Genomic DNA, 55,445 nt, shown 5'->3' on the forward strand with positions numbered 1-55,445 from the left:
TTAGGCACTTTTCCAGAGGAAGTGTATTTGTCTTGTGAGTCAAATCTCTGAGCGCAGGCTAGAATGGTAAATGTAACTGAATATAAAACTGTTAAAAATATAGTAACAAATCAGGTTCGATGAAGAGATACTGGACAAGTATGGTACTTGTATAACATTTGTAATACTTTTATGTTTTTTTTTTTTCATGGATGACATACTCAGTTAGCAATACTTAGAACTCAGTGCCTGAACCTATGAAAAAAAGTAAAAAGTATTAAGAACCGGCTATATTTGTTTGCAGGTAATTAACATTTTAACATTCAATAATAAAAATGATGCATCCATGTAATTTGAAAGCAGCAGGAGCCATCTGCTGGGATTCACGTTTCTCCAACTCATCCTGCCATTGCAGCCCAGCGAAAAAGAACTTGGCAAATCTCATTACCAACCTTCAATTCCACTGGTGTTCCAATTTTATATGTATACCAAACCACTGATGAGGTTGTATAATGCACAGGTGTGACTGCATTACGAGCACACAGAGTACAGTAGTGAAAAGCAGATAAGTCTAAGTGGGTTCTGTGAAACCAGACAATAGTTTTAAAGAGGCTGGTCTGTTAAGAATGTGGTAACACTTGAAATCTTTAGCTCATCAGTTTTTTTTTTAAATGAGTGTCCCCTGTAAATGTATGGGATATATCTGCTCTGTAGTTCATTGCATACTGTATGTATCTTGTAGAAGCGCTCTTCCTTGGCTGCATGCTACTGAAAGTGCAGGAGCTGTGTCTGGTATCCTTCTCTGCCAGGGAAAAGCACAGCTGAGGGTTACTGCAGACTTTCTAAATCCCAGTAAGAGAAATTCTGGTGCAGCCCATTAATCTGTCTATAGGCAAACTGCCTTGCCTCAAAACACTGTCGTTTAACACTGTAGTGCCCACTCCTAATGACGCAACCTGCAGTAGCATATCCATTTCATTAATCACAGAAATGCCTCCTAGATTGCTAATAGCTGGTACAGTAATCCTAGAGTTACTGGATTTCATTATTTATCATGCTCACTAGCTATTCCAGCAAAAACGTCCTTTGTCATAGATCGACTACTGAAAAGATTAAAAGCTACATTTCTCAAGCGAGGTTGTTTAAGAATGACCACTGCTAGGAGAGTGCAGCCAGGACACAAACCTGTGCTTTCTTGACTGTATGACTCACCCAGAACACCATGCGGCTGTGTATTTGCATAGAACTGTACAATTGTTACCAGTTAAATACCGATGGGCACAAATAGCAATAGATAATTAAATACAAACACATAATAAAACAGGTAGGAAATGAAATATATTGTGTTGTAGTGGTAGTGGCACTACTGGCTTATCTGAAACAAAGCCTTTGGGGAACAACTGAATAATCATAGAGGCAGAAGTTCATCCTTTCATTTTGTTCTTTGATTTGCTATTTGGATACTTGAATTATGTTTTTTCTGCTACTGAATCTGCCATTAAAAATGAACCACTAAAAATAAATATTGTAATGGATGCCGTTAATGTTTTAAATAAAACGCCTGTTAGAAAGAATTATATTTGCGTTAAAAAGAAAATAAGCAGCATAACATTTTACAGTCATTCTATTTTTATGCTCCTGCTTCAGTGCCATTTTTTCTTTTTTTCTGAAACTCAAAAAATAAAAAAAATAAAAATATATATTTAAAAATATATATATATATATATATATAAACCCCCTATATATATTTGGCTGCTGTGTTACATATGATACATATATATATATATATATATATCATATATATATATATAGATATATATATATATATATATATATATATATATATATATATATATATATATATATATATATAATATATATATCTATATATATATATATATATATATATATATATATATATATATAGATATATAGATATAGTAGCAGGGAGGAGGTTAATAGCCTCCCTGCATAAAACATGTGCATATGCACGATTTGTTTAATTATTTTATTGTTAATTATTCTCTGCACCTGGAAGTGATTGTAAATTGGAACCAGTTGCAGGGTTTTTAAGAAGTGCAGTCAGTCTGAACTTGATGGCTGAGTAGAAGGAAGCAGGAGGTGTACTGTGCTTCCGAGCTGTCACAGAAAGGTACTGTGTGTTCCTTTTGTGTAGCGTGTTTTCAGCCGGTAAACAGCTTAGCTGGCCGGCTTATTTAAAGTAGGTTCCTGCTTGTGTTTAGTTCCTGCTTGTAAACCTTTAATCTTGTGTCTGGGTCTGTATTGCTTTTTTTTAAAAAAGGACCTGGATCATAAACTAAACAAATTAAGCTTTTTGTTTTGTTAAAATTATAGATAGAGAAAAGAGAAATATAAAAAAATGACTATAATATTGAATGTATGTGTGGGTGTCCTTTTCATGCAGTTTTCTGTTGACAGTGAGTTTGAATTCAGTGCCAGCTTTCAGTCTGATGCAGTGGGGATCTTGCCATGTAAATCAACATCCCTCCCTGCCTCCCTCCCTCTCTCTCCGTCTCCCTCTGACAGGGGAGGGGAGGGGAGATCACAGACTTGTCAGATTCATGCTGCACCACCTCACACGTGTATCTGTTTATTACCCTCACTTTCTGTGCGAGCGGATATCTAAACACATCTATCCCTGAGAGATAGAGACGAGACGCTGAGAGCCAGGAGAAACCTGAACAGCATCATAGGTAAGAAACGTACAGTGTCTGTTGCTTAGCTGTCCAGAAAGAGGTGTTAGATACTGGGAGGTGGTGTATATGTGTGTGTTGGAGCAGTACCTTTTTAATATGATAATATGGAGCCCATTTTTAGCAGAACTCACTTGCAATCTTTCATGGAAGGCTCTTGTCTGGAATGGTTTTAGGAGTGGCACTTACAGGTTCTTATTAGCAGTGGTCTGGCTGTGGCACAGTGAGCTGTCTGTGCTGGCAGATAAACTGATTGGTAAAATAAATGCAAGACAACTCACTGTACCAGTGCCTGCATTATAATATATTATTTCAAATATACTGTAGTTTGTCTACCCATATAAAAACAGAGTATACATGGGCAAATTCCTATAGCACCCAAGATTACAAAACATGTGTAATGTGCAGTCATGTTTTGGTTTAAAAAAAAAAAAAAACCCTGATGAGAGACTTATACAAACTTTGGCAGCCGATGTAGTTGTGCAACCTCCTTAACTATTGCTGTTTTTGAATGCCACACAAGGAAAGCGAATTAAATATATCCCTTCTGTTTCTTTTAAGTTGGTAGAGTATGTGCTGAGAAATGAGGTGTTGCCTGCTTTGAGTGCACTCTGCTGCGTAGCACTAGGAAGGCAGTTTGGCTCAGTGCTGAGATTCCACTGGCATCTCTTTTAATAAATACTCTGATAAGAGAGCTGCAGGTTGACGGCGTGACTGTACAGTGACAGACTCTTGTCCAAGAACACCCCGCATTGGAGCCCTTACTGGTCCCTGAGCATGGAGAGTGAGGGGTTAAGCCTGTGAAGGCTGACATTTGTTTTTATTTAGTTTGTGCCAATAATACTGGTTACATCAAGAACATACTGTCCTAGCTTCTGTATTGTTGGCAGCTGTTTTACTGAAGAGTGCTAGGTCATAATTGTTCTGGAGACATCTTTTGGACATATTTATAAAGCATCATTGTGCCAGTAGATTCATGGCAGGGTTTTTACTGAATTGCTTTGTGGTGCCAAGAAATGTTAGAAATAAATAAACTGAGAATATGTACATTTATTTTAGGAGGAGACGTGTCATACTGACGCGTTTAGCACATATATTCTCAGCATTATGTTTTTTTGGGGTTTCTCCTTGGTTATCCAAAGCAACCTCGTCAGTTGGAATTTTAGTGGTAGCTCTGCAGGCAGCCTTTCCCAAACAGTCAGAGTACAGCTTCACTAAGGTTTACAGTTTAAAATCATTGATTACTCCTTTTAAATAGATTTGTATCCCATTACAGCCATTATTAATTAGAATTTAAAAATGTCTGAACAAAACTGCACCAAAACAAAAAATATTTAATTAAATTGAATCCTTTTTTTTAATCTGTAAAATGTTTATTTAGCAGAGTTAAACCTTCATTCTACATTCTTTAAAATATAGACAACTCTGTATGGAGAAACATTAAAGGGACATTCACAAAACCATTTACTTTTTTCCTGAAAAAAACAAGATAACACCCATTGAAGTACAACAACTTATATTTAAACAACTCCTGCATTTTTAGAGATTCTTATGCATTAATTTGCTATTAGTTTTCTAGTTTTGTAATATTAATGGACAATTGTCTTCTTGGAAAAACTGGTCCAGATATAAGGCGGGAGCACTGTATAGGAGACTGTGTGGTCCAGTGGTTAAAGAAACAGGCTCAGCCACTGATTCATTGTGTGACCCTGAGCAAGTCACATAACCTCCTTGTGCTCAGTCTTTCGGGTGAGACGTTGTTGTAAGTGACTCAGCAGCTGATGTATAGTTCACACACCTTAGTCTCGTATCTTGTAAAGCGCTTTGTGATGGTGGTCCACTATAAAAGGAGGTATATAAAAATAGATTATTATACAAAAAGGCTTACCAGCATGTGTTCAATAGCCTAAAAGGGTTTTATTTTGAACTTCTTTCATGAATCTGGATAGGGAACAAAAACTGAAAAGAAAGGGACCCTTTTTGATTACTGTACACTGTTACTGTTGATTTCATGCAAAAATGTGTCCAATGTTGCTCAATCCAGCCTGGAGTGTGAGTGTTATTTGGGAGTCTCGTCCTGGTGTTTCTTGTACTTGAGCTGTCTGTTTTAATTAGCCTCTGTCTGGCATGGAGCTGCTTGATCATGGATTTTTCATCCGTGAGAGCTGGCCTCTTTTCATTAGGCTTTTCTGTATTAATACCTCAAGTGTTTTCAGTTGGTCTACAGGGTCCTAGTAAAGTACAGTGTTAACCTTTTATTTATAATGGGGAGCCATAGTTACAAGACTGTGGTATTTGTGTTCCACCTTATAACGAGTATAGAAGGGCTACTGTAATGGCATTATGGAGCAAATGGAAGCCACGACCCTACCATGTTATATTGCATAATTGATTATAACGAGGGGCATTATAACGGGTGAGCACTGTGCTGTGTAATCTTTGTAAACAAGTGTTGTTACTCAATTGCTATTCATATAAAATGTGGTGGTTGGCGTCACTGGCATAGCCAGGATTTTATTTCGGCAAAAGAGGTAGATTTTTCGTTAATGGATAATAACCCTGGCGTGTCAAGAGTTTTGTTCCGGGTTTTGGGGGAGGCTGAATGATCGCCAGGATTTTGTTTTGCAGGAGGGGTGGGGGTTCTGGGGTTGGATTGAGATTTTTGCACTTGGCTGATATTTTTTGTTGTCCCACGTAGTTGAATAATTAACCCCTAAAACCACCCCCCTATCTATGGCACTGGTTGGTGGAATAACAGATTATTTTATATTATATTCCAATAATTTTAGAAAACAGAAAATAGACCATTCAGATTTAATACAATACAAATGGTGGTCAAAATATCCTCTCATTGGATATAGGTAAATGATAGAGCTTTATTCAAAATCGAAACTACCTTCTGCTCTAATTACCAATAATAAACACTTTGTTCTGTACATTATCTGTTATTATACAACAAACAGACACTACTCCACTATTTCTCTATATGGGGGTTTGGCTGTGTGGAAACAGGTGCAGGAGTGATGCAGTGCGGTAATGAACAAACAGAGCTTTATAATCCATTTTGGAAAGTGATTTTTAGTTTGTATCCAGGTCTGGTGACCAGTAACAATAATCCCCCGGCAATACAGAGCAAAGTCCATCTCCGTTTAATGCACAAAACCAATGCGAAGGAACAGATTACAATTCTCCATCCCCTTTTATGCTGTCATACATGACCCCTTGGTAAATGAGTGCAACCACCTCTCCAATCTGCGGCTGCCATGTCGTTTTCCTTCCGGGTCAATGCGTTATTGCAACGGAGTCTCTTCCTCTTCCTAGCTGGCCGACTTTTCTTGAACCCTGAGAAAGAACTGTCAGGCCAGCCTGTCCAAGGAACTCTGTTCTCACTGCTTAGTGTCCTCGCAGGTCTGGAGGGAGATTTACAACCAAGAATCATTGTATTTCTGTCACAGCGGGTCAGACATTTTTGTTATTGCTCCATATAGGGAACGGCAAATAAAGCACTTATTAATGACACTTGTTCTAAAATCACTGCTTACTTACGAAACACTTCACACAGATGCATACAGAGCTGACTTAACACGCAATGAGTGTGTTGAGTTGTATGTAGATGATGCGGTATTATGAGGCGCTGTATGAGTTGAGTGGCGGTAGAAGTTATGGTTGTGGTGTTCATCATTTTCAATCATCATTTATTACTGAATACAACTGACATGCAATTACATGAAGAGAATAACGCTTCTCGCTCGGAGAGAGCAGTAATTTGGATTTGGCAAGAAAGATAAAAGTGTACTGACTGATGCAACGTAATGACAAAAATCATTATCCCTGCTTCGAGCCAGATTCAGACATGTTGTGAGGCCAGAGTTCAGTTTGGTTCCCACTCGAATTGACAAATAGCCAGTAGAAAACCACATGTCCTGTGTGCCAGTGCCATTACTGACCAGGAGGGGGGTAAGTCCTGGTCTGTGTCCCTCACTGACCAGGAGGGGGAGAGTTTGCTTGTGTCAAGGTCTATGTGCCACTGAACAGGAGGATGTTGGTCAAAGTCTGTGCGTTCCTCACTGACCTGGAGATCTGTAACAACCTCATTGATGCATTTAAAAAAATTAGGAGACGTGGCAGCTCTGTGTAACATTCAGCAGCTGGTAACTGTTTACTGTGCAGATTGACAGCTGTCTCTATTAACAGCCATGAGCACTACCAGAAGGGTGGCTGGTACTTCCATTGCAATCAATTTCGCATTAGAATAATAGTCAGCCCTATGTACATTCCTTTGGGCAAATACAGTCCCATCGATTTTTGTGCCACTGATGATTCCACTCATCTTTATTTCCAGAGAACCCAAATTACTTTTAATGATTTATATTTAACCCAGTTTTTGTTCTGCGAAATGGCACTATACTGTACTCTACTAGTGCAAAGACACAACCTAATTCTGCCAAGTAACAGCATCACGATGCATGCACCGTTAACTGCACAGAACAAGCCGAATACTTGCTAATTGCGGTTTTCATAATAAAGTGCGTCTCATATACAAACATAAGTGCCGACATGCTTTGCAGTCATGAACCTTATTTGACACCAAAGACACTGCTGTGGTGAACTTGTATAAAAAGTAAAACCTGAAAATACCAGATGCAAATACATGTTTGCTATAATGAGTTTCTTTTAAAACTGCACACTTGAGACCTACATAGTGAATGAAAGGAAATACAGTACCGTAAAAAAGTATTTGTCCCCTGTCTGATTTTCTGCATTTTTGCATATTTGACACTGAATACCTTTTTGACACTAATTTTTAACGAAAATCTAATACTGGATCAAAGGGACCCTGAGTGAACAAATAACACTAAATGTTGATACTTATTTCATTTATTAAAGAAAGTTATGCAATACCCAATGCCCCTGTGTGAAAAAGTAATTGCCCCCTTAGACTCAATAACTGGTTACGCCACTTTTAGCAGCAATAACTGCAACCAAACGCTTCCTGTAGTTATGGATCATTGTTTTGCTGCATGACCCAGCTGCGCTTCAGCTCACAGACAGATGGCCTTACGTTCTCTTGTAGAATTCTCAGATATAGAGCAGAATTCACGGTTCCTTCAATGATGTCAAGTTGTCCAGGTCCTGATGCAGCAAAGCATCCCCCAAATCATGACACTATTGCCACCATGCTTGACCGTTGGTATGAGGTTCTTACTGTGGAATTCAGTGTTTGTTTTTGCCAGACATAACTGGGCCCATGTTGGCCACAAAGTTCCACTTTTAACTCATCTGTCCATAGAACATTGTTCCAGAACTCTTGAGGATCACCCAGGTGTTTTTTGGCAATCTTGAGATGAGCATTCGTGTTCTTCTTAGTGAGCAGTGGTTTCAGCCTTGCTGCTCTGCCATGAATCCTATTTTTGCCCAGTATCTTTCTCATGGTGGAGTCATGAACACTGACCTTGTCTAAGGCAAGAGAGGCCTGCAGATCCCAGGATATTGTTCTAGGGTTCTTCGTGACTTCCTGGACGATTTTACGCCTTGCTCTTGGAGTGATTTTGGCAGGACGGCCACTCCTCGGAAGATTCACTACTGTCCCAAACTTTCTCTATTTGGACAATATGGCTGAATGTGGTTTAGTGAAGCCCCAGAGCCTTAGAAATGGCTTTGTAACCCTTTCCAGACTGATAGGCATCAACAACTTTTTTTTTCCGGCGGTCTTCAGGAATTTCTTTTGATCGTGACATGTGCCTCTAGAACCTGTGTGCTGACAACTTCACTCTGATGGTAAGGGCCAAAGTTAGTCAGATTTATATTGGGCAGGGCTGGCCCAAATCAGGTCCCATTGTTAACAAAAGTATTCACACAGCTGACCCTAATTATCCATTTAATTGGGTTGAGTTAACTAGGGGGGGCAATAACTTTTCACACCTGAAGATTGCATGTTTGATCACCTTACACACCAAACAAATGAAAGAAGCATGAAACTTTGGTGTCATTTTTTCTGACTCCCTCTATATACTACTACAATCCACAAAGATCTGACCAAATTCAATGTGAAAAATGTGCAAAAATCAGACTGGGGGGGGGGGGGGGGGGGGGCACATACTTTTTCACGGCACTGTATATGAATGAGAAAGGGCCATTTTACCCACCTGAGCTCATCCAGTTCCTAGTAGCTGATTGATCTTTAAAATGATGTCAAGGTAGGTCTTAAAGGAGCCATGTGATTCAGCTTCACAACATGAAGAATTGTCTCCTTCCCTCTGTCCTAAGTCTGTCTCTTCTGGTCCTGGTTTCTGTGCTGCACTTAAAATATCGTTTAGGCTTAAATATGTCAACTCTAAGATTTTTAAGACAATTGCATACTCCCGATTCTTCTTTATTCTAGGCTGATTAGAATCGGTTCTTTCAGCTTGTCTTCATAACTGGGATTAATCAATGTGGTTGCTGTTCTTTGGGCTCTCAACAGGGCAACAATGCCCCTATGGTACTGTGCTGCTGGACTTAAAGTATTGGTTAGCCACAGTCACTCAAGTCTTCTTTCCATTTTTAAAGCTCTGACTAACTGATTTGTGAATGTGTTTGTGTACTTGACATTAAGAATAACCAACAATTTAAAAGCAGTTGCCCAACACTGTCTCTCCTCTCCTCTGTGTCCCCTCAGACCTGTTCTGTGACAGGATGGCTGGGTTCAAGGAGCTACGATTCACTGAGGAGAAGCCCCTGCTGCGAGGTCAGGACACTGAGATGGTGAGTGTGGACTGGTCTGGGGTACACAGGACTAGTCCAGCAAGACGGTCATTTGGTTAGAAGAAAATCAGGGTATGCATCTTAACGGGAGATTGAGGATCTCATTTCTAATAACTTGACCACACTGCCTCCTAGTCCTTCAGCATGAACCACTAGGCTACACTGCCTCCCAGATACTCAGATCTAACCAACAGACTACACTGCTTGCCAGACTCTTGGGACTAGCCACTAACTCATTTTTACCTGATTATAAATGTTTGACATTCTGTACACAATCTGAAAAGCCTGTTCGGAAAGGGACTGAAATTAGGTTGTGGTATCCTTCACTCTCTAGTCTTAAGGGTATGTTTGCTGCATGTGTTGAGTCAATGGGAAATAATGTGATGCATGTGATTCCCTAGGTGTGTTTGCTTAGTGACAAGTCCCCAAGCAACGTTTCTAAGCACTGTACAGAAACGTCATGTTCGCACTGGAACTGTACAGTAGTGAATTGTGCTTGTATTCCACTACCTCATCTGACCAGCAGGGGCCAGGATTGGCTGTGACACTTTCACCACGTGACTCAAATCATTAACACAGCCATGTAAAAAAACATAGCCATGTAATTTCAGATTCTGTATATGCTGGAACATCCTGTACAGTATTTGTGTCTTCTAACCCTGGCATAATCAGTGCTCATGGATACCTGATGAGAAGATATTGGCTTTAATGATTTGCTCCCGCTTACCAGGGCAACAAGCAAGCACGCTTGTTTTTATGCTAATGATTTATTGAATGTTTTTATTATGCCGCCGCTGGAGAGTTGTGAAAACAAATTCAGAAAGCACGTACACAGAACCACCTACAATCATGTCAAGCTGTTTTACACCATGTGTAAAGCAGCCTATTTACGTCAAGAAGAGAGGCATGTGACTACAAGGTCCGGGGTTAAAATCAGTTAACCATTTCATTGCCTTTTGTTTCTGCAGGACGTAGAACTACACTGGCTAGTTTCATAGACTCCTTAGCATATTGGCGTATACCTGATTTAACTTGGATGTTGTGCCCCACGATTAGTGTGGTGGGTCATGTGAGTAGTCCAGACCCAATCAGTAAGGGTGTCTAAATCGCGATTTCGCGGAAATCGTGAAATTGAAGAGTCACCGCGAAATTGACCTATTTTAGGGGCCATTGCATACAAACAAGTACGGAGAGCAGGAGGTGGGGGAAATCCTGTTTTTATTCCTTCGCCGTCCTGTGTGCATTGCACTTAAGCAAACAAAAAAAGTCCACAAATAACATTTTGAAAAAAATTCTCCAAAGCGGTTAACGTTCTTGCTTGCTGTTCAAATGTCAATGAAGTTTTAATCGGCCCAGTATCAGTGAGTCTTTACTGCTTTTCTGTGACATGTATTGTGTAGTTGGGTGGGTGGGACAAAGCTGGTGCTGCGTTTAGGTTGCTAAAATCTAGTTTTCAGCATTGGAGGCAGATTATTAGATATTGACGAACAAAAAAGCCAAGTGTATTTCAGCTGTGATTGTTTCAAGATATTTCCCAAAGAACATGTACATGCAGACTGAGGTCATTGTTTTGTATATTTTAATGTGCCTGGAGAAAATACGATCGATCGATGTTTTAGCTTCAGAATCATACATTAAACAAAAGGCTATTACAGAGGCTGCTGAACAGAACGTAAAAGAAACAGATTTCTAATTAATTTCCACATCTATAATTTGTCAATTTTGCCTTAACTTCCAATCAATTCAGTGGATGCAGAATGTGCAGTCTCATGTATGGGCATCTCAACTGCAGGAGGATGATGCATGTTTGCTTTTAACAAATGACAGCACTCTGTTTTAGTAAGGAAGCAAGTAGCACTATTTTTATGTTTTATAGTGTTCTGAAATACCATATACTTAGGTTTATTTAATGTTTAAACAGGTCAGCGAAATCCTAATTTTATTCCGCAACCTTCCCGTGAAAAATACGTAAATTTACCGCGATTTAACTAAAGTAGACCTCTACCAATGAGAAACTATCCACATTTATGGTTGCCAAAGGAATACAATATTAAACAGATTTAAATGTACTGGCACCAGAATCAAATGTTACTGGCGCTAGAATTTGCACCCCTGATTGATAGCGAGGAGATGGGTGGAGGAGATGATGGGTGAAGGAGGATTGTGTGCTTCCCCCATTCTCCCATGAAAACTGCAGATCAGAATTACCAGCATGATCTGAGTATTCTCTATTGAGAGCCAGCTCCTCCCCCACTAGTGACATAACTTGATGTCTGGAGGTGGGTTTGCTTGTCAGTAGCCACTACCCCTTTCTAAGAGGGCAGCTGAATTCTAACCTGTCACAGAATCACAAGTTTACTAGTCAGCGTGGATTTGAACAAAGCACCTTGCATTGTGAACTGGTAACGGCAGGGGGCACACTGGTTCCAGTCCAGGCTTGCTGTCAGGTTCAAGTGTGCAGGTTACAGCTGACTGTCACAGAGCAGTAATTGATGTGACCTTTTCTGAGCACACTTTCAGAGTGAGTCATTCTCAGCATCTCCAGGGACTGTTTTTAATTACAGCATCTTGTAGCAGATGATGGCAGTCCCATAGTACCAAGCTGTGCCAAGTTATTCACCGCCTCATAAATTAAAATTCACACTGAGAACAGCAGAAGGAGCTAAAATGTATCGCTAAAATGTACCGTTTCTCTTGGGTGCAAGTCACATGTGCAGAGAGTTTGTTTTGTTGCTGCTGGGCTGCATAATAACTGACGAGAGAAACGCAATATTTGGAAGAAACATGTGTAGGCTGCTGTTTCATTACATTCCTACCAGAAAACCCTTCCTTGAGTCATTTAGCTGTATCAATGTTTAAATAAAATCGATCATTCCGAATAGTGAGGACTTCAGCTACTTTCAGAATACAAAGAGTTTTCTCGGACAGATATGGTGGACAATTATTAACTCTTTGCGTGACATTTTAGAATATTTTGCTCCAGAAAAAAAATTAATAAAATCATGTCTTTCTCTGCAATCTTCTCCATGGTATACTGCACAGCTGCGTACCATGGAATCTGCAGGACGTAAGCTGGAGCATCTGCAGAGGAAGACAGGTCTTCCTGTTCACCTGCAATCTTTTAAACCACATCAACAAGATTATTTTGCCTCTCAAATTCAGCAAAATCCTTGTTTTATTCAATTATTGGGCGACAACACTGGTATTGTTTCAATTGAAAATACCCATATACTTACTGGACCAGTCTTATCGGACTTTGCTGAGGATTCTCTATCTGTCTTGTTTGACACAGTCACAACGATGAAAACTACCAATTGTCTCTTTAGATCCCATTCCTACTTCCTTAAGTCCTGTTTTTGTCTTGGTTTCCTTCATTACTAATCTTATTCATAAATCTTTGAATTCTGGAGTAGTGCCCTCCAAATTTAAATTGACTGTTATTGCACCACTGCTTAAAAAGCCCACTTTGGATGCCTCTACATTCTGCAATTAAAGGCCCATTTCTAACTTGCCCTTCCTGGCTAAAGTTTTCGAACGGTTTGTAGCAGCACAATTACAGTCCTGTTTGGTATCAGTCAGCTTTATGAAACCTTTCAGTCCGATTCAGACCCACCCATAGTACTGAAACTGCTTTAGTGAAGGTAGTTAATGACATACTGATGGCTGCCGACTGGTTCACCATCTATCCTGGTACTTTATTTGAAAACAGATATACTGTGGCTGTCTCTATTGAATAATTGTCTAGCTGACATAGACTTGGTTGCATCGAAAGTTCTTGCAGCTTAATTACAGCAAAACTGAGGTAATGTTAGTGGGTGTGCCGCATCAGATCTCAACGGCAGCTGATTTTAGCCTTGAAGTTCATGGACATGAGATCAGTCCCTCTTCATTGGTTACCAAGATTGATGTGAGATTTGACCCAATTTTATCATTTGAGGATCATATTAAGAATGTCTGCAAAGTGTCTTTCTTCCACCTTAGGAACATTGCTAGACTTTGATCCTCATTATCTATGACTGATGCCGAAAAGCTTACACATGCCTTTATTTCATCAAGGTTGGATTATTGTAATGCTCTTTTTGCAGGTATCTCCTCTAAGGTTATCAACTAGTTACAGTATGTTCAAAATAGTGCTGATCGTATTCTCACTAAGACCAAGAAACATGAGCATATATCTCCTGTCCTTGCTTCTCTCCACTGACTGCCAGTCAAATATAGGACTGATTTTGAGGTTTTATCAGTAACTTATAAATCCTTACATTCTCAAGACCCTGTCTATCTTGGATCGCCTTCAGTGTCACATCCTAAATGAAAATTGAGGTCTGGTAACAATGGTCTTTTGTCTGTGCCTAGGACTTGTCTGCACACTGTCGGTGATCGGGCTATCTGCTCTTTAGTCCCACGCCTATGGAACGCCCTGCCGGGCTATTTGAAAAATTGTGACTCCGTTGATGATTTTAAATCTAATCTTAAAACTTGCTTCTTTCGATTGGCTTTCTGTAAATGATTTGTTCCTACTGTTTATCTATTGAAATGTGTTTTTATGCTGCTTTGTGAAGTGCTTTGATTTTTAAATGAAAAGCGCTATAGAAATAAAATGTATTATTATTTATATCCTATTTCAACCAGCCCAAAGATACTTAGCCAATTACAACCGTAGAGGCTATAGTTGAGTTTTGAAATCAGAAAAGTTGTGAGAAATTTTTTTGGGGGGGGCGGGGGGGTGACTTTAGCTATAGAAATACCATTGGCTTCGCATATTCAGTTCCAGTGTTCTTTTGCACCATTGCTTGTGAAAGAAACATCCGCTCATCTAACCAAACTATAAAAACTGTATTTAGTACGGCATAAAAAATAAACAATTTAAAAGCTTTTTGGAATTTAACACCTGGCTCCTCTCTAACTTACTTTGCACTCTGAATATATACAGTTGCCATGACAACACTCATTTTAGACAATCTTAAAAGAAAGAATAGGATGAAATCCACTCTACTAGTATACAGTACTTTCAAATAGAATCAGCAGGTTTTTTAGAGAGTTTGTTTTATAACTAATATGATTTTACCACATCTTGATATGATTTACTTAACTGTCAAAATCCAGGATATTTATTGTTTTAGAATATGTAGAGTATTTGTGACTCATGCCCAAAGACATGCATTATTATATTTCTTATGCTGAATTAAATTGGCTTTAGGTTTTATCACCCACTTACTCATGTCTTTATAGACTTGTTTATATATACCATTGACCAGAATTGGTAATCTCTATTCAAAATCTCGGTCAGAGCATTTCCGCAGGTCTTCCTCTGTGTGTGTCTCTATACAGAATGTAAATCTTTGTAAATCCTGAACTAAAGTCTTCAAATGTCATTTTATTTATAATGTAACCTTAAGATTACCTATTTATAATGTTAACACTGACTTTATGACCTACCTAATAAGTATGGAAAACATTAGCAGAAATGCTTTTTTGTTTAAAATTTTTATGCGTTTCTTATGCTGGACCAATGGTAACATAAGAAGTGCTTCTATTCTTGAAAGAAGTTCTGCAGTTAATATAGAGCATTCTCACGCAGGCTGATTGAGCACACATTTTAGATGCATTGGAATTCTGCCTCTTAAATGTAACACATTTCTGTTTTACTTTTAGGAAAACTGTGATGCTTTCATCCCAGTTGTGGACACAGACTGGAAGGTAATGAACCCATTTTAAACTCCACTTCTTTTTGATATCTAAATGAACAGTTCTAATTTTAATCCAGGGGTTTTCAAACTGAGTCCTAAGGTGTGGGTAGTACACAGTTTGGTGCTGATTCAGTGTATGGATTGAACAGCATATTGGAAAGAATTAATAACATCTCTTAGCTCCCTTTGCCTTCCTGCCTCTTACCGCTAACCATGCAGCTAAGTGGCTGGAAGGCAAAAAAATGTAAGAGGTTTATTTTAAAGTTAACTAACAAAATAGTTCCTTAGATTTTCTCCACCATGCACTTCCCTTTATCAAATGTGAAGTTGCCTTGTGTGACCTTTTGATTTCCACTGCTTCAGATATTTATCCAGAGCTCCAGATGATGTAAAAAAGCAAACTTTGAATGATCAAAGTGCATAGATTCATTTAATATGACCCTACAAGCACACTTTTGTACAGACTCAAGCTTATATTTTTGAACCGGGAGCAGTAGCCCTGCTAAGGTGCTGACAACAGGGGAGTAAAAGGCTCCATTGAAACAACAATGCAGCCAAGTGAAATACAGCATGTATCCAGTTCTATATTACCTGGAAACAGAACAGTGCATTTAACTATCAAATAAGGAAACATGCTTTCAGTTATATAACAGGTAGAACCACACCTGCTGACTTTTATATGCCAGACTACAGAGGAACTGCCTGGGGTGCTGTTATTTGAATGAGGACTGGGGATCCTGTCGTGTGACTATGGCGCCTTTGGATTTTGTTCTCAATCTGCCTGAGGAGGGAGGAGATTTAGCCGTGCTCCTATCAGATCAGGACTGCAGACAAATATTTGAAAGCAAAGAGAAATTAGACAGCCACTCTTATCAGAAAATTGAGTATTGTGTCTCTTTTCAAACAGACTGCTGGTTTCAGTCAATGTTGCCCTGTGCCTCGGAACTCTAATGACACTTGAAGCTAATAAAAACAATTTAGCACTCTAAGCCTTCCTTTGTTCAATCAGCTGTGATTTCAATATATTAATAATTTTCACTCTTGTGGTTCATCAAGGGATTATAGAAAGCGCTACAGTATGTTGATAGGGACAGATATATTTTAGATTAGGCTGCTATTCACCCCATTAACACACTACCTTACACAATAATATACTGCTGTTTCTAGTATTGGAAGCCCTAATTTGATCAACTTTCCAATATTTCTACTTAAAACCTAGAACCTTTACATGTCACAAACTAAAGGGTTACTATAATAGTGAATTCTATAATAGTTCATAGCTGTTGTGGATTGATGGACTCTATCTTCTTGTCCCACAATTTGCCAGGCTTTCCTCAATTACATACATGTGCACAATATTGTTTAATTCTTACTTGGTTGTTGTCACTAATACATATTCAAGTAAACACTGTACAAAGGATAAGAACCAAGTAAAGGCACAAATTATTTTAAAGATTTAGACCATATGAATATTCATGAACAAGAAGAGGCAATTTGGTCAATTTTAAGTTTCACTGGTTCCTAGTCAAGTCTCAAAACTTTGTCAACTTGTGTCCTAAAGGATCTAAGTGAGTCTGCCTCAACAGCGTGACTAGGTAGCTTATTCCATACCCTCACCACTCTCTGTCCTAAGTCTATCTTGAGATGGGAGATTACCCGGGCTGGCTTTCTGAACACATATTTGAGTAGCAGTTGTTTTGAAAACATTTTGCTTGAAAACACCCCCCCCCCCTTCCTCCTCCTATTGTATTTTAAAGCTTCCAGGTAATGGTCCCCCTTGAGATCCATTAGCTGAGGCCATCGACATTGCAAATGCTGATTTTTATCTTGCATCAGTTTGTTCGATAGATTAGAATGTTTCTGCTGTATCTGATAGACTAATATAACTATTACTATGAAATATTTTACTTTGGTACATTTTATTTTACTAAACGTTTTTTACAGTCTATAGGTACATCTCGCAATAATGTCAAGCTTATATACAGTACATATGAGTCTAATTTTGTTCTGCCACAAAAGAGGTCACAAAATATTTATAGTTCTGCTGCTTTGTCTAAAGGGGGAATAATGCTCTAGCAGGGACCGTGGTGTCTGCCAACAATGATACTCCTGTACCAGCAGTTATACAATACAGGAAAGTACTGTAACACAGCAGATAAGGTTAAATGGTTTCATTATGAAAAATGAAGTATGAAGGTTTAATTATGCTACTGGTTTTTCAATGATGAAATATGGTATCCATCATCCCTTTTTGTCTAGTTTTCTTAATTACACTAGTATACCAAATCAACCTACTGGACATTTAGCACATTATACTTCCAAGTAAAAATAGTACTACAGGCATCCTCAAACTGGTTGTAAGATGGGCAGGAGAATTTATTTTCTCTGCTTTTTCATATTGCCGGAATTCCCAGCTACTAATGTTAGAAATGCTGCTGGAATTCATGTGTTCCACTACTCCTCAAAGACAGCCTTGCTGCCTCCTGGTATCTGTACAGCTGTGGAAGATAGGCCATGCTAGTGTGGTTAAGGGAACTTCATTCAGTTCAGATTTAACAATTTCTTTCCCTCAGAGAGGGAAGAGAGAAATAGAGAGGCTCTGGAAAGAGTAAGAGAATTATTATGCTGTGTGGTTTTAACATTTTTAAAAGTGCTCTACTAATCCTCTGTCATACTGTCGATGTAATGCCCTCATTATAATTATGTAAACCTACAATTAAGCATTTGTTTTTATTTTTTAAATGTAAAATGTCAAACATTTGCAGCTTAGAAATAACTGCTTATGATCTATGACAATTGCAGTAAGGGCATTTAAATGGTGCTGGAGTTAATTTTGTGATGCCTTATTAATTGAGCTACTGTAGGACATACTGAGAGGGAGGCACACTCGTTCAGTTGTCTTTGCTACAAGGAGCAAATAACACCTTTCCAATCGCTAGCATATTGGTTCCATTTCCTGAGGCGTTCTCCTGTAACCACCATTGACTGTGTTAGTGCTGGTCCCTATCAAATCTGTACAATTAAACCACTTCAGATACGTTGCAAGGGATATCTATCCGCACGTGTTCTTTTAGAATGCATGTGTATTATTCTCCTATGGACTACAGTGGTATTAATGCTTTAAAGCAGGGATGAGATACTTTATGAAAGAGGAATTCTAACAAGGGTGATCCTACCACACTTTAATTAGACACTGGTGTCTTTGGGGGAATTAATAGACTTTGTACCTAGGATTTTGGCTGGTTCTGGGCTGTCTTTTTAAAGTTTATGCTTTCACTGATGTAAAAATTTCTCAAGTCATCTCAGGTATTTTTCTTTGTAGGGATATATATACGTCGCGTCTCTCGGAGCTCTTGGGAGACTTATAGGGTTATGTGCTGCAGAGCTTGTTGAGGGGTGGGCTGACCACAAAAACCGACCACAAAAAGCCATGTAATGTGCGTGTTCAGTACTCGCACTCATCGTCAAAATAACAACCTATTTTTTAAAACTAATTGGGTAAAGCAGGCGATTCTGCAATCAACCAATTTAAATACACCTCACCGCAATTAGCAGTGGAGAATTACACCTCTCGCAAAAAATAACGGGTTTAGGTCAACCCTGCGTGTGTAGGTTACACGTTCCAAAAGAAAATGAATGGCACACAAAGAACTCAGCCTGGTACTAGCCATGGTGGTGAGGATGCTCAGAAGCGAAAACTGAAATTTACCAATATGGAATTGGAGATTTTGGTACAAGCAGTACTTGTAACGCATGAAGATGTGTTACAAGCTCAAAATACATCACCAAGATAAATTACATTGGTAAGCCAAAATCAATATTTTGGAGATGATTGCAAATTAAATTAATGTTAAATTAATATTTAATGGATATGCAATTGCATATTAAATGCGTTGCATTATACCATGTTACTTTCCATTAACATTTAAGTCAGATTAACTGTATTTTCAATAAGGACATGTAAACAATGGGAAATTATTACATATTTTCAAGGGCATCAAAACATAATATAAATGGACGTGATATGCAATTATATTTTCAATCGACATTTGGTTAACATTTAGCAAGAAACCAGCTATTTCATATTTATTACATATAAATGTAACATTTTAATATGTAATTGCAATTTAATCTATTTAAGATTAGTTTATGCCACGCAATATAAAGCGCTACCGAAATGTATTTTAAAAAATGCAACATCTAAGGTTTAGCTGTCTAATCGATAGCCTGCCCCTCTGCACGAAGAAAACCAAGACACAGCTGCTTTTCAGAGTTCTTAAAATCACGCAAATACTAGGCCCGCAATTACCGACAGCTTTAATAAATTAGACCTCCTTTGCAAAATCCCCTCCCAATTTTTACAGTTTCGATCAGAAACATCCCAGAATTGCATATGCATATTCAGAATTACATATGCATCAAGGGCTAAAGCGCACAGAGACATTGCCCCCGATAATCACGTCTTAATTGTGCGTTCATGGCATTGCTTGTGTTTTATAAATCCCATCCAACAATTCAGAACCGGTTTCCGGTCATAAAACATGAGCAATCCTTTTATAAATCTGGGCCTAAATCTAAAACATTATTTTAAAGTTTGCAGATTAAAGTAGGGGGGATTTCACAAAGACATTAATTCGTAGCATTTCTCTTAAGAAAAAATAACACTCTTTAGTAAACTCTTTTTTTGCATCCTTTATTTTATTTGTTGCCTTTTTGAGTTACTCAAGTTGTAACTTAATCCTCCCTGTTTTCACTTTTTGGGGGGACGACAAAAAACCAAGAACATAAGAGAAATCGAAACCAAATATTCTCACACACAGCACGGGAATTATGGTTTGCATTAATATTGCATTATTTTTTCAAAGTTGGTTATTTTTGTATTTATCTATAGACGAGGTTATTTAGTATCATTCTAATAATGTTAGAGACGAACTACATAAAAATCAAGTTTGAAAGTTACAATGAAAGCAATTGTGCTGCTTAGTTGTTTTCATGGCAAATTACAAGCACACAAACACATATATGCTTGTACATACAGGGCTGTTTTTTAATGTGTTATATATTTTGGGTCCGGAAGTAAGTGAGCCCAGCCAAGGTAACTGTACAGAACCAAACATGGTTTGTTCAGGCATTTACACATAGAACACAGAACCCCGAATTGCACACGCGCCTTCCTTTTCATATTGCAGCTACCACGTGACATTACACGTGTTCAGGGGCGGGAGGAATGCGACTATACCAACGATATTCTTGAAAATCTTTGCCCATACCAATCATTTTTTTCTTCCCCGAAATCCATTATCGAAAAAACTCTTCTCCCGGTGATTCAAAAATAAACAGTGGCAAAGTTGTACTGTCAGTCAAAACACACATTATCAAATCAGAGCTGCGTAGGCGGGACTTGGCATGCCAACTTATAACAGGTCAGTGTCCATTAAAAAACAGACCTGTTCAGATGACGCATTGCATTTCTTTCACAGCTTGAAAGCCTATCGGCCAACTTTAATTATATGTGCAAACTCCTACATCACACCCCAATTTTCCATAATAGACTTGCCTGATAAAAAAAATTAAATGCTCAGTGGAAGTGAGCGAACTTTTCCACAGTACATAACGTACAGTATATCGAATATGCCATCAAAACACAAGTCGGGTTGTTCAAAGCGAAAAGAGCAGAAAAGACAGCTAGAAATTTCCCAAAAAGAAGAAAATGCTTAAAAAAAAAAAGCGTACAGTAAATGGTTTAAAAGTGGGCCAACAACAGTAAATGGAGCGCTGCAGCGGAACTGCCAACCTCCTCCTCGCATGAAAAATGAACAGTTGAGCCAGAGGAAAGACGTGAATCAGAGACATTGGAAATGTACAACAACAGCAAATACAAGGCACTGAATCATGTATTGGAAACCTGTCTACTGGGTTGTCTACTTCACACTCTTGCACCAGGGTCTAGCACTGGCACTGTGAGTGTTGCCCTATATTGTAACTACGTGAACATGCTCTGCACCTGCAGTAATATATAACAAAATGTGTTGCAGAAAATGTGCAGTAGCTGCTAACCTGGCAGGCCACATGGCTGTTAGCTTACAAGGTGTTGATAGGAGCAGTGGGTGTTTTGTTATTAACACCTTAGTAAATGTTTGCATCAGGTTCCTGAGGTTTTTTTTTTTTAGAAGATTCTTAAGATTCTATGGTGTAGAGCTCTCATTCTACACACCTGTTACTAACTGCTACTGTTAACCTGGATACCTACCTGGATAAAGAAACGCAGTTGAATATAAGTGTGATATTGGGGAAAAAAACTAGAACTGAACTAACATCAAATCTAGGATCAGTTCAAGAGGAATTCTGTTTGAAAAATGCACATAGATGCTGTTAATTTAATTCACAGCAGAATGTGGTCGAATTCAGTCTTTACATTTATTTAAATAGCTATTTAGCCTTTTTTAGAATGCTGATTCTTAATATAAATATTACATAATCTCCCTCATTCTATTTTCATTCTTTTCTTGTATCAGTCATGCTTGAGGGGAGCTCGTATGAATTTGCTGCTGTATTGGGGTCATGTTACTTGTTTGGTTTATGAATGATAAAGACCAACTAACACTTCAAGTATGCTGCTGGTTGCTAGTGCTGCTGTTCAATAAAAGCATTATAACAACATGTATGGCATGACCGGATTTAAATTCTGATTGGCTGAGGTGTTATTGGAAAATAATATAATTGGTGGAATAATATCCTGAGCTGTGCTGGAAATAGTCTCTCTTTATTGAAAAGGCGTGAAAGCTGACATCACCAAGGCACATGGTTTAGAACTTCATAAAGTGGTAAAATCACTGCTTTTATGGGTTTCATACATTGGCAAATGCATGCATGCAGATGAATAAAGAAGCACATAAATGCTTAATTGCATAACAAACATAAACATACACCCATACCATGTTAATCCTGTCATAAATATATGTACCTGAATTACCCATACATTTGTGGTTTCACTCAGACACAGGCACAGAGGGACACAATGTTGCATAATTTATATTATGAATTTTTTCATAGCGCACAATGTCACTGATGGCCTAATTCTGTAAATGTGAGTTTTTGGGGTTATTTAACAGAGCAAATAGTTGAAACTGCAGCACACATACAAACAAAAGGTCTTAAATTGCATACACCCACACACGTTCAAAACGAATACAAGGTTGTGCTGAAGGACTCCTTCCATTGCGCATGCACCGACGTAAACACAAGCCTCCACCCAATCATCCACTAGGACAGCAGACAGAGAGACAACAATCCCTGCACCATACTCACAGGCAGAAGGACACCCTTCCGTCCTGAAGGTGAAGAGCTGCTGATTGTGAATTCATGGTGTGTCCCATCTGAAGGACAGAGTCTGCAGAACCAGGAAAGCGGAACCAGGCAAGAAGCTCAAACACAGACTTGAGCAGAGAGAGAGAGAGGAGGGGAGATTGGGGCTGACAAGGCAGCCAATTGGAGCCCAATGGAACTGCTTTCTAATTGGGTGCCTCTGTACACTGAACAGTGATGGCGGCTACCTTGGGTAGGCTGGGTGTGTGGGGGGGGGGGGGGGGGGGGTTATAAATAGAGGGAGGGAGAGAGGCACTGCAGATCCTGCACCATCACACTCAGAGAGCCAGAAGGAGAGGAGTACAGCCAGCTCTCTCCTCCAGGGACCCATTGTGAGCTGTTGAGTGGACCAGTATTTAATTGTCATTGTTATCATAGCAAGAAGCAGCGCAATCTCAAGATGCCTGAGTGCTGGGATGGGGTGAGTTGTCTGGAGTCAGGGCAGCATGTGATGGAGAGGAGTTGTGCTTATGTGTCAGACTGCAATTTACTGCTATAGAATACATTTAGATTGACTTATATCGTCATTCCTGTGTGTCCATATTTATATATACAACATTATATACAAATGTATGTGTAGATGTATTCATATAGTAAAAAAAAAAAAAAAAAAAATGTGGAGCAGAAGCACTCTGAAAAGGTCGTTTGTATATTTCACCATGCTGTTCACAAGTGTTGTTTTGGAGGAAGATGAAGTGCATTGCAGCTGGTCCTAATGAAGTGACTTGACTGGTGAAGAGAGCGTAGGAATGTATCAGACAGGGATGGGCAGGTGTGAATGTCATTGAGAATCTGCACTGTATTGATGAATTCATTTATATGTTGTGATATCATTACCAGACAATCCCTCTGGCTATATGCAGCTATCTTCTTACACAATGTCAAACTGTGTGGAGTACAGTATATATGATATGCAAACAGCGGACTGTACATACTGTGTGTGTAATTTAAATAATGTACTCAGAGGCTAGTATTGCTTTATAAACTAATAAATATGATTACAAATGAATTATTTCATGTACGTACATGCTAAAACACATGAAGCAGACCCCACAGTTACATCCCCTGTTAGTAAAATCCTTCTTCCTGCTCTTTGTTCAGTGGCCTTTCAAAGGGATCTAATGTTCCAATCAATACTGCCAGAGGAGCATGGCAGGCTGCCTCTCCACAGCAGGGGTACTCCAGTCTCACAAAGCAATCCTGCAGCACAGCCTGTGAGCGCGTCTTCTAGAGGGTGCAGTGTGTGCTCCTCACAGCACCCAATCACAACACTAATGGAGGCACATTTACCAGAACAACAGGGAAGCCAGGCAGCTTTATGAGAGGCTCGGGCAGCGGCATTTAGCACACTCTGAAGTGACTTCAATTACTCTGTCCGCCTCTCTCACTCGGTCTCTATCTACCTAATTACAGTGTCTATAGATCTGTTACTTATTTCCTGTACCAGTATTATTTATTAGAGATAGATTAGAAACAGATAGAGACACTGTAATACCGTTCTCACCTCTAGGACATAGCAGCCTTCAGAAGGCAATGCAGTAATGTACCTCACAAAGTAGGTGAAAAAACATGGCATAGGAATGTGTATTTTACTCTTGTGCACAATCTATAGCGTACAATAAGTTCCCATTTTACTTTTTCTACTGGTGTTTTCATTGGTTGAGGTAAGCTGGATTGCCTTTAAGACCTACACTGGGGCCTTCTTTTCTTGATCTACTTAATTCCCTGTGACTCCAATTAGGTCAGCCTAGTGACTTAAAATTCTCTGCCTGAGTATTATCTTTTAATTAAAAGTGAACTTTGTTTCAGGAACACGATATTGAGACTCCCTATGGGCTGCTCCACGTTGTGATCAGAGGGGCTCCGAAAGGGAACCGCCCCGCTATCTTGACCTACCACGATGTGGGTCTGAATCGTAAGTCATTTTTATTTTTCTGAAATTCCTGAGGTGCAGAATTAAAAGGAACAAATTCCTACTTTAATGAAAACGCTGCCAACAGCAGGAAGTGCTTTCTGAATAAGAAGATTAAAACCCAGGTCTGAGCAGGTTTGTTGTGCTAGTACTAGTTCAGACATGTTTAGGTACTCACCAGCTTAGATTTACAGAAGTTGGAAGGCTTATCTACCTTTAGTCCTGGATTTGAATCTAACTGTGTTTCAGTGCTAAGTGTTTGGATACTGAAGGGACTTGAAAAACAAAGAGGGGTATACTTGAACCCGTTCGACACATGTCTGCTTCACAGACTAACACATACTGCCTGGTGTTGTATTCAACCGTTCCTCGTAAATGAAAAAATCTAATTTGCCAGCATTTCTATATTAGACATCCAGTGACATGAAGTCCCTGTACTGTAATTGGAAAGAGGTGGATGAGAGAGAGAGAAAGCATATTCCAATGGGTCAGTAGATGCTAAAGCTGCTGTATTTCTACAAAAAAAATTAATGCTAGAGAGCCAGGAGAGTACACTGTGCTGGGCTTGGAGGTGTAGTGTTAATGTAATGAGACAGTGAGGGCCAAACCTCCTTCTATGGTCCAGAGGTAATAGCCATCCATCTAGAAGAACAGCTGGGAAGGGGGGATGCATTATTTATGGAACACATATGATTGCACAAAAGCAAAGAAGCCACTGCAGCAGAGTAACAAACTGACAGATTCATTCAGAAAGGCAATAGATATATACACACTATATGTGTGTGTGTGTGCGTGTGTATATATAAACACAACACAGAAAATGGCCGAATGAAAAAACAGTGATTCAGTGATGTAACAGAAAATGAAATACATAACATACTACAAAAGAAAGAAAAAAAAACTTTTGATAACTATGCGGTATGAACATCAAAAACATTTTCTGTTTTTTATTTGTTATTTAGTTATTAAACAAAATACTGTAAAGCCGTAAACATTTGTGACCAAAATGTTTGGCGAAGCACGCCTATAAAACCTATTTTGCTCCAGAAATGTTGGCTACTGGTTGCACTGGTATTAGTATATTACTCCATTATATGTACAGCACAAAGGAGACTTGGAGACTACGTGGTCATGTGGTTAAAGAAAAGGGCTTGTAGCCAGGAGGTCCCTGGTTTAATTCCCAGCTCAGCCACAACTCATTGTGTGACCCTGAGCAAGTCACTTAACCTCCTTGTGCTCAGTCTTTTGATTGAAGTGTCCCTGATGCATTGTTCACACACCCTATTCTCTGTAAGTCGCCTTGGATAAAGGCATCTGCTAAATAAACAAATAATAATAGTAAGATATTTGTGGCAATTTTTTTTTCTTATGTGAAAAACACAAAATAATAATGGCTTTAGAGTATATAAAGTTGCCTCATTATTTTGACTGACTTGTATATTAAATATGTACTGCAGACTCAGCTCATAGTGGAAAATGAAATGCCCTTCGGGAAATGCCCTTCCTCCAGTGTGCAAACAACAGTGTTCCCTTGGGTCAATCATTTCCCACTATAGCCCTCCACTCTAGTCCATAGTTACTAATTATATATATATATATATATATATATATATATATATATATATATATATATATATATATATATATATATATATGTGTGTGTGTGTGTGTGTGTTTGTTTATGCATGTGTTGTATTATGTATGTTGACCTTCAGTTTATCATTTTCTGTTTGCTTTATTCATGTGTGTGTGTCCACTACCTGACTCAATATGTATATTCTTACAAGAAGCCTAAATAAACAGGGAGATAGAGAGGCAGTTTTGTTTAATGGTAGGAACAGTACATCCTGGTTTCCAATCCAGCTCAGTCACTGAATTTCTGTGTGACCTTCAACCCACTTCTGTTTGCGTCGGCCCTCGTGTCTGGAAACTGCTATGCCATTGCCTGTATAAAAAACAAAACTCCATTAAGATGACTTTTTGATCTATTTCTGCTGGTCATGGGAAGTCACATATATTTAAACAGTGTGCTGTTGCATACTGCTTCCCTCCCAGATGTTTAAATGGATATCTGGTTTTCTCTGCTGAAGGCAGGGAGATTCATTGTGCAGAGATTTAAAACTAATTTTATGTATTAAAATGTCTTGCTGTAAATGAGAAGGGTTTAATGATGCTAGGTCCCTGAAGTCATACCTCAACATCCTACCGTCTTGCAGTGTGACTTTTGAAAATCCCTTATATTTGTAAGCCAGGTCTGTTAGAAATTAGATGATGCATTGTTCTTGGAATATTATTTCTCTAAAATATGTTTGCTGCACTGCCTATAATGACATGCTGCATGGCTGTAAAATGCACAAATTATTAACATAATTACAATAATGTTGTGTTGTTCATAAAGCTGCCCCTGGCATCAACAGATAATTGCTAGCATTGCTCCAGGGTGCATAAATGAGTCTTTTAAAAAAAAAAGAAAAAAAGGAACACAATTAACAAGCCGCTTGCGTTTCTTTGTTTGTAAGAGTTGGTTAACTCTACAATGCCTTGCTGCACGTCACCTACATTTTTGTGCGCAAGCCCGTAAAACATCTAGGTCTGAAACACATTGCTCTGCCACTGACAGAGTTACATATGCAGCATTTCTGCTGCAGCTTCCTTTACTATATAGAGAGCAGCACCCCAAGAGCATTCAGTCAAGCTTAGCCAAGGCTAGTATCTCAGGGATCAAAAGAAGGCCAGATTTGCAAAGTGAGATTTAAGGAAATAGTGACTAGGGCATTTACACTGTTTTGCAGTGAGGTGGGAAGGAAACGGACAGGGTTACTTATGAGGCGAGCAGGGCGGGGGGGGGGGCCTCCCAGAGGAACAAATACATGTCTGTTATATAAGGGTTTAAATTAGCAACATGCACTCTAACCAACAGATAAGGGTAAGAATAGATCTTTAGACCTCCAGGGCATGCTAACTCTGATTGTTATGTTGGAGTGAGTGGATATTAGGGTTCCTGCATGTCCTTGCACAGGATATTTGTAATGGGATGAATAATATGTAGAGCATGTATAAAACATTGAGCAAAGCCAGCGGCAGTGTAGATGGCTCAGCATTTTCAATCTTGCCTTGTATGCATTTTGACTGTGCATGGGTTTTGTGAATTATTTTCCCAATCCGTTGCAATTCACTCATAAACATTAAAACACAGTCACCTGTTTTATTTCAAGATTAGAGATTTTACAGTGCTCCTGTTTGCCCATAAGACAAACCATTGTACTTGCAAAAGAAAAAAGAAAAATAACCATATATTTAAACAAATACACAAAAGTAAATAGCAATATTTGTTACATACAGCTATCACAACAGAGGTCTAGTCTGCTTTAATCTGTAGCAGTGTGATCTGTGCTCGTCTTTCTTTGAGCAGGAGGGATGTACATGCTTTTTCTACTTGCATTAGTTGACACTATATTTCATGCTGGGCAACACGCCTGTGATTTGCATTAGTGTCTTGTTACACACCCCAGGCCAAAGTCTATAAATCCACCTAGTTCTTCAGTAGGGTTGGGAAGGTTTTAGTCATTCTCCCCATTACAATGCCAGTAATGAGTTATTAAGGACCAGCTACACTGATCTGACACTCAATTAAAGAAAAGAAACATACCATACCAGCACATGGGAGATCAATGCGCTACAGCTTTTGCAGCTTAGTAAAGGTCTTTTGAAGGACTTTGCTTCAGATTGTGCCAAATGCAAGCGATTACTAATGAGGCTTTCTCAGAAAAAAACAAAAACAAAAAAAACAAACACATTGCTTTTCATTACCTACAGAACATACAGCATTTAAACAGTTTTATTATTGAAAAGTATTGAAAAACATTAATGTTCAAGGCATTCATTAAATGTTTGACACATTTTCCATTTGTCATGTTAGGTGTGATATTCTGTTACTGTGGTAACGTCTCTTGAGCAGTGTTACCTAATGCAGAATGTTTTAAAGCTGGCTGAGAGTAACTTCATGATTTATAATCCATATTTCAGAGTCCAAAGAACAGCAAACAGACTAATCCCAGGGCTTCAAGGACTGAGCCATGAAGATAGGCTCTGTGCCTGTACCTACAGTCCGTGTCTGGACTGTACCATCAAAACAGCCTGCCATCTTTACAAACCACTTGTGAAATTACAGTTTAAATAGACTAAAGCAGGGATAACCAATACTTTAAAATACAGGTCTTATTAATAGTATTAGCTTTTCTGATCGTTCCTTCTATTGGGTCTATGCATGGTTGTTCAAGTACCATACAGTACTTTCAGAAGATTAAACCACTTTTTATTCATTTTATGTACTGAAGTTTAACTGCACTCGTATAGACCACGATAATGTGTTTTTTTTTTATAACACTTCAAGTATATTACAACCCTTTTCTTTGCTAAAAACACGTGTCATTAAAATGTAGTTGCAATGATTGCAACGATTGTGTTTTGGTACAGATAAGCTCTGCTTCAACACGTTCTTTAACTTCGAGGACATGCAGGAGATCACCAAGCACTTCGTGGTGTGCCATGTGGATGCACCCGGGCAGCAGGCTGGAGCTTCACAGTTCCCACAGGGGTAAGAGACACACTCCTCCTGCAGGTGGCAGCAGAGGGAAAGCAGCTGCTACCAGGTTGCCAATAGTCAATTCTGTTCTAATTATGTCACCAAAGTTGTACTTTAAAGGATGATTACAGCTATAACACACTTTGAACAAAAACTGAATTTTAGATCTAGTCAAAGTCACTTAATACCTTGGTTAAGATCAAATTCAAGGTCAATGTGCTATTATATTTCTACTAGTTTTGATAAACTGAAATCTAGTTAAGTTTAATGTGACTTATTAAGACTATTGGAGTTCCTTCCTTTGCACTTGTATTGTCTCTGTACTACGCTGTATTACAATTACATGTGTTTGAAAATATTAACAATACAGCTATGTGCATCTTTAAAATAGAGCAAGCTTTTTTGCTGTAAACAATTCAATAGCTTGTGGAATTACAATGCTAATGGTTTACTTTGCACATATCATTTGTTGCATTGAATTCTATCCAATTATGCACACATTAGGTTATTTTATTATTGAGTATTTGTGACTGTTCCACAGAGGTACCATGTTTCCATTCATTACAAAATGTAAAAATATAAAATGTAGAAGCACCAAATTATGTTGGTTTGACTGTAATTCAAATAGTATTGTAATATTTCATAGCAAAGCTATTACATCTAATTTCAGCTCTATAACTTTTGTCTCTAGGACTTATTTAAAGCGTTCCATGAAACCATTCCATTTTCCAACAGCAAAGGTTCTTGTGCTTTTTGAAACAATTTTATCAGGAAAACATGTTTTGGGAAAATATAAAGAAAACATTTTATTATTAAACAACATTCATATTTATTGATCAGCAATTTCTTTTTTTTTCCCCTACACATTTTCCCCTTAGCTCAGGTGAAACACCAATTATCTGGCTACAGCAGTTTATAAGTACTCTACTGGCATTGCAGGCAATGAGACCTCCCCTGGCCCACATTGTTTCCTACTGTATGTGTAGGATATTGTTCACGTGGGATCCTATTATCTGTAACACAAGAACTTACAGTATAACAAGTGAAAGCAAAAAAAGTCTGTAAAACAAAAGCAACATAAGAGATACTTTGAAAATATTGCTATGCTAATGAGAAAACACATTTTTTTAAAGCCTTCGTTTTGTAGGTTGCACAGCCAAGCTGTTCCAGACAGTGTGTGAATGTACTGCTGACATGGTGTGATATTTATGCGCCAGTGAACATTTGTGCCCAGTTTTATTTCCATGTTTGACTGAAAACTGTGAAGGGAATTACAGTGGTGCTGTTCAGGGACAGTGGTGCTGAATGATTAAGTGATCAACAGTAAGAAAAACAAGAGAAAGACAACCAGGGACAAATCTAGCAGTCAGACTAGCCCATACCATAATATGTGTAGTGACCATGCAGTAAATGCATGCATCACCGATTACAATTGTATTGCAGTCTTGTACATTCAGTAAAATTTAAGTACATTATAGCAGTCAGCAAGTGTCATTTATACTACTCTCCAACACATAATGTCACCTGTCGGTGTCCTGTATAGTAGTCTGTATTCCTGGTCACAGTGGATTCCAGTGGTGATGTAATGTTCTTCTCTACAGATACCAGTATCCAACCATGGATCAGCTGGCTGGTATGTTGCCCAGTGTAGTCCAACACTTTGGGTGAGTATAGAGAACCACGTCACACAATGTCACTGTAGCTTAACCAGAACTTCCTTAGAACGCTATGAAAGCTCACCAATTTTAAACTTGTAACTGGAGTTAAAGGTTGCAAAGTGATTGAGATTTGGACTTTTCACTCAGACTTCCTTACCATTCTGAGGATGTAGCTTTATAATACGCACATAGCTATATAAGAATAAAATTGTGTCTAAGATACAGTAAGAGAACCATGGTCACTGAAGACTCCTACTCTTGTTTTTAAGGTTTAAGAGCATCATTGGAATCGGGGTTGGAGCTGGGGCCTATGTCTTGGCTAACTTTGCCGTAAGTATGATTGCAGCTGACTTGTATTTTGTGGTTCATTGCTCAGGATTACAGCTGACATGGCAGAGCAGCAGGCCAGTTCAATAACTAAAGTGGCCTGGTTTAGTACCCTTGTGAACATCCCACAAACGCACATGCTTGAAGATGTCTTGCCTCTCATTAGCCCAGTTGTCGTGCCACAAGACCATGGGGTTCATAGTGCATATAGTAGATGTACAGCATGTCATGGTGATCTACTTTTTATATAACTGACAGCTCTAAAATATATATTTTTAACACCCATGGTGGGGATAAAAAGGGGAGCATATTGCCCTGTCTGAGAGTTGTGGATCTAAATCTCTCCCATGGTCTCTGCTCCTCCAGCTGATTTTCCCAGAACTGGTGGAGGGTCTAGTCCTCTTAAACATTGATCCCAATGGCAAGGGCTGGATTGACTGGGCAGCTACCAAGGTTAGTGCTTCCTTTTCTCTATTTTATACTGTTCACTACTTTTGTGTGCACTGTCTGTACCTGTACTGTACATGTGTTATACAAATCCATTATATCAGTTTACTATAGTAAAAGCAAAGTGTAATACATCATAGTGAAAGCATGATTAAGCATAGATAGGCATTGCAAAACACTAAGAGGTATAGTACAGTATATTAAAAAAACATGTAAAACTGTTGTGAAGGAATTGTTTTACCATGGGGAAATCCCAAAATGACTGTGGCAAACATTTATAAGAGATTCACTGGGTACAGTTAGTTGTAACTGGCAATGTGAGTATAATCACTACTGGACATAAGAACAATCATTTTTGGTTTATGCCATTATGCACTTTTAAGTCTAATAGCTCTTTAAAGCTCTAAAATTGGAAGACCTGTGTGGTTTTATAGTGTCAAAACAATAGTGCACTTAAATATGTCATATCGCACATTAAATGAAGTGCTGTAATTGGCTCTGTTGGGCAAGTAATGAGGACATGATTTATAAAGAAAATTAAGGTGTATATATATTAAGATAGAATCTTTTATACCGTCAAACGTCAAGTATTTGGAAGTAACTTGTCATATTTACATAAATACCTCTTGAACAGAATATGGTGATCAAAGATGTGAAATGTCAGGCTGTTGTAAGCATTCCTGTCAAGGGAGCTTGTCTAAGCTGTTGTCATGTTACATTAATATCTCATTGACCATTTCAGCTTGCAGCTTCATATTTTTAATGTTATGATAGCGCTTCAGACAAAGATGGCTGCCATAATGGGTTAATGGGAATTTCTGCTTTCCAGATGATAAAGATCTAACCAGTTGAGATACATACTTGGTACAAAACTGTATTCTGTGATTCTCCTGTTCAAGTGTGATCATATGTATGAGGTAGTGGCTTTATATTTGCTTGGTTACATAAACCCTGATTGCTAAGAGCTAGCAACTGCTGCCAGTAATGATTAGCTGCAGATTACACAATTAATGGATGTGAAAATGAAGTGCTGCTGTTTCATTAATTTTCTCAGACACCAGTAATTTCAATTTGTCTAGCAAACACTCTCCTGTGACGACATATTCATAAAGGATTTCTGTAGTTTCTTATTTCTCAACTAGGCTTTAAACTAACAAGCCATCACATCCTTTTTTGTAAAACAATTTGAAGATTTCACCCACCAGTAATGGCAGCCATTTTGTTGGCGTGTGGAGAAGCCATCATAGAAACAAAATGGCTTCTACAGCAGTGGCACTGAACTCTGACCCTCGAGATCTATTCCAGTCCTGGTCTTTATTCTAACCAGGTCCTAAATTAGTTAATTACCTCTTAGCAACTTCAATTAACTACATTAGAACCTGATTGAAGTAAAAACCTGGACTGGATTGTTTCTCGAGGGCCAGAGCTGAGTACCACTGATATACAGCTTTATCTGTTAATATATAACTTGAATACATTTTACATCACACATACAACTTACCCTCTGCTAGTACTTATGAATGTATTATTTTATATGTGTATTTATGTATTTATTCATTAATTTTGAACACCATGGCCTTTCTTTCATGGCCTTTTCATCACCATGTGAATAGAATCTGCATCTCCCTTGAAAATACAATGTTACATCTTTTTGCTGCTATATCATTTTACAACAACAGAACTAAATAAATAAATAGCTAAAACATGTAGTGTATATTTCCACTGCTTACAAAGAATCATGCCAAGTACCACACATCTGAAAACCTGCAGTGCCATTTTCTCAGTAATGTAAATAATACTGTTTTAATTGTTGCAATTATCAACGTGTCTGAAAGTGGCCAGTTTCATGAATATGTCAGGAGCAGCCTGTATACACAAAGTTATTTAGGGTGGCCAAGTAATTGGTGTGTAAATTAGCTACACCTTTGCTGAGATTAATCTTGTGGCAGAATTGTGGTGCGTAGCAAACAAGTCGCACTGAACAGCTGCTTCCCATCAGATCTATAATGATTAGCTATGGATGAATAGATGAGAAACGGGATGATGCGTTGCTTGGGAGAGTATTTGCATATTATTGGCGATTAAATATCGACAAGTAGAAAATAAATAGCGACTAAGTGGCTGCAATAAATAAATACATAATAATAATAATAATACAAATATATAAGCATTTTATTCATTCCTATTATAATTATACAATTGTTTGATGCACGTGGTAATTACGCTCCATTATTCATTTTAGCAACAGTGTAATGGTTAATTTACACATTAATTGCTTTCAGTTTAGGAGCAAGTTTGAAATCCCATCCTGTCTCAGTGTCTGGTAAATCTGCAGCCAGATGGCCACCCTAGGTATATTATAAATAAATTATTTCTGAACACTGCATGTTGCAATTTAAAAACAATGGACAAATTATGGACTGCTCCGGGCATATAAGTGGGCAGAATGCTGGAGTAAGCTGATTCAACACTGAGAAAAGTGCTACCAAATTCATGCCGTGTGTTAAACTAAGAAACAAACTGTGCAGCTGGAGAGTCTGTATCTATACCAGGAGAAGCTGCACCTCCCCGTAAAAAAAGCCTAAAGTCAAACAATAAGCCATACACAGCAAATGTAAATGTGCATTAAGCAATCTTATAGATATATAAGATATCCAACTTATATATAGTTGGTTGTGTTCAGGTTTAACCCCGCTTTTCTCTATTTACAGCTGTCTGGATTGACCAGTGCTCTACCTGAAACTGTCCTTACCCACCTCTTTAGCCAGGTAAGAACATACACCTGACCTTCAGTAGAAATCTCACACTGCTGGTCAATCCAATATCAATTACTTGCTTTTCACATTGTTCACATTGCTCAATTTCCCATAAAAATGTATTTTATAGACCCAATACAATGATTACATTGTGGTTAGTGTTCAATTTAGTCTTGCTGAATTTCACAATACTGTAAGTTTAGTAACAGACAGAAGGTAATGAAACTGGAAAAATGTGACTGCTGGAATTTGAGTAAATCTATGTTTTTTAAAGGAAAGCACTTACTTCTCAAGCAGCACCTTTATATAAGAGAGAAAATTGCTGCCTTATCAGTTATTAGACCCAGTGAACCAGATAACCAAAACACACTGCCTCCTTATTACAGTAACTCACCTGGCAGTATTTGTAAAAGAGTTTCTGAAATGTTACTGCCTTGCCCACAGGAAGAGCTGATGAACAACACAGAGCTAGTGCAGAGCTACAGGCAACAGATTGCAACCAGTGTTAACCAGTTCAACCTGCAGCTCTTCTGGAACATGTATAATGGGTAAAGTCTGGACGCACGGTCCTGCAAGACAAAAAACACATTGGCATTCTTTATTTAGTTACCTGTACTTACCTGAACTACCTGTTAATTATTAAAATGTTTCAAATATGTTCAATTTACTGCATGTGTCAATACCGATTCAATCAAAAGCGACCCAGTTCACAAATTTCTAGCCATTTCCACAAACAAATTATATCATATAATCTGCAAACTGTTCTTGCAATACAAATGTCTACACAAGGACATCCCTTATTGCTGTGCTATAGCTAAGATATTTATGTGCTCTGTTATGTTCTCTGGTTAAGTAAAAATTACCATTCCCCTACTGCGAATGGTGTTTCTCAAGTTGTTTTGCTGTTATTTGTAGACAGACATTCTCAGTAATTGTCCAAGTCAGCTCTCTGTTTAGGGTAAAAAGGCTCTTGGTTTGTATGAATGCTGAAGGTGCAATTCTTCGAGACACAAGCAAAGTTTTTTTCTTCTTCTCACTCCCAGTCGCAGAGACCTAGAAATGAATAGGCCCGGGACGGTTCTTAATGCCAAAACCTTGAGGTGAGTGTGACTAACAGAGGAGAGCTCAGTATGGGGATTTTGGAAGATGAGCAGGACAAAAGGGACTAGAAAGTCAAAATCCAGGTTCAGTGAACACTGTCAAGCCTCCTTCCCTTCATTCAGGTTTCCCATTAGCCAGGGGCTTTTTCATTAAAAAAAAAATACAAATATATAATCAAATATTTCTACTCTAATACATTTGTACGGCACTTACAACATGTGTAGTATTTATAGTTTTACCCTAATTAATTAATGTGGTGATGTGTATTTGATATCTTCTTCTTTTTCTTGTGATGCCCAGACAAAGTTTGCCTCGACACCTCCAGATTATAAGTGAATGTTAACCAGACACCCCAGCTCAGGCCTCTTCAGAAATTTAACTCGCTGAAGAGTTACTTAGCACTCACATTGCCTCTGTAGTCAGGTTAGGAAAAGCATCTCTTACTCCAAAAAAGAAGTACAGTGGCCTTTTTCTGCCATTTGACTTTGTATGAAAGATATGAACGAGAGGAGGCTATTTGGCCCATCAGTGTTTGTCCATTTCCAAGTAGCTGATTCATTCAAAAAGATCTTAAAGGATCTTAAATTATGCAGCACTAATAACAGGACCACAATCCCTACTTTACTTGGTTTATAATATACACTTAACAGTTCCAGTTTATTTATCTGTGTATGTATTTGTTTGTTTATTAATTTACGTATTGTATTTCTTACTGAAGGTGCCCAGCAATGCTGGTTGTTGGAGACAATGCCCCTGCTGAAGAAGGAGTGGTGAGTGTCACATTATATTTCTATTTCAATTGAATTGAGAAGAGCTTAGTTTGCATGATTCTGGCATGCACTAAAATACATGCACAAAATCACTTGCATGATATCTGGACCATGGCAAACTGGATAGAATTCACCCTTCAACCTTTATGCTGATCATAAAATGCAAATGTTGAACAAAGCTAGAAAAATAGACAGTCAATTAGAATTTGCATTTCCGTTCTGATGCAATACATTACATTGCCTTTGAAATTACCCTGAAGAGGTTTAATGTTACAAATGCCTATTAGGTCAAAGAGGTACACACCATAGCTCTCTAAATGAAAATTGAGCTAGATTGCGTTGCAACAGTGCAGATATTATCACATGATTGTCCCTTTCTATATTGTCATGACAACCTTCCATGGTTAGAAAAGTGGAAAGTCTCACATTTGTTACTTTCATGTTTTTTTTTTTTTTTTTTATAATAAAATTTGGGATTTTCATTATCTATTTATTTCCATTTTTCTGTTTTTTATCAGTCTCCAATCAATGGAGATAAAAATCTTTAAAATCTGGCCAACAATGAATCCGCTGCATGCTTTGTTAGTGGAGAATGAGGGTGTAATGGAGAAATGTCTGCTCTTATATGGGTATGTTATAATTAAAATATGTATTAGCTATTATTTAAAGTACATATTAGTAGCTGTAGGGCTAACCGTATGCAGACCCTGTAAAGCTCCTGTAGACTTCAGAAATATTGTAGTTTGCCCCTAAAGAATCTGCCAAATCTATTTTCTTTTTCAACATTTTGGTACTTGCAAATTTAAGGTTAAAGATGAGGGAAAATGGTACTGGATTCAGTCTTGGGTCTTTTTTTCATGCAGAAATTTCTAATTGTTCCGAATGAAGCAGTAATTTAATCATTTAGTTTAATGTCCACTGGATACTGCAGATGGTTAAAACCACAAAACTAATTTAAACTTAAAGCATGAACTGGATTTGCACTCAGATGCATGAACAATTACCTGCTCTGCATGGATAGATATCTTCAAACATGTTGAACAAATATGAAATAATTCCTAGAATGCTGTGTACAGAACTGATTGCAGTACTAGCATCCTGAAGGATGACTGAAGGTGAAAGACATATTCCGGTAAATCTCTTAATGTGGCCCCAGTGAGATAGGCAGTCATTCCTGCCAGTGTAACAGCCATTTATTCCTGTAGAGCCCGCTTGCTTAAACCAGTTGTTTTGGTTCAGTGACCCAGTGTCTGCAGTAACATGTATTGAAGATCACGTGACACTTCATAGCCCCCCCTCCTGGCATGCAGCAAAGCAGGCCACAGTGACTCACCACTGCGCCAGACTGCGGTATTTGGGTCAGAGCCTCTCCCCTCCTCCCTCATTCACTCACACTCCTGCATCTCTCCTCCTTTCTTTACCAATGAATTATGTTTTTGCAAGCATAACTTAGAGATGCTGTAGGGCTGACAGTGACTTATTTAAAACCTCTCTGCGTTCTTATTCACAACAGTCTTGATCTGAATGACCTTCTTTTTATTTATTCTGCTCAATTTTTAAAATGTTTTCCGAAGCTTCCCTTTCTATTGCTTCCAGGCCTCTTTCCCCTCTCTGCATCCGGCTCTCCCAATCTCTCTTAAACGCCTCCACATAAGTACAAAAATCACCTTTTACAATCACCTGTCCAGTATTACTATGGCAATACATTCTTTAGATTAATAACCTCCTAACTGTATGCCAATCAGTTACACGACTAAGTCAACTAGCTGAGAAGATTCTCATGCTTTCAACACCAGTGGTAATGAGCACCATGGACAGCACCTACCTTTGTGAGATTTCAAAATGTCAACCAAAGGCAAGATTTTTAATACAATATACCCAAATACATATTCATACAAAGGGCTTTCCTTTCTGGGTTTGGCACTGATACCAAGTGAGTGTGTGACAAGAACACCTCACCCTGTCTCATGTATATGATGTATTCAACACAAAACATAGTCTTGTCATGAGTGCGACCAGCCTTAAACACACAAAGCATCTGCCAAGTACATCTAATAACACCAAATGAGCTACATCACTACAACCCACACACACATACAAACTGTGTCAGTCTTGATAGTTATAATGTATTCTTTACAGGTTGAATGCAACTCCAAGTTGGACCCAACCAACACCTCCTTTCTCAAGGTAATCTGAAATGGATATTAATGTGAACAGTTCTTATTTCATTAGAATTGAATCCATTATGACTTGATCAATGACTGTTCTTCTAATGTCAAGGAATGATTAAAAAGGATAATACAGTACAGTTATAATAATAATAATAATAATAATAATAATAGTAATAATAATAATAATAATAATAATAATAATAATAATAATAATAATAATAATTTCACTTCCATGAGAAAAATCCTTAATTTGCAAGTTACACAACACCTGCATCTCAACACACAAGCACCGTACCTTTTGAAAAGTTTCAAAACAAATGCTTTAAAGAGTAAATAAAAAACCTAAGCTACAGTACAGTAGCTCTACATAACACACACACAGCTTTTCAGGAGACTAACTCCATCCATCTCCTGTGTGTTTCCTTCCCAGATGGCTGATTCTGGTGGACTCCCCCAGGTGACACAGGTAAGAGATTGTTTTTAGAAATATCTGCTTTTGGTAAAGCATATATTTGAGGTGATAAGTGAGGTTCAATTTCTTTTTAACCATGACCATCTTGTGTTTTTTTCCTACAGACTGAATAGGAAGGTTTGGAAGGTCGATCAAGCTATAGATACCATTTGATTAATGCTGAAAAGAACAATTAAAATAACAATTATAATAATAGTAATTATTATTAAAAGCACACTATCTGGTTGTTAACATGACAAGTAGGGCAGCACGCTGTTTGAAAACCAGAACAATCACATATTCATTCAACATGGGAATACTCACTCTGTGTCTCCGGTTATGTGAACACTAAGCTGATTCTGTTCATCAGTGGATGTTTGCACTTGAGTTAATTGTGTTTGTCTGTTAATTTCTGTAATACACTGTGTCTAGTTACAAAGATATTTTGTTGTGTCTTTCAGCCTGGAAAACTCACTGAAGCCTTCAAATATTACCTTCAGGGAATGGGATACAGTAAGTACCTCTGCAATAAAGGGTAGAGCATAGAGCTCAGCGCGGTGGTTCGTGGTGTAGAGCACAGAGCTCAGTGCTGTGGTTTGTAGTGTAGAGCACAGAGCTCAGTGCTGTGGTTCGTAGTGTAGAGCACAGAGCTCAGTGCTGTGGTTCGTAGTGTAGAGCACAGAGCTCAGTGCTGTGGTTCGTGGTGTAGAGCACAGAGCTCAGTGCTGTGGTTCGTGGTGTAGAGCACAGAGCTCAGTGCTGTGGTTCGTGGTGTAGAGCACAGAGCTCAGTGCTGTGGTTCGTGGTGTAGAGCACAGAGCTCAGTGCTGTGGTTCGTGGTGTAGAGCACAGAGCTCAGTGCTGTGGTTCGTGGTGTAGAGCACAGAGCTCAGTAGAGCACAGAGCTGTGGTTCGTGGTGTAGAGCACAGAGCTCAGTGCTGTGGTTCGTGGTGTAGATCACAGAGCTCAGCACAGAGCTCAGTGCTGTGGTTCGTGGTGTAGATCACAGAGCTCAGTGCTGTGGTTCGTGGTGTAGATCACAGAGCTCAGTGCTGTGGTTCGTGGTGTAGAGCACAGAGCTCAGTGCTGTGGTTCATGGTGTAGATCACAGAGCTCAGTGCTGTGGTTCATGGTGTAGAGCACAGAGCTCAGTGCTGTGGCTCATGGTGTAGAGCACAGAGCTCAGTGCTGTGGCTCATGGTGTAGAGCACAGAGCTCAGTGCTGTGGTTTGTGGTGTAGATCACAGAGCTCAGTGCTGTGGCTCATGGTGTAGATCACAGAGCCCAGTGCTGTGGCTCATGGTGTAGATCACAGAGCCCAGTGCTGTGGCTCATGGTGTAGAGCACAGAGCCCAGTGCTGTGGCTCATGGTGTAGAGCACAGAGCTCAGTGCTGTGGTTTGTGGTGTAGAGCACAGAGCTCAGTGCTGTGGTTCGTGGTGTAGAGCTCACAGAGCACAGAGCTCAGTGCTGTGGCTCATGGTGTAGATCACAGAGCTCAGTGCTGTGGCTCATGGTGTAGATCACAGAGCCCAGTGCTGTGGTTCATGGTGTAGATCACAGAGCCCAGTGCTGTGGCTCATGGTGTAGAGCACAGAGCTCAGTGCTGTGGCTCGTGGTGTAGAGCACTCTGTGGTTCGTGGTGTAGAGCACATAGCTCAGTGCTGTGGTTAATGGTGTAGAGCACAGAGCTCAGTGCTGTGCTTCGTGGTGTAGAGCACAGAGCTCAGTGCTGTGGCTCATGGTGTAGAGCACATAGCTCAGTGCTGTGGCTCGTGGTGTAGAGCACAGAGCTCAGTGCTGTGGTTCGTGGTGTAGAGCACAGAGCTCAGTGCTGTGGTTCGTGGTGTAGAGCACAGAGCTCAGTGCTGTGGTTCGTGGTGTAGAGCACAGAGCTCAGCGCTGTGGTTTATGGTGTAGATCACAGAGCTCAGTGCTGTGGTTCGTGGTGTAGAGCACAGAGCTCAGTGCTGTGGTTCGTGGTGTAGATCACAGAGCTCAGTGCTGTGGTTTGTGGTGTAGATCACAGAGTTCAGTGCTGTGGTTCGTGGTGTAGAGCACAGAGCTCAGTGCTGTGGTTCGTGGTGTAGATCACAGAGCTCAGTGCTGTGGCTCGTGGTGTAGATCACAGAGCTCAGTGCTGTGGTTCGTGGTGTAGATCACAGAGCTCAGTGCTGTGGTTCATGGTGTAGATCACAGAGCTCAGTGCTGTGGCTCATGGTGTAGATCACAGAGCTCAGTGCTGTGGTTCGTGGTGTAGATCACAGAGCTCAGTGCTGTGGTTCGTGGTGTAGAGCACAGAGCTCAGTGCTGTGGTTTGTGGTGTAGATCACAGAGCTCAGTGCTGTGGCTCATGGTGTAGATCACAGAGCTCAGTGCTGTGGCTCATGGTGTACATCACAGAGCCCAGTGCTGTGGTTCATGGTGTAGATCACAGAGCCCAGTGCTGTGGCTCATTGTGTAGAGCACAGAGCCCAGTGCTGTGGTTCATGGTGTAGATCACAGAGCCCAGTGCTGTGGCTCATTGTGTAGAGCACAGAGCCCAGTGCTGTGGCTCATGGTGTAGAGCACAGAGTTCAGCGCTGTGGTTTGTGGTGTAGAGCACAGAGCTCAGTGCTGTGGTTCATGGTGTAGATCACAGAGCTCAGTGCTGTGGTTCATGGTGTAGAGCACAGAGCTCAGTGCTGTGGTTCGTGGTGTAGAGCACAGAGCTCAGTGCTGTGGTTCGTGGTGTAGAGCACAGAGCTCAGTGCTGTGGTTAATGGTGTAGAGCACAGAGCTCAGTGCTGTGGTTCGTGGTGTAGAGCTCAGTGCTGTGGCTCATGGTGTAGAGCACAGAGCTCAGTGCTGTGGCTCGTGGTGTAGAGCACAGAGCTCAGTGCTGTGGTTTGTGGTGTAGATCACAGAGCTCAGTGCTGTGGCTCATGGTGTAGATCACAGAGCTCAGTGCTGTGGTTCATGGTGTAGAGCACAGAGCCCAGTGCTGTGGCTTATGGTGTAGAGCACAGAGCCCAGTGCTGTGGCTCATGGTGTAGAGCACAGAGTTCAGCGCTGTGGTTTGTGGTGTAGAGCACAGAGCTCAGTGCTGTGGTTTGTGGTGTAGATCACAGAGCTCAGTGCTGTGGTTAATGATGTAGAGCACAGAGCTCAGTGCTGTGGTTTGTGGTGTAGAGCTCAGTGCTGTGGCTCATGGTGTAGAGCACAGAGCTCAGTGCTGTGGCTCATGGTGTAGAACACCAGAGCTCAGTGCTGTGGTTCATGGTGTAGAGCACAGAGCTCAGTGCTGTGGTTCATGGTGTAGAGCTCAGTGCTGTGGCTCATGGTGTAGAACACCAGAGCTCAGTGCTGTGGTTCATGGTGTAGAGCACAGAGCCCAGTGCTGTGGCTTATGGTGTAGAGCACAGAGCCCAGTGCTGTGGCTCATGGTGTAGAGCACAGAGTTCAGAGCTGTGGTTTGTGGTGTAGAGCACAGAGCTCAGTGCTGTGGTTTGTGGTGTAGAGCACATAGCTCAGTGCTGTGGCTCGTGGTGTAGAGCACAGAGCTCAGTGCTGTGGTTTGTGGTGTAGAGCTCAGTGCTGTGGCTCATGGTGTAGAGCTCAGTGCTGTGGCTCATGGTGTAGAACACCAGAGCTCAGTGCTGTGGTTCATGGTGTAGAGCACAGAGCTCAGTGCTGTGGTTCATGGTGTAGAGCTCAGTGCTGTGGCTCATGGTGTAGAGCACAGAGCTCAGTGCTGTGGCTCATGGTGTAGACCACAGAGCTCTTTGCTGTGGTTCATGGTGTAGAGCTCAGTGCTGTGGCTCATGGTGTAGAATACCAGAGCTCAGTATTGTGGCTCATGGTGCAGAGCTCAGAGCTCAGTGCTTTGGCTCATGGTGTAGAGCATAGAGGTCAGTGCTGTGGCTCATGGAGTTGAGCATAGAGCTCAGTGCTGTGGTTCGTGATGTAAAGCACAGAGCTCAGTGTTGTGGTTCATGGTGTAGAGCAGCGAGTGTCTGTTATTGGAAGTGCATAGTCATAAGGGTTGAATTGTTTCATTAATGTGCGATTAACGATCATCCTAGAGCAGTTCTGGAATCAAAGATGGCTCTTCCTACTCCTAGGAAAAGTTATACATGCGCACATAGTGCTATACAAGTGGCTGTTTCCTTGCTCTTAAAGCACCTTTGTCAGCCCATGATAAGTTTTATGACAAAAAAGTAGCACATGTCTTTTATATACCTTTTTACTAGAAGTAGAACAACAACAACTACCTATGACTAAATTATGTATTTGATAATGCCTGGTGCTCCGTTTGTGTATTTACAGCAATATAAAACTAGCTGGAATTTTGTTAAACTTTTTACTAATGTACAAAATTTCGCTTATGTATTAGATTGAAACCGAAACTGCACACTTCATAATTTCCATTTTTTATTGAAATTGCTAGTTTGCTATTAGTGTACACTTTAAACACACACAAACAAGCATTCTGTTGCTTCTTTGAAATTGAACGATTTGTTTAGTCGTCTACCACTTTCTGGGGTCCCCTGCCACTTTTCTATCACTTGGTGACTGTTCGATGCTACTACTGCTTTCTATCCAGAATGGATTTACAGTTGTATTTTGAGGTGCAATCAGTTATTTCATGTTTTTCACAAAAAGGGATTTTTCCAGTGATAAAATATCACATGTAATATTGCTACAGTACTGCCCAACTTGTACATTTAACTGCGGGATTTGTTTTTTGACATTTCCTTTCTCTGTCATTATGTCCTAGCAGTTTTAAACCTGATTTTAAATTCATATTGTTAGTAGTGCTTTTATGTCCACTCCTTTCAGTGTCAGTTTTGTAAAGTCTGAGTGATACAGGCAGGTGGATTAGAAGCCCTCTTTATCAACCCAGCCTGGAACAAATGGATAACTAAAATCTTGCATAAGGTTAACCAAACTCTAGAAACCCGCCTTTCAGTTGTATCACCCACCGCACGCTTGTATTCAATCTAATTGTGTTCTTCTCTGTTGTGTGTAGTGTGTTTAGAGTAGAGTTGTGTTAACTTTGCTGTTTGTGTCTCCCTGCCTCCTTCTCTCAGTTCCGTATCTAAAGGATCGAAGGTTGAGTGGAGGAGCAGGTACTTCCTGTTTACTGTTAACCCTTTTAGTTCTCCAGACATGCCTCTTGATTTTTCCCTCCCCCTTTTGTCAGACGCATGCTCCTCCTTCATTAACTCCCCATTGTGTCACTTTGTTATTATTTCAGAAGGGCTTCTGGTTTAATGGTACAGCTTCTCTATCAAAGGATCTGTACCGCATGTGTCCAGAGATTGTAGATTATCCAGTATATCTTTATATAACTTTATATAACTTTTTCCTAATTTTCTTTGAGAACTGCTCATTTAATTATGACGACTCTTGGTAGATGCCTGCTTTACCTACCGAATGATTTCAGTCCTTCTTCCCTTGCTGTGGTGATGAAACCCTAGGAAAGTTAATTTAGCTGGTTCCTCCTGCTCAGTGGATGCTGGCAGCTTGGCAAATTTCTCCATTTCTATGCATGTCCCTTTTCCAGTGGCTCAGACAGTCTGGCTGTTTTAAAATCAACATGAAGAATGAAGGGTGGGTATGCAGGAGTCTAAGGTCACTGTAATTCATATTATTTCTCTATTCTATTGCACTATTAAATACAATTCCATAAATAAGAAGCATAGACATGTGTTGATATACTGCAAGCCCTCATTTCAATACATGTCTTTCAGAAGAAACTTTGACTGAAAGCAATCCTAGAACTGGGAAATAATATTCATCATAAAACTGTTTATGGATCACAAATTAGTTTGATTTATTTCTGTTTCACTATTTCAATATTGTGATTTGTAAAATAGTATATGCAATACTCAATGAAAATTCCATTGTTGCAAACAGTGTTTTAGTATGGATAAGCCTTGATGGGCTGAAAAGCCTCTAGTGACTCAACATCTCTTCTGTTCTCATGGTATCTTATTGCAGTTTAAAAAATGACAGGCTTCATACTTTTTAAAAATGAACAGTTTTTTTTTTTTTTTTTTTTTTTTTGCTATTTAATTGTAGTAAAGTTGGGAGGGGGTTTCGATCAATGGCATTGTAAGTAACTGCTGAATATTAGTACACAGGACTTCCTCCATTTGAGCCTGAATCAAGAGCTTCACTGTGTATATTAATGAAGCCACAGGCACAGTGAATAGATTACTTATATATGCTGTTTGATTGCTTGTGATGATGGTTTCCTCATCTAAAACTAATTTTCCAGTTATTAGCATAGAAAAGAAATGATATCCTAAAAAATGTTCAGTCTTTATGAAGTAGGTGCTCTTGCTACCAATGTTTGTGATTTGTTTTGTAATAGTTCAATATTACACAATGTTGAACATCTTTTAGAAAATAATCTTATTTAGGAGCTTTGTTTTGTTTTTTTTTAATATAAGGAAAAATCTTACATAGCTCCCTAGTGTATTTTCTTTTTTTGTTAAATACTTTTAACAGTGCTAATGCAGACTGAAAGAATACTGATTTTGAAAAAAAATAAAAACCATGCTCTTTCCACCATCTGATACAGAGAAATAGAGATGCTCTGTCTTTATCTCCCCCTAGTGCCATCAGCCAGCATGACCCGCCTGGCACGCTCTCGAACCACCTCTCTGACCAGTGCCAGCTCCGTGGATGGCAGCCGCCCGCGCACTTGCACTCACTCGGACAGCAGTGACGGCATGGGCCAGATCAACCACACCATGGAAGTGTCCTGCTGAAGGAGAGGGGGAGGGACAGAGAGAGGCAAAGAAGAAAGATGTCGACCTACAATCGGCACACGTGTGGAGTCGCTTTATCTGAATGCCCCAGACTCCCTACTACCCACTAGCCCCTAGCTCTATAACTAACGTGAATGCGAAAGTTGTTCCTTGAATTTTAAAAACAAATAACAGTAGCCATTGTTCTAGCTGGTTTTGTGTGGCGATTTGTGTGCATTTCATAGTACCCGTCTCCCTTTCTGAACCTTTCATTCCTGTGTTTCATTATACAAAATACATACCTTTTTAAATACATCTAAAGTAGAGAATAAAGGGCATCTCTAAAGCGTGGAATAAGAACTCAACTCGAAGTATTAAAAATGTTAAAGAGATAGTAGCTTAGAATAAAACATTTATTAAATACCAATCAGAGTGGGGCAAGCTTCTTGGCAACATAAAAAGTAATTGTTATTTTAACGTGATATGCAATCACACCATTTAATTAGTTTATGAACACCTCATAAGTATTGGTGAAAACAAATACAACCTTTAGTACATTGACAACTTTGAATTATCATAATCCAACCTCAAAATATCTAGAAAGCAGTCTCTAAAAACTGACTTCCTAACAAACTGTAGACCCCTTTTATTGAACGATGTTTGTTTTGGTGTGTCTGTGTAAACCGTTCTTGCGTCGTCTCCCAAAACTCGCGGGTCAACGTATCTGTTTGGGTGCCCCTAAACCAACGTAGGGGTTGAGTAATGAAGCTGGTACTATAGTGCATTCCTGATGGACTTAACACAAGTCATTACAATCAAAAGAAATCAGTTGATTTTATTAGACATTTCGACATACCATAAGAGCAAAGAAGAATGGGAATAGTTTACAGATTTACAACAATTATATTTTCTGCAAAGTCCTTTTAATTGCCAGTTATCTACTGAACTTTTATTTATACTGAATTATAAATGCAGACTAAAAACACACTTCTTAAAGGTGAATGGACTGTCCAGATTGGTTTCTACAAATTACAACTTCCACTAGAATGTATATCAATTTAAGAGACACATGCTTTTATGCACTCAGAACTGGAAAACAGATCAGGGACTGTAGGGTTTCCTTGATGTTTTAAGGGGATTTTCATTTCACAGTAAGAGGAGACTTCAAAATAAAATAAATATTGAACATAGTCATTGATTATGCCAGATTGATACTTACGTTTCCTTTTAGAAGTGTGTTTATCAATCAGTTTGTGGATTTCAGTCTACCTGTCAGCCAATCAGAATACAGGTGTGTCCATTCTCCAGTGATCAGCTTTAAGTGTTTTCTTGAATGACAATCACATTTACAATATACCAAAACCAACCTTGAAGCTGTGGTAACACAGAATATCGACTTGACCAACTCTGCTAGTTCTGGTTATCTGTAATGGGAGGATTCATTAATTATTACTATCTATAAGGGGTGGGGCTGTTGGAGCCTTCAGCTCTTAATCTGGAATGTAGGGCATGACCCAGAATGACTTTGCCCCACTCCTTAGAGATATTATAAATTAGCTGTTTTTGTTACCCTAGGGCTACAGTGCAGGTAGAATCCCCAACTGAAACACAAATTAGATAACTATGGAACCCTGCTCCAAGGGCATCTGTTTACCCTATATAGCCGGAGGACTTGGGAGGAAGAGGGAATTCATGACTCCCATGGGTGACTTATTATTTAATTTCTTCTAACCAAAAAGAACATTTCATTTCTGCAGACTCATCCGGCATGCAAATTAACAACTCCCCTCTTTTTAAAGCCATTTTGCCAGTGAAAGCATGAACCATGCCTTATTGAAACACCAACATACTACATACCTGCCTACCTCCCTGCCAGCCCATACACCTAAAGCTGTATATTTAGTCAGCTTTTATATTGCACGACCTACGCCTATCTGAGAATGCTAGTCATTTAAGCTTTTTTGCTTATGTAGAACATGCTCTTTATTTTCAGTTTCATCGGTTTTCTCTTGACCTTCATCGTGCCAACACCAGCTTAGTATTGTAATGCAATCTTAAAAATGGTCATTTCTTTTGCACAAAGGATTATGGCATACAATCAGTCAGAAATGTCATGATAGTAGATAAAAATCAAAGCTTTTGTGTCCGTCATTCACCTTGAAATGATATATGGTATGCTTTTAATCTTTTAAAAAAAAAAAAAAAAAAAGATACAGGGCTTGAACTGTTAATTCTCACACAATTTTAAATGTAATAAGGGGTTAAGAAATGAATACTACGATCTTGCGGTTAGAACTGAGGGACTCAGAACAAGAGTGGACGAGTGATCAGAGCTGACCCAACCTCCAGACTCCTTACCATCACATACATCAAGATTCTCCTGTTCTGGTTGGCCCAAACTGAGTTCCGCTGCATGAACCTTTCGCACTGCATTCTCAAACCAATAAAGTACAACACAGTCTAACGCCATCCAATCTTCTACTACCTTACAATGGAATAGAATATTAATGTGCACAGAGAATGCATTGTGACATCTCTGTAAAAAATTGTTGAAACAATGTTTAGTGTGTTCAGGTGCAGTAAAAGCCCTTCAGTGTGCTTCCCCCACATATTTGGCATACATCCTACTAAGCTTTAGCGCTGTAGATAATTGATGTTTTTAGAGTGATTATGTATTCAATACTTGCCTAGTATTGTGATGAATACTGTTTTATTTTTATTTATTTTTTTCCCCCTTTTTATGATAAAAGTGTTCTCCTGTGGTGTAGTTGTTCCGGTGAGTAATTGTTTTTGTTTTCAGCAATAAGTTGTTTTGTTCTCTTGCTATCTTGTGGGTGCTGCTTGGAGATGAATCTTACCCACAGCGTTTAGGTACCACAGTAAATCGCTTATGATTCTGAAGTATTATGTAAAAGGTGTCACTGTTGATGTAACAAAATATAATGTGTGGTTCAACAATAAAGAGGTTTATCTCAGCCATGCTGTTTCTGTGCCATTTTCCAGTCATTAAAAGGGACAGTGTATACCACATTGTGAAAGGGTGTGAGGCCTCTAGCAATTAGTTTACTTGCAGTTGTACAATTTACACACAGTAAATTTATAGTACCCCAGTTTAAAATAGTTGTGAAAATGTCACATTTTACTGATCATTGCATGCAAAAAAACCAAAACAAAAGCAGTTAGTTTCAGTAAAATGTGTGTACTTGTATGAAAATGTGGTGAGTCCGTTCCAATGTATCGCAACAGCCTCTACCCAAACACCGCTTGATAACGGAGGATGTTGGCATCATTGTAGATGTAGAGCATGCGGTTTCACGGGTTATAGTTGAGGACACTTGTGGCATAGAGCACACCACAGGCCATGAATGTGTTTGTGATTTATTTTTTTTTGTACCATGTTTGGAGCAAGGTGAGGTTGTTGACGTCCAGGTGGCTAAGGATAACGTTGCCGAATTTAGCCTGGGATGTATAGATAACCCACAGCCCTGACTCATCTGTGGCCAAGTTGATATCTATGTATAGGAAGCAGGAAGAAGGTTGGCAGTAGGGAAACTTATTGTTGCTGCCGGCCCCTGGCGATTCTATGGTACTGATGTTTTGGTAGGTCAGGTCAAATCGGCACACACGACTGGAGCTGTAGCAGTTGTGGTAATAGGCATTGCTGTATATCACAGAGCCTGGGCCCATTATGGAGTTGGTGGTCGTAGTGGATGAAGTAACTGTTATAGCTTCTTCTTGCTTGGCAGCAACCAGGTCACTCTGACTGTTATACATCCGGATATAGTTGCCATAGACATTACTGCTGGTCAGGACCACCAGCCAGTGCCTGTCTTCCTTGCCCGGGGCTGGTTTGGGGTCCATGCCCCAAGCTCCATAAGGGTATGAGTTGCTGTATTGGGTTACCATGAAGCTGTTGGGACCAGTTATATTCAACAGTCGGCCAAAGGGGCAATTTCCTAGGACACAAACCAAGTTTTTAAAATGAAAGAGGACTGTATTTTCTTTTGTTTTTCTAAATCTTTGTAGCTGTTCAGCCTCTGGGAGTGGTGAGACTAGAACAGCTACTCCATAGCTGATGCCAAAGTGCATCCACCACTGGAAGCAAATTAGACTCAAATAAAATAAATAACTTCCTGGGTAGTTGGAATGGGAAATGTTCTCTGGTATGATCCTTTGATTATACCTGAAGGCAAAATTAATGTTTACTTGAAGTGACTGTAATTAACACCATAATTCCATAAATCTTGCTATGCCTGTTGTGCACTGTTTTTTTTTTTTTAAAACATGCTATAGTAACAATATATTTTATAGTAAAAGATGATAACTGATACTATGTTAGGTTAACCAAATGTCTATTGGAAAGCCATGCCTGGAGGGTGAAATTGTCTCCACCCCTTCAATGGCTTCCATCTTGTCATTAACCATCCAACTGCTTCCCTTATTTACCTTAAGTAAAGGTTTTACTATAGCAGTTTCAAAATAGCAAATTTGAGACCAACGTTGCTAATGCAACGTTGCTAATTAAGGCACAATAATGGAATTATTTTGTTAGCCACAAACACTTTATGCATCGTAACGGATCAAGTTCCCCCAACACTTGTCTGATGGCTAATTTCACAATGATAATGCACCCTTTCAATATAATAATGCCCCCTTTCAATATGATAATGCACCCTTTCAAGATGATAATGCACTCTTCTGACCATGCTGGAATTTTGCAAAAATGGTTAAGGGGCATGACAGAGCCTTCAGGCACCTGCATAGCCACTACTATTTTGCAATCTCAATCCAGCTGGGCTTGTTTAGGATGAACTTCAATGATGCATTTGATCCTATATCTACCTCTCTCTATCAATTGCGTGACTCTCTGATTAGTGGCATTAAACTCACCATTTATAGAACACTTATCCAATGTAACCAATTTCCATTTGGGTTTCAAGCATTTTAATTAAAGAATAGAAGATGTTCCCCTGGTCTGCCATACCCGGAGCTGGGGTTGTGACCGGAGCAGGTGTCGCCTCCAATTTTACCTCACATTCTTTCAGGCTCCTTTTAACCCTTTTGCTCTCTTGCTGTCTCTTCACAACATGCATTTGGTCAAAATGTTTGGTCTCCTCAAGCTTTGCATCTGCATCTGCATAAGAGCACAGACCCAGCCTGTGAGGATATACGGTACATTTCCTTTTGGGATAATATGGCCTTCATAGCAAAACTTCAGAAAGCATTAAAATTGGGGACAACAATATAGAAGAGGGCTTCGTAGAAGTATATACCAACCTCCAACAAATACTGGAATCCCTGTACTTGTCTGTGGATATTGCATACCATATTTATTATCTCTTTTTAGCTCATGGATGTTATTGTTTTATTTTTCTCCCAATTTGGTATATCCAATTATTTTTGTGCGCCACCCCCTGGGAGCTACCGTCTACGATCGACAATCAGTCAATGGTACACAACTCGGTATAATCGTAAATCTCAAAAAACTACTCACTTCTAAATCTTTTGTAGTCATTTTTGTATTACTTTAGTATAAATACATGTTAATTTGGATTCATATGTGAACGAAAAGACACACATTTGCCCATTTTCCCATTGGAAATAATGATATTTTGAAATATCACTGTCCTGGTCACAAAAGCAAAGTTTGTGGGGAATAATAGCCATTTTATATACTTTTGAGGCATAAGCAATTAGGAAATAACACTTACTACCCAGGAACAAAAAAATAAAAAATTGTTACATGGTGTAATTAAAGAACAGCTCTTCAACTCAAATAATGACCACTTGAAAAACTGCAAGAAAAAAAAAAAAAAATGATATGGACAGTTACCAAATCTATGCAAATGAAAAGGATGTTCTAAATATATTGTTTGTTTGTTTGTTTGTTTATTTAGCAGATACCTTTATCCAATGTGACTTACAGGGACTGCATTAACACTGCATCTGACATCAGCAGGATCAGAGCAGATACTTATATATATATTGATAGCTCTTGCATCCATTTCTTTATTATGAATTGAAAGAAAGTTAGTTACTGTTTACACACACACACACACATATATATATATATATATATATATATATATATATATATATATATATATATGTGTGTGTGTGTGTGTGTGTGTGTGTGTCGAAGGGTGGTGCTAACACCACTTAGGGGCACAATTTATTATTGTCCACAAGGTGGCACTGCTATCCTGTGATTACCAGCAATGATATAAATTTCACAGATCACCTTGGGTACATTCGCAGGTGCACGAAACAATAATCAAAACAGTAGGCACAAAGAAAAAGAGAAAGTAAAACACTGTTAACAAAACTACAAAATAAAGGTGCTGCGCTCTGCAGCGTTTCTCTGACCGTCGCTACCCGCAGGGCCCGGGACTCCGACCTACACTCTACAGTTCCTTCAACTGCGTAGTTTAAAAACATACTTCCGGGGGTCTGCCCAAGGTTTCAATATAATATTTATGTTTTAAGCAATAGCAATATTTTGGACACTTTGCTGTATTAAATGTCTATGTTGGAAAGTCGAAAAAATGGAATGAAACGTGCTTTCAGGATTTCAAAGTATTGAAACATTTAGTTCAGAAGGGTTTAGTTCGTCATCTCCATGGGCAATGAATTGCAAGTGATGATACAGAAAAAAAGATAACTTGAATAGGTCCAGCTACTGTATACCTTTCAGCAAATGAGTTTTCTTTTACCTTTACGCCCAGACACTTAACATGAAAGCACTTAACATGAGTGCTCCTCATGATTGTTTAACACTGACCTTTGGCCTGCACATCTTTTATTGGCATACAAACCCATTCCAAGATACCCCTGTTTTCAGTGGCGATCAAGAACATTACAGAGCACCTGAGTCAATTTGAGTAAATCAACAACCAAGGCCTGTACAACCCACTCAACTTTATATTCCTGGACAATGAGGTGGGTGACCTGGGGACACAGATTGCAGACGCACACAAGAATCAGGCCCTCGATGCTTCCACAGCACAGGATCTGAATGATGAGGTGAGACACCTTAACAACTACAAACAATACAATTACAGCCAGACTAACAGCACTACATTAATTGTTTGTGAAAACATCTCTTTGAAATTGGTATTCTGAACTTCACTTTTACCATTTTAAACACCTACTGTTTCTCTAATGAGATTGAACATTCCTTGTGTTTTCAATGCATCTCTATGCTTTATGCTTCAACATACAGCACTTGGCATATTTTAGCATGGCTATTCAGTTGATATGCAGCAAGAGCATATTATAGCACATACACTCAACCAGACAGGAGAATTGAATTAGACATTGTGTTGTAAATGAGCCACGGTCAACAATTAATTACATTTAAAAACAAACATATAATACATTCCAAAGTATTGTGAAAATGAAATATTGGTAACCTGGTAATCACACAATGATGAATTCCACTTGGCTCATGTTTCTGAATATTGGCTGACTGTAACGATGCATTTGGTAACCAGGCGCTGCTACTTGATTATTATTTCCATGTACACACACCTTTATATGTGTATTCATGATTACACTTTTACTGATCATGCCTTTTTTTCAATCTATGCTTTATAACATTTTACCACCTATTTACCATGCTTTACCACACACCTAGTGAAACTGCTGCAGGGGGATACCCATTCTGGTCCTAAGTGGCATAAGATGCACCAATAAAGGACCTTGTGGTAACCTACAATTAATGTTAAAACTGGTTTACATTTATGCAGTATGTCCTTAACTAATGACAGGAATGCATCACCTTGCTTTGTTTCAGCTGAGCTCCATAAGACTCAAGGTGCAGAACATGCAGAAATATGACAACTTTAACTTGCTGGCCTTAAGAGATCACCTCAGAAAACTAAAGAACCGACTGGAGTCGTGCCGCCACTACGACAAGACGCAGCTGGGTGAGGATGAGGGGCAGGGTGCTACAAGCATTCAACAAACTATTCAGCTACACTGTTCTGTCCGGGTGAGGGCGAGGCACTGGGCTATGTGATTAGTAATCCAGGGCACCCAGGAGCCAAAGCTGCCAGGCTAATGTTTACATTTTTAACCACTGGAAATTGCTGTATTTTTGACACCACTTTAGAAACATTACAGTGTTTTTCTCTGAACCGTTCTTAAATTCATTCTGACCCCTGGTGGTGAAAGCCTGTTTTTAATTAATTTTTTTTTTTTTTTTTATAATATATCGGTACTTCCTTTATTTGTTAATGAGAGAAATAAATTAATAATTAACAAGCAAGTCTTATCTGCTAAATGTTTATTGGTAAACTTTTTGGCCAAAACCATAAAACACTGTTAACCTGCCGAACAAAAGTGAGCAAAATGACAGTAGATAGATACCCAACGCAGGCTCAGGTAGCAAAACAACGAAATGCAAACACTAAGCTAATACTTTGTACTGTATATAAATAGTGAGGATATAGTTATTATTCACACCACTGCTGCGTAAATAAGAGGAAAATGGTACAAAGTAGTACAACCAGTATTGTACAATACCTCAATATTAATCTAAACAATATTTAGTTAGTACGGTATCTGCAAAAAAGATCCTTTCAGATGTTAGTAACATTTATAAAAAAAATAAGCTGTAGCCACATTACATTTAATTTTGAATAGTTTATATTAAGAAGATTCTCTTTTACACCTTTAGATCAATGCTCCAATGTTTTCCTATCCAACATCAGCTCTCCAGTTGTCACCCAGCTTAACCCTTATGGTACAACATACCCCTTTGGTGCCTGGGGAAAGGAAAGCAGGCATGGCAGCCCCGAACTGTACTGGGTTCAATCTCTGCAGAGTGGTAATACGTATGGCATCACTCTGCGAACATACTCCTCTTTTGAAGACTTTGTGATGTCAAGGAACCACAAAGACATCCCAGTGACACCTTCTTACACCACTACCTATTCCATCCAAGGACCTGGTACAGTCTTATACAACGAGTCCCTCTACTACAACTGCTACAAGTCCCCCAACGTCTGCAAATATGATTTGAAAACCAACACCATCCAGCACATTGCTTTGCCAGATGCAGGTCACGATAACAAATTCCCCTACTGCTACTACTCCTGCTATGGCACCACTGATATTGACCTCTCTGTCGATGAGACAGGTCTCTGGGATATCTACGCCACGGAGGAAAACTATGGCAACATAGTGATTAGCAAGCAGAATTCCTCCACCCTGGCCATGGTGCAGACCTGGAAGCTTTTCAAGAAGTCCGTCACTAATGTCTTCATGGTGTGTGGCGTACTCTATGCCACACGTTACTTGAGCCCTAAGCTAGAGGGGGTCTTTTATGTCTTTGACACAGTCACTGGCCACGACACAAATAACCTGAGCGTCCCTTTTGAGAAGATCTCAACAGATATACAGAATCTCCACTACAACCCCACCGACCATCGACTCTACCTTCTCAATTATGCAAATGCCTATGAACTTACCTTCTGATAAGGAAAGCCTCACAAGTTTGCTTCCATATAATTGTATTTGCTGTAGTCTCCTAAATATAACTACAATGTTAAAATTGCATTTACTGTACAGTGTAATTGTCAATTTAGAAAAATTACAACATTTTACAATAGAGATACCATTGTTTCTAACTTGTGTCACTCAGTTGTCTGGTATTTTGCAAATTCAGAATTAATAGGTGTGACAGCCTTTTATACTGTGAGCTGCTGGAAGGCTGAAACAGGCCACAAATATGCCATATTGTGTATTCTGCTTTCTTTGTGTTAAATATAATCAAACATATGGATAATTAAACCTTATAAATGCATAAATTGTGTGTAATTACTAAACTGAGAATGTATGAAACAATAACAATATGTAAAACTAACATTTTTATAATGATTTGAATAAACTTGTCAGTACAAATGTAGGTGTAATGTTGACCCATTTTTAACGCTTTTGCGCACTTTTAATAAATCACAAAAACAAACACAGGAACAAAGAAAAGTTTAAAACACACCTAAACACACAATACCTCTCCCCACACAGGTTCCACAC

At 39.1% G+C, this 55,445-nt stretch overlaps 2 protein-coding genes and 1 pseudogene across 5 annotated transcripts; 2 read left to right on the forward strand and 1 right to left on the reverse strand.

Annotated features, from left to right (window-relative positions):
- Nucleotides 1-2,564: 2,564 nt before the first annotated feature.
- On the forward strand, nucleotides 2,565-48,382 carry LOC121325540 (protein NDRG4-like). 4 transcript variants are annotated; one of them, XM_041268183.1, is made up of 17 exons: nucleotides 2,565-2,693; nucleotides 9,352-9,437; nucleotides 15,090-15,134; nucleotides 24,299-24,404; nucleotides 28,878-28,998; nucleotides 30,588-30,650; nucleotides 30,914-30,974; nucleotides 31,338-31,424; nucleotides 34,130-34,186; nucleotides 34,619-34,722; nucleotides 35,218-35,274; nucleotides 35,994-36,045; nucleotides 38,185-38,232; nucleotides 38,647-38,682; nucleotides 39,129-39,180; nucleotides 43,740-43,778; nucleotides 45,274-48,382. In XM_041268183.1, the coding sequence occupies exons 2-17, from the start codon at nucleotides 9,369-9,371 to the stop codon at nucleotides 45,426-45,428; spliced, it is 1,152 nt and encodes a 383-aa protein (XP_041124117.1). In that variant the 5' UTR covers nucleotides 2,565-2,693; nucleotides 9,352-9,368; the 3' UTR covers nucleotides 45,429-48,382. The 4 variants fall into 4 exon arrangements, with proteins under 4 accessions (XP_041124117.1, XP_041124118.1, XP_041124119.1 ...); XM_041268184.1 differs by lacking the exon at nucleotides 43,740-43,778 and having other exon boundaries at nucleotides 2,571-2,693; XM_041268185.1 differs by lacking the exons at nucleotides 2,565-2,693; nucleotides 9,352-9,437; nucleotides 15,090-15,134 and adding an exon at nucleotides 22,740-22,910.
- A 337-nt stretch (nucleotides 48,383-48,719) lies between these two features.
- On the reverse strand, nucleotides 48,720-52,216 carry LOC121325313 (annotated as a pseudogene).
- Nucleotides 52,217-53,178: 962 nt separating this feature from the next.
- LOC121325314 (olfactomedin-4-like) lies at nucleotides 53,179-54,887 on the forward strand. Its single transcript, XM_041267745.1, has 2 exons — nucleotides 53,179-53,335; nucleotides 54,088-54,887. Exons 1-2 carry the CDS (start codon nucleotides 53,179-53,181, stop codon nucleotides 54,885-54,887), a joined length of 957 nt encoding a protein of 318 aa, XP_041123679.1.
- Nucleotides 54,888-55,445: the final 558 nt, after the last annotated feature.

Source organism: Polyodon spathula, chromosome 13 (genome assembly GCF_017654505.1).
Source record: "Polyodon spathula isolate WHYD16114869_AA chromosome 13, ASM1765450v1, whole genome shotgun sequence".
Lineage (NCBI taxonomy): Eukaryota > Metazoa > Chordata > Actinopteri > Acipenseriformes > Polyodontidae > Polyodon > Polyodon spathula.

Excerpts from the sequence above, each read along its gene's own strand:
- LOC121325540 (XM_041268183.1), top strand. The coding sequence starts at position 9,369 with ATGGCTGGGTTCAAGGAGCTACGATTCACTGAGGAGAAGCCCCTGCTG. Across the intron at positions 24,405-28,877 it reads CCACGATGTGGGTCTGAATC|ATAAGCTCTGCTTCAACACG; the intron begins GTAAGTCATTTT and ends GTTTTGGTACAG. Across the intron at positions 43,779-45,273 it reads AAGGTTGAGTGGAGGAGCAG|TGCCATCAGCCAGCATGACC; the intron begins GTACTTCCTGTT and ends ATCTCCCCCTAG.
- LOC121325314 (XM_041267745.1), top strand. The coding sequence starts at position 53,179 with ATGCATCACCTTGCTTTGTTTCAGCTGAGCTCCATAAGACTCAAGGTG. Across the intron at positions 53,336-54,087 it reads CTACGACAAGACGCAGCTGG|ATCAATGCTCCAATGTTTTC; the intron begins GTGAGGATGAGG and ends TTACACCTTTAG.